Source organism: Oncorhynchus mykiss, chromosome 14 (assembly GCF_013265735.2).
Source record: "Oncorhynchus mykiss isolate Arlee chromosome 14, USDA_OmykA_1.1, whole genome shotgun sequence".
NCBI lineage: Eukaryota > Metazoa > Chordata > Actinopteri > Salmoniformes > Salmonidae > Oncorhynchus > Oncorhynchus mykiss.
Window position 1 is genome coordinate 26,997,995 of NC_048578.1, and position 60,948 is coordinate 27,058,942.

The 60,948-nt window shown below is 44.5% G+C and overlaps 4 protein-coding genes across 7 annotated transcripts in view; 1 reads left to right on the forward strand and 3 right to left on the reverse strand.

Moving 5' to 3' along the window:
• The window catches only part of si:dkeyp-115e12.6, a 5,527-nt gene extending 2,029 nt beyond the window's left edge, over positions 1 to 3,498 (reverse strand). Inside the window, exons 1-5 of one of the 2 annotated variants that reach the window (XM_036943209.1) lie at positions 3,179 to 3,498; positions 2,311 to 2,972; positions 1,280 to 2,142; positions 511 to 651; positions 1 to 153 (exon numbers count right to left, since the gene is read on the reverse strand). The exon at positions 1 to 153 is cut by the window's left edge and continues 2,029 nt beyond it. In XM_036943209.1, coding sequence (XP_036799104.1) covers positions 521 to 651; positions 1,280 to 2,142; positions 2,311 to 2,972; positions 3,179 to 3,469 — 1,947 coding nt within the window. In that variant the 5' untranslated portion in view covers positions 3,470 to 3,498 and the 3' untranslated portion in view covers positions 1 to 153; positions 511 to 520. Of the gene's footprint in view, positions 652 to 1,279; positions 2,143 to 2,310; positions 2,973 to 3,178 lie in introns of both variants that reach the window. The other variant, XM_036943208.1, reaches the window with a different exon arrangement.
• An 18,039-nt stretch (positions 3,499 to 21,537) lies between these two features.
• On the forward strand, positions 21,538 to 28,451 carry zgc:162144 (RD3 domain-containing protein). Of its 2 annotated transcripts, XM_036943211.1 has the most exons (5): positions 21,538 to 21,598; positions 26,771 to 26,888; positions 27,067 to 27,181; positions 27,557 to 27,861; positions 28,056 to 28,451. In XM_036943211.1, exons 4-5 carry the CDS (start codon positions 27,557 to 27,559, stop codon positions 28,423 to 28,425), a joined length of 675 nt encoding a protein of 224 aa, XP_036799106.1. In that variant the 5' UTR covers positions 21,538 to 21,598; positions 26,771 to 26,888; positions 27,067 to 27,181; the 3' UTR covers positions 28,426 to 28,451. The 2 variants fall into 2 exon arrangements, with proteins under 2 accessions (XP_036799106.1, XP_021417310.1); XM_021561635.2 differs by lacking the exons at positions 21,538 to 21,598; positions 26,771 to 26,888 and having other exon boundaries at positions 26,934 to 27,181.
• A 402-nt stretch (positions 28,452 to 28,853) lies between these two features.
• stx5a (syntaxin 5A) lies at positions 28,854 to 38,386 on the reverse strand. 2 transcript variants are annotated; one of them, XM_021561630.2, is made up of 11 exons: positions 38,273 to 38,386; positions 37,492 to 37,746; positions 32,353 to 32,423; positions 31,981 to 32,036; positions 31,802 to 31,872; positions 31,470 to 31,586; positions 31,298 to 31,354; positions 31,110 to 31,188; positions 30,860 to 30,966; positions 30,667 to 30,788; positions 28,854 to 30,486 (listed from the first exon to the last, which is right to left on the reverse strand). In XM_021561630.2, the coding sequence occupies exons 2-11, from the start codon at positions 37,552 to 37,554 to the stop codon at positions 30,327 to 30,329; spliced, it is 903 nt and encodes a 300-aa protein (XP_021417305.2). In that variant the 5' UTR covers positions 37,555 to 37,746; positions 38,273 to 38,386; the 3' UTR covers positions 28,854 to 30,326. The 2 variants fall into 2 exon arrangements, with proteins under 2 accessions (XP_021417305.2, XP_021417307.2); XM_021561632.2 differs by having other exon boundaries at positions 37,492 to 37,613; positions 38,273 to 38,353.
• An 8,514-nt stretch (positions 38,387 to 46,900) lies between these two features.
• Positions 46,901 to 59,304, reverse strand: vegfba (vascular endothelial growth factor Ba). Its single transcript, XM_021561633.2, has 8 exons — positions 58,270 to 59,304; positions 51,744 to 51,789; positions 51,339 to 51,535; positions 51,061 to 51,134; positions 50,916 to 50,948; positions 47,992 to 48,072; positions 47,398 to 47,583; positions 46,901 to 47,211 (listed from the first exon to the last, which is right to left on the reverse strand). Exons 1-8 carry the CDS (start codon positions 58,339 to 58,341, stop codon positions 47,190 to 47,192), a joined length of 711 nt encoding a protein of 236 aa, XP_021417308.1. The 5' UTR covers positions 58,342 to 59,304; the 3' UTR covers positions 46,901 to 47,189.
• Between the last annotated feature and the right edge of the window lie 1,644 nt (positions 59,305 to 60,948).

Consider the following 60,948-nt stretch of genomic DNA (forward strand, 5'->3'; position numbering starts at 1 on the left):
AGTTGTCCCTCTTCAGGTGTTTCAGTACACAAGAGATGAAACAGGTTTTATTCAGGTCAGTACATCAGGGCAGGAGGTGGGGGTCAGTACACAGCAGGTCCAGTGAAATTAACTCCTCCTCTGACGGTCTTCCAGTGGATCTGTACAAACACTCTGACAAGGCATCAACAAATACACTCAACCATATGTGGAACTTGTGAACCCACACAGGAGAGAGAGAGGTGGATTGCCACGGGGGACGCCCTACTCTCCCAAGGAGGACCAGACGATTAAGTCAGTCATATGTGGAACTAGTTAATGTCATCTCCACATGAAACGTCCTTTCTAAAGACAACATTATGCAACTACAGACTTTGTATAATCTATCAAGATCACATAGTGGTTTACATTACGACTACACAAACCTTGTGATAATTGTGAAATACGTGCTGAACGTAAACTGTGTGATGATGCAGCTGTTATTTGTGTGACCGGTGCAGATATTAGGTTCTAAGGGGCTAAACGCTTCACCTGTTGGGGGTTAATCAGGGTCCTCCTGCCCCCCCTCCCTCTGGCCGGGATCTCTCTGGGGGCGGGGCATAGCAGCAGTACCCAGGAGCCCCCTCCTCACAATGTACGGACAGCCTAGACCACTGGGAATGTCAGCAAAACCTGGAGAAGATGGGAGAAGGAGCAATGTGAACATTTAGTACTGTTTATATTATGCTAGTGGGAGGTGGTATGTTTACTAGGGGTGCTAGGAGGAAGACATACAGAACCAGTCAAAAGTTAACACCTACTCAATCAAAGGTTTTTCTTTATTTTTACTATTTTCTACATTGTAGAATAATAGTGAAGACATCTAAACAATTAAATAACACAAATGGAATCATGTAGTAACCAAAAATGGGAGATTTGAGATTCTTCAAACTAGCCATCCTTTGCCTTGATGACAGCTTTGCACACCCTTTGCATTCTCTCAACCAGCTTCATGAGGTAGTCACCTGGAATGCATTTCAATTAGACATAGTTTGATACCATCCCACAGGTTAAGCTCATATCTGTTGTCTGTTTCGGTGTCTCTAAGGTCTGATGGAGAGTTGGTTTGGTTAGAGTGGTTGATGATTTGACAGGCTGAAAATATAAACACAGATCTTTTGATAACCCACAGTGGTAAAGAATGGTGAGCTGATTTTAATAGTATATAGGCTTCCCCTCTGGCCAATAGTAACAACCCCCTTCGCTGTGATATTCAAATACACAGCATTAACAAAACAGCACCCGTGTCCCCTCTCCTCACCTTTCATGACCACCTCAGGCAGGCCGTAGGGTTCGTATTCCGTATCATCGTACGCTGCAGACATCTGAGTCCGGTTACGACGGATCCGCTCCGCAAGACGGGCTGGGTCGGCAGGGATCGGGAAGGACCCAGAAAACAACAGCCTGTCCCCCTCGGCCTCAGACATCTGGACTGGTGACACAGGGGGTGATTCTGTGGGTTCTTCATCATTCTCCTCCTCTTCCTCCTTCTCCGTCTGTGTGTATACGTGGTGTGTTTCTGGTAGGGCGCCTGTTTCTCTTCCCTCTGTCTGAGAGCTGGTACTACTCACCTCTACAGAGCTCAATCTCTCTTGACCTGTCCATCCTGCTGGTATGACCTTTGAACTCAGAACCTTGGTCTCCACCATCGTTCTCTCAGTTCGCCACTCTGATGTAGTGGTGACTTTTCTACGGACCGAGGAGTGACTTTTATTCTCAACACCAGTGGAGATTGGTACCTCTTGATGGTGACTGGAATGGTTGATTTCAGAGGACTGTGCTTCAGTGGATTGAGCCTCAGCGAGAGATAGAGTGGGGAACTCTTTGTTATCTAGTTCTATAACGTCTAGATTGTGCCTTGAGACTATTTCTTTGGCCTGGGTCTCATCTGTTGCTCTGGGAGTGTTAGGATTGGTCTTGTTTTCTGAATCATCTTGGTTAGTGTGCTCTGTTGCCTTGGTCTGGAGCTCTGAGATTTGGTAAACATCTTTGGTGATGTCTGCTTCTTCACCATCTTCCCCATGTTCATTGGTCTGTTTTTCCATCTCTTGGGGATGTGTAGATTTGTTCTTTCTGGATGGGTTTTGGAGACTCTTTGCTTCAGGAGAATTGCAGTGATGCAGTCTAGACCAATAAAAAAAGATCAATCAAATGTAAATTAAAACTTTGAAATCGCCATAGACAGAACATGAAAACTGCTCATCACAGAAACTGTTACAACCAATTCATAATAACAAAAACCGGTCACTGCAATTGTCAATCAAGAATTTGTGCGTAGCCCCTGTGTGTTACCTTGAGGCCAGGGTCCTCCCATACAGTCTACTGGAGGTACAGGAGAGAAGCAGCTCATCCTCTCTGATCACCATCACACTGCTGCGTTGGCCAGGGCTGAGGGTAGCAGTGTTGTGGCCAGGGCTGAGGGTAGCAGTGTTGTGGCCAGGGCTGAGGGTAGCAGTGTTGTGGCCAGGGCTGAGGGTAGCAGTGTTGTGGCCAGGGCTGAGGGTAGCAGTGTTGTGGCCAGGGCTGAGGGTAGCAGTGTTGTGACCAGGGCTGAGGGTAGCAGTGTTGTGGCCATGGCTGAGGGTAGCAGTGTTGTGGCCAGGGCTGAGGGTAGCAGTGTTGTGGCCAGGGCTGAGGGTAGCAGTGTTGTGGCCAGGGCTGAGGGTAGCAGTGTTGTGGCCAGGGCTGAGGGTAGCAGTGTTGTGGCCAGGGCTGAGGGTAGCAGTGTTGTGGCCAGGGCTGAGGGTAGCAGTGTTGTGGCCAGGGCTGAGGGTAGCAGTGTTGTGGCCAGGGCTGAGGGTAGCAGTGTTGTGGCCAGGGCTGAGGGTAGCAGAGGTGAGGTCCTCTGGGTCTAGACAGAGGGGCTGGGCCGTCAGCCTCCATACTGTCAGCTCCTCAGCCTGCCTCTGGTTCTCCTCAGAGAGAGACTGCAGTTCAGCCTGCAGCATCACCACCTGGACAGGAGGAGAGAGAGAATAACATTCAGGAGATGTTCAAAATAATAAAATACAGATTTATTTAAAATAGCTGGCTTGTATATAGCATTCTGTAGTAGTAGCATTCTGTTGTGCTTAAGCTATGGGGGGAAATTATTCAAGTATTTACGGTAACTTACATTGATAACTATGTTCACAGTAAGAGTTAGAGTACAGAAACCTACCTGCTTCTCTAGGCAGGTGATCTGGAGTGGAGCCAGTGGAGTAGTGTCTAGTAGAGTCTCATCCCCTGCCTCCATCTCCTTCACTCCTTCAGACTCTACTGCCCCTCTCCCCTCATCCCCTGCCTCCATCTCCTTCACTCCTTCAGACTCTACTGCCCCTCTCCCCTCATCCCCTGCCTCCATCTCATTCACTCCTTCAGACTCTACTGCCCCTCTCCCCTCATCTCCTGCCTCCATCTCCTTCACTCCTTCAGACTCTACTGCCCCTCTCCCCTCATCCCCTGCCTCCATCTCCTTCACTCCTTCAGACTCTACTGCCCCTCTCCCCTCATCTCCTGCCTCCATCTCCTTCACTCCTTCAGACTCTACTGCCCCTCTCCCCTCATCCCCTGCCTCCATCTCCTTCACTCCTTCAGACTCTACTGCCCCTCTCCCCTCATCTCCTGCCTCCATCTCCTTCACTCCTTCAGACTCTACTGCCCCTCTCCCCTCATCCCCTGCCTCCATCTTCCTCCCTCCGTCCAACTCTACTTCCCCTCTCCCCTCATCCCCAGCTTCCGTCTCCCTCCCTCCGTCCAACTCTACTCCCCCTCTCCCCATCTCCTTCACTCTTTCAGACTCTACTCCCCCTCTCTCCTCGTCTACAGGTTTCCCTCCATGCAGTGTGGCCTCACGTCCCGAGGTGATAATGTCACTGATTTGCTTTAGCTCTCCAGAGGTGGAATTAACTTCCTGTCCTCCTCTCTGCTTCTTTCTTTTCCTTCTCTTTGCTCTTCTTTCAGCCGGTTCTTCACAAGTCGCTGGTAGTGTTGTGTTACCGACAGAACTAGTTTCTTGGTCTGTGTTTGCCACATCTGGAAGTGTCAGTTTCAGCAGTTCGTTCTTCTGTTTTAGAGACTGCAGCTCTACAGCCAAACTCTCTCCTCCGCTATCTTGTCTCTCCTGTCCCCTGGTGTCTTCTGGTCTGTTGATAGGTCCAGAAGCTTTCTCCAGCTCTGCAGTAAGACATGTGTTCTCAGTCCTGGTTAGACTCGGGTCTCTCTGGGATAGCTGTAACTCCTTCGTTGAATGTTGTTCTTCACTACGGATGTGTTTCATCTCAGAACTCTCAGACGGTTCCATCTGCCCTTTGGAACATACTACAGTTAAACTGTCAGATTTGAATTTCTCTTTGTTTCTCGTCTCTTCACTCCTGCCTGGCTGGGCAGAAGTAGAATCCACCATCTTCTCTGTATTATGTTCAGCAGGATGGCCGCCCAGAGTGGTACTGCTATCTGTTACATCATGCCATTCAGTGACACAGTTTTTCTGTGGAGTGGTCAGCTGACCTCCCTCATCACAAAGTGTAGAGGAAGCCTGGGTAGTGTTCAGTGGGTTGATTGTTATGTCTGTAGTCTCTTCTATCCCGGAGGCAGACTCATTCTGAGTGCTATGTGTGATCTGATGTATATCTGTGTAATGGTCAGCCTGCTGACAGGTTATAGTTACCCTAGTGCTCTTTATCTCCTCCTCCTGTCTCTCTTCCTCTCGTCTCTCTCTATCTTTCTCCATCCCCTGTCTGAGCGTGGCCAGTTCATCTCTGCAGCGCTGCAGTTCCTTTCCCTGCCTGAGAAGGCCGCCCTCCTTCTCCTGCAGCTCTGCCAACAGGTCCTGGATGTGTCTGCTCTGGTGGTCGAAGGCCAGGGTCAGCTGCTGGGTCTGCCTGGTCACCTGGCTCTGTAAAGCCTCCAGCTTTGCCTGAGAGTGTATGGCTCGCCCAGCCTCCCTGGCACTCTCCCCCCGCAGACGCTCCACCTCTTGGGCTAGCTCTGAGGCAGAGAAGCCTGCACTCTGGAGTGCCAGTGGGGTTTTCTCCATGTCCGAGGGAGATACACCTCTCAGAGTGTCTTTATTGGTCTCTCCCTGGTCTGAGGAAGATATCCCTTTCTCAGCTTCCACAGTGGTTTCACCCAGCTCAGAGGCAGACATACCCCTCTGAGCCTCCACAATGGCCTCTCCCTCACCAATAGGTCTGGAGAGTTCTGGTGCTTTGTTCAGAGTTCCTTCTTCCCGGATCAGATCAGCTGTTGTTGCCTGCGGGACAACAGTGGTGGACTCACACAGGAGATGGTGCTGGTCTGGAGATGGTAGTAGCTTGTTGGAGTTAGAGGGGATGTCACGGTGCATGGTGAGATATGTCAGAGGGGTGTTTTTATCTACCATGTTCTTCCTTTCAAGACCTCCACGGTTCTTCAGCTCCTCCAACTCTGCCTGGAGCTCTTCCAGCTTCACAGTAAGTTCAATCGTTCCTTCAATCCCTTTGTTTTTCAATTTCTTCCTCTCCTCCTCCTTTTCCCTTTCTCTCTCCTCCTGTTCTATCAAGAGCTCAGTCTTCAACTCAGCCAGCTGCTTCTTTAGCTGGAGATTCAGCAGCATGCTTTCAGACTCCCGGTCGTCTCTCTCCCTCCCTTTCCTTTCCTCCACTCTCTCTCTGTCCTCTGCATCTGTCCTGACCTGTATCTCAAGTACAGCCAGTGCCTCCTTCAGCCTCCCCATCTCTGCCCTCTCCTCCTCCTCCTCTGTCTCTCTGGAGGTCTTGGTTTGGGAGGCGTGTTTGCGGCTGAGCTGCTTGAGCCTGGTCCTGGCCTCGGCCTCCGCTCTGCGCTGGGTCTCCAGATCCTCCAGTCTCCTTTGTAACTCATCCTTAACGTCCTGCAGCTCTGAACGCAGCTCTCTGTTCTCCCTCTGTAGGTCTCCCTCAGCCCTGGTGGTCTGGGCTCGGGCTTTGGAGTGGCTGGACAGGGTCTCGCTCTCGTAGTCTGTGTCGGAGCCAGCAGAGCTGGTGAGGTGGGGACTTTGGTCTGTTGGAGAAAGAGAGCTCGGTGTGTCGAGTGTGTTTTTGTCCTTGGTAGATGCTTCCTTTCCAGGGATGCAGCCATCTACTACGGACTCTGCCTCGTCTTTTCTCTCATTCTCACGTTTCCTCTCCTCCCCCCTCCCTCCTGCCCTCTGTCGTTTTTCAGAGTCTATGGATGCAAACGCAGTGATGTGTTCTGAGTCAATGCCCTCTCCAGGTTCTCTCTCTGTGGGGTACTTTGCTCTCCGTTCCTCATTCCCTCTCTCCTCTCCCTCCCTCGCTCGCTCCTCTTTGGCAGGTCTGTTGGTCTGAGCCGAGGGTGTGTGTGGGGCGTGGCGGCCATGTCGTGGTGGTGAGACTGGGGAAAAGCTCTGTCCAGCAGGGCTAAACGGAACTGGAGTCATTGGAGCAACAGAGGGCTGGACTGTCTTCTGGTCTGGAAAGGGGAATAGGGAAAGAAATAAGGGAGAAAAATATAAACTAAATGACTTATTATCATTCAAACTGGCATGTTAATTCAGCAAAATGTTACCAGAGAGACAAAAATTTGGATAATCAACCAAATATCATGAGTCAGGGTGTAATACCGCTGAAGGTCAGCAGGTGGCAGCAGTAACAAACGGCTAGCTTGTACAGCTCAAAGGAAGTTAGTGAGGGGAAAAAAGTATTTTGAAAGTCATGAACAGGGTGAACAGTCTGGAGTAGGATTTCACTCTTTTGTTAACTCAAACACGTCCAGTTCAAATTTCTTAACCTTAAGACAACAGCATTGTCTAGCGTCTCTTTTCATAAAGGGTAAACACCCCATTATCAACAACAGCCCTCTCTCCTCCTCCCACCCTCTTCACCTTCTAGTTCTTTGACACGTCGGAGGGCCTCAGCCAGATCCTCAGTCAGATTCTTCACCTCCTCCTCCAGTCCCCTCTCTCTCCTCCTGTTCTGCTCCAGAGTAACATTCAACCCCTCCCTCTCAAGCACCGTCTCCTATCGGAGAGCAACACATTCACATGCATACAGTCAATAACTATGTAATAACTATGCAATATCAACAAATAAACAACTTCTAATAACCAACATATTCTTTCTGTAACATAACCCAATTCTATAGCAATAACATATTGACTTAAACAGATAGTGCTAAATGATTCAGTTACTTCATAACGCGGCCACTGCTTAGTTCATGCATAATAGATTGACATGTCTAGACTAAGGACACAAGAGTCTGTTCATAATTTTGTGTGTGTATACCGTTAGTTTGGTTTGTGTTTGGGCCTCTTTCTTCTGGCTCTCCTTCAGTTCCGCCTCAGTCCATTTGACTTTCTCTTTCAGAATGTCTACATCCCTCTCCAACGCCTGCTTCTGAAGGGTCACCTGGGAGAGACATGAGGGACAGGAATATTACTCCATCATGGAGGAAGGAAGTACTTAGGAAAAGGTGGGGACTGGGGAGGGCTATGAGAAGGTCACATAAAAAGGTAGTAGAAATAGGAACTCTTGAGGAAAGGGCAGGAGGCCAGCTGAGAGGAAACAATGGAAGGACGGGTTGGAGAGGAGCTGGGAAAAGAGGGTCGCGTGGTGGTGTCCGCCTAAACGACGGGTCGCGTGGTGGTGTCCGCCTAAACGACGGGTCGCGTGGTGGTGTCCGCCTAAACGACGGGTCGCGTGGTGGTGTCCGCCTAAACGACGGGTCGCGTGGTGGTGTCCGCCTAAACGACGGGTCGCGTGGTGGTGTCCGCCTAAACGACGGGTCGCGTGGTGGTGTCCGCCTAAACGACGGGTCGCGTTGTATCGGTCTAAAGGACGGGTCGCGTTGTATCGGTCTAAAGGACGGGTCGCGTTGTATCGGTCTAAAGGACGGGTCGCGTTGTATCGGTCTAAAGGACGGGTCGCGTTGTATCGGTCTAAAGGACGGGTCGCGTTGTATCGGTCTAAAGGACGGGTCGCGTTGTATCGGTCTAAAGGACGGGTCGCGTTGTATCGGTCTAAAGGACGGGTCGCGTTGTATCGGTCTAAAGGACGGGTCGCGTTGTATCGGTCTAAAGGACGGGTCGCGTTGTATCGGTCTAAAGGACGGGTCGCGTTGTATCGGTCTAAAGGACGGGTCGCGTTGTATCGGTCTAAAGGACGGGTCGCGTTGTATCGGTCTAAAGGACGGGTCGCGTTGTATCGGTCTAAAGGACGGGTCGCGTTGTATCGGTCTAAAGGACGGGTCGCGTTGTATCGGTCTAAAGGACGGGTCGCGTTGTATCGGTCTAAAGGACGGGTCGCGTTGTATCGGTCTAAAGGACGGGTCGCGTTGTATCGGTCTAAAGGTCGGGTCGCGTTGTATCGGTCTAAAGGACGGGTCGCGTTGTATCGGTCTAAAGGACGGGTCGCGTTGTATCGGTCTAAAGGACGGGTCGCGTTGTATCGGTCTAAAGGACGGGTCGCGTTGTATCGGTCTAAAGGACGGGTCGCGTTGTATCGGTCTAGAGGACGGGTCGCGTTGTATCGGTCTAAAGGACGGGTCGCGTTGTATCGGTCTAAAGGACGGGTCGCGTTGTATCGGTCTAAAGGACGGGTCGCGTTGTATCGGTCTAAAGGACGGGTCGCGTTGTGTCGGTCTAAAGGACGGGTCGCGTTGTATCGGTCTAAAGGACGGGTCGCGTTGTGTCGGTCTAAAGGACGGGTCGCGTTGTGTCGGTCTAAAGGACGGGTCGCGTTGTGTCGGTCTAAAGGACGGGTCGCGTTGTATCGGTCTAAAGGACGGGTCGCGTTGTATCGGTCTAAAGGACGGGTCGCGTTGTATCGGTCTAAAGGACGGGTCGCGTTGTATCGGTCTAAAGGACGGGTCGCGTTGTATCGGTCTAAAGGACGGGTCGCGTTGTATCGGTCTAAAGGACGGGTCGCGTTGTATCGGTCTAAAGGACGGGTCGCGTTGTATCGGTCTAAAGGACGGGTCGCGTTGTATCGGTCTAAAGGACGGGTCGCGTTGTATCGGTCTAAAGGACGGGTCGCGTTGTATCGGTCTAAAGGACGGGTCGCGTTGTATCGGTCTAAAGGACGGGTCGCGTTGTATCGGTCTAAAGGACGGGTCGCGTTGTATCGGTCTAAAGGACGGGTCGCGTTGTATCGGTCTAAAGGACGGGTCGCGTTGTATCGGTCTAAAGGACGGGTCGCGTTGTATCGGTCTAAAGGACGGGTCGCGTTGTATCGGTCTAAAGGACGGGTCGCGTTGTACCGGTCTAAAGGACGGGTCGCGTTGTACCGGTCTAAAGGACGGGTCGCGTTGTATCGGTCTAAAGGACGGGTCGCGTTGTATCGGTCTAAAGGACGGGTCGCGTTGTATCGGTCTAAAGGACGGGTCGCGTTGTATCGGTCTAAAGGACGGGTCGCGCTGTATCGGTCTAAAGGACGGGTCGCGCTGTATCGGTCTAAAGGACGGGTCGCGCTGTATCGGTCTAAAGGACGGGTCGCGTTGTATCGGTCTAAAGGACGGGTCGCGTTGTATCGGTCTAAAGGACGGGTCGCGTTGTATCGGTCTAAAGGACGGGTCGCGTTGTATCGGTCTAAAGGACGGGTCGCGTTGTATCGGTCTAAAGGACGGGTCGCGTTGTATCGGTCTAAAGGACGGGTCGCGTTGTATCGGTCTAAAGGACGGGTCGCGTTGTATCGGTCTAAAGGACGGGTCGCGTTGTATCGGTCTAAAGGACGGGTCGCGTTGTATCGGTCTAAAGGACGGGTCGCGTTGTATCGGTCTAAAGGACGGGTCGCACAAAGTGCAGTAAGCTACACACCAGGCAGAGAGATGGGGAAACTATCAAATCCATCAGATACATAGCAAACTACATGTAAACATGATCACATGTTTCTTGCTTACATGATGTAACACTCAAAACATTGGATACACTTCCATGCCATGGATAAAAACAACTAATGAATACCCCTACAAATTGATCAACCAATTTGAGGTTCATCAATTTCTGCAATGTCTTTGTTGTTGTTGTGGAATTCACTGGTCTGGAATACACATGCTTATATTCCCCATGCTCAGACAAAGCCCTACAACCATTGGTCCGTTTAACTCGCATAATCACTTTAAAAGCAACACGTGAGCAGATTAAAAAGCTTATCACTAATTCAATATTATGTCAATCTGATTTGAGGCAGCTAGCTAAACCATATGAACTGTAGCTCTATTGTGTTCAGTGTGGATTGGAGAGTGAGGAAGAGAATGGTTGTGTCCCCAAATGGCAGCCTATTCCCCATCTATGTGCCCTGGTTAAAAGAAGTGCACTATTAAGAGGAATAGGGTGCCATTTGGGACGTAACCAATGAATGCCGTATCAGATTGAACTAGATTAGATATATTACTGCGGTCAGGCCTGCCTACTAGACTGTGGTGACCGACAGAAGGAACTGAAAGTGATTTATTATTCATCATTCATGAACTAGAGCTTGAAAAGCTAAACATGTGTAGAGGTGGGGATGGGAAATATTAAGTAGCACCTGTGAGCCTGAAATAACCAGCATCTCTTTTACTGTAAAGTGCCACCATTTTGAAATGCACACCAATAACATCACACCATTCATGCACCTCCACATGCTCTTCCAGCCTCTAGAGGAAGTATCCCTCATGCCTCCACCCACTCCCACCAACCCTCCTTGGATGAGAATGATGACTACGTCAAGGCGAGTTATGTTTCCCAGAAGACAACAGCACATCAAGTCAAAGGTTCTGAACAGTCAGTCAGTCACACCAGTATTACCTTCCCCGCTCAACACTCCACTGGGACAAACCAAGAGGGGAGGAAAATACAGAGAGAGAGAGAGACAGAGAGAGAAGAGAGACAGAGAGAGAGAGACAGAGAGAAGAGAGGAAGCAAAAAAGAAAACAAGCAAGGTCAAGAAAGAAAAGAGAAACATTAGTTCATTGACCTTGAGAGCAGCGCATAGCTGAACTCCATTGTGAGAGAGAGAAAGAGAGAGAGAGCGAGAACAAGAGGCAAGAAAGTAGACATTTTGAAACCCAGAGATATGGAAAAAAGTGAAGTAAAGAAAGTGTGTCTCTACCTTCTCAGACTGGGCCTGTAGTGTGTTGTGTAGTGTTCTGGCCTGCTGGACCTCCTGGTTCAGTTTGTTAACATCCAGCTGGTGCTGTTTCTCCACAGACTGACACTCTTTCTGCAGCTCCAACAAGTCCTGCAATACACCCAACATCATGGGCATCATCAGTAGAGTAGACAGGATACCGAACTCGGTCCCAAATGGCACACTATTCTCTACTATGTAGTGCACTACCCTATGGGCTCGGGTCAAAAGTAGTGCACTACATAGAGAATAGAGAGCCATTTGGGACACATACCTGGATACTACTTTAATAACCGGATGCTTTGACACTTTGAACTCACAATACACCACGAAATAGACACTAGACTTTTTTCCACATCACCTTCCACACCGTCACACCTGGGTGTGTAGCTGCAGGGGCGTATGAGACCCTCAGACGCACACACAGCCTCTCTCCCCTCTCCTCACCCTCTGGTGTTGCTTGTCCAGGTCTCTGGTGCGTTGCTGGTGCTGCAGGCGGCTGCTCTCAGTGTTCTGTCTCTGACACTTCAGTTCCTCCTGCAGCTGCTTTCCACGCTGCTCCAACGACTGGGCCTGGAGAGGAGACACAGTATAACAATGTGACAGGTATGACTGTGTCCCCACTCTTAAGTGCAGTCTGTGTTTGGCAGTCACTCACGTCTTTGTGTTTCATACAGTGTTAGTGTGTGTGCATCCGTACCCGATCGCTCTCCTGTGAGATGCGCGTGTGAGCGAGGCTCAGTTCATCCTTAGCCCTCTGTAGACTTTGTTCTCTGGTGGTCAGGTCTTTCCTGGCGTTGGCTAGAGCATCCTGGGTTTGTCTGAACCGCTCACACTCAGCCTTCAGCTCCCCTTGTAGGCCACGCATTCGCCCCTGCAGCTCTGCTACACACCCCGACACTGGGAGAGGTGGAGTGAGAGAGTGTTCCCCGTTTGCTTTGGCATTTAGGCAATGTGACTGTGCCTTTCTTACACATTTCATGTCAACAAAGGGTTGTGAATTAATATAAGTTGAGAGGGTGTTCGGGATTCAGTCAATACGTAGTGTTTTGCTGTAACATGTTTAGAATGTAAACAGGGAAGTGACTGATTTATCAGATAGCTGTCAGATTGATTGTCAGAACGATTAACACACGGATTAACACTGTAGCTGTGGCGACTATTGAATAGTGTGAAAGTAGGACAATCCATCCAGAATGACTCATGGGAGTCAGTCAACTGTCAAGGCACTATCAGCTGTTTCCCCAATGCCCTTTACTCTAGTTTTGAGTTCCACAATTTCAACAGATTCTAAGTCATGTGAAATCCATTTTGAGCTCATTTCAAAGTACATTTGAGCAGTCTTGTCTCCTCTGTTGAGGAACGCAGTGTCTGTACTGAAAGGCTAGTAATTCAATGTGTCTGGAGCCATACAGGATGACACAAAGCCCATTACTGCAGCCAGCGTCTACCGACCAGCAGGGAAGACAATGGGGAGGGGGGGGGGGGGATTCAGGCTGAACGCACTCCCTGATGTCTCTGATTACACACTGTCTGACTCACACCTAAAGTAAACATTGCCTCTCTCTCTGCCCCTCCTGCTGTCAAAGGAAGCTAGCAGTTTTTACTGATTTAATTTTAACTGCATCCTTCCTGCTCCAACCAGCACTCGAAAAAACAAATACACAATCCATATATTATTGGCCGACTAATGGAAAACAAAAACAGCCCATATATTATTGGCCGACTAATGGAAAACAAAAACAGCCCATATATTATTGGCCGACTAATGGAAAACAAAAACAGCCCATATATTACTGGCCGACTAATGGAAAACAAAAACAGCCCATATATTACTGGCCGACTAATGGAAAACAAAAACAGCCCATATATTACTGGCCGACTAATGGAAAACAAAAACAGCCCATATATTACTGGCCGACTAATGGAAAACAAAAACAGCCCATATATTATTGGCCGACTAATGGAAAACAAAAACAGCCCATATATTATTGGCCGACTAATGGAAAACAAAAACAGCCCATATATTATTGGCCGACTAATGGAAAACAAAAACAGCCCATATATTACTGGCCGACTAATGGAAAACAAAAACAGCCCATATATTATTGGCCGACTAATGGAAAACAAAAACAGCCCATATATTATTGCCCTACTAATGGAAACAAAAACAGCCCATATATTACTGGCCGACTAATGGAAAACAAAAACAGCCCATATATTATTGCCCTACTAATGGAAACAAATACAACCCATATATTATTGCCCTACTAATGGAAACAAATACAACCCATATATTATTGGCCGTCTAATGGAAAACAAATTCAACCCATGTACAGTTGAAGTCGGAAATTTACATACACATAGGTTGGAGTCATTAAAACTAGTTTTTCAACCACACCACAAATTTCTTCTTAACAAACTATAGTTTAGTTTTCTAACAATTGTTTACAGACAGATTTCACTTATAATTCAATGCATCACAATTCCAGTGGATCAGAAGTTTACATACACTAAGTTGACTGTGCCTTTAAACAGCTTGGAGAATTCCAGAAAATGATGTCATGGCTTTAGAAGCTTCTGATAGGCTAATTGACATAATTTGAGTCAATTGGAGGTGTATCTGTGGATGTATTTCAAGGCGTACCTTCAAACTCAGTGCCTCTTTGCTTGACATCTTGGGAAAATCAAAAGAAATCAGCCAAGACCTCAAAAAAATTGGAGACCTCCACAAGCCTGCAGATACTACGATCAACGGTACAAACAATAGAGCGCAAGTATAAACACCATGGGACCACGCAGACGTCATACCACTCAGGAAGGAGACACGTTCTGTCTCCTAGAGATTAACGTACTTTGGTGCGAAAAGTGCAACAGCAAAGGACCTTGTGAAGATGCTGGAGGAAACAGGTATCTATATCCACAGTAGAACAAGTCCTATATGGACATAACCTGAAAGGTCACTCAGCAAGGAAGAAGCCACTGCTCCAAAACCGCCATAAAAAAGCTAGACTACGGTTTGCAACTGCAAGATCGTACTTTTTGGAGAAATATCCTCTGGTCTGATGAAACAAAAATAGAACTGTATGGCCATAATGACCATTGTTATGTTTGGAGGAAAAAGGGGGACGCTTGCAAGCCGAAGAACACCATCCCAACCCGAGAAGCACAGGGGTGGCAGCATCATGTTGTGGGGGTGCTTTGCTGCAGGAGGGACTGGTGCACTTCACAAAATAGATGGCTCAATGAGGATGCAAAAGTATGTGGATTGATTGAAGCAACATCTCAAGAAATCAGTCAGGAAGTTAAAGCTTGGTCGCAAATGGGTCTTCCAAATGGACAATGACCCCAAGCATACTTCCAAAGTTGTGGCAAGATGGCTTAAGGACAACAAAGTCAAGGTATTGGAGTGGCCATCACAAAGCCCTGACCTCAATCCAATAGAAAATGTGTTAGCAGAACTGAAAAAGCGTGTGCGAGCAAGGAGGCCTACAAACCTGACTCAGTTACACCAGCTTTGTCAGGAGGAATGGGCCAAAATTCACCCAACTTATTGTGGGAAGCTTGTGGAAGGCTACCCGAAACGTTTGACCCAAGTTAAACAATTTAAAGGCAATGCTACCAAATACTAATTGAGTGTATGTAAACTTCTGACCTACTGGGAATGTGATTAAAGTAATAAAATCTGAAATAAATCATTCTCTCTACTATTATTCTGACATTTCACATTCTTAAAATCAAGTGGTGATCCTAACTGACCTAAGACAGGGAATTTTTACTAGGATTAAATGGCAGGAATTGTGAAAAACTGAGTTTAAATGTATTTGGCTAAGGTGTATGTAAACTTCTGACTTCAACTGTATTATTGGCCTACTACTGGAAAACAAATCCTCTGATTCTTGGAAATACTAGAGATGAGACCAGACACATCAGAATTGATCAAATATGGTCTCTAGTACTGAGCAATAAGTCCTTTTTGAATTCGGTACCGTTTCGGTTGAGTTTTGTATATATATACACACACTACCGTTCAAAAGTTTGGGGTCACTTAGAAATGCACTTGTTGTAAATTACTATTGTATCTGGAAACGTTAGATTTTTTTATGGAATGTCTACATAGGTGTACAGAGGCCCATTATCAGCAACCATCACTCCTGTGTTCCAATGGAACTAATCCAAGTTTATCATAGTTAAATAGTACCCGCAAAACACCAGTCTCAACGTACGCTGGCCTTCTAGGCAGAGTGCCTCTGTCCAGTGTCTGTTCTTTTGCCCATCTTAATCTTTTATTTGTATTGGCCAGTCTGAGATATGCCTAGAAGGCCAGTATCCCGGAGTCGCCTCTTCACTGTTGACGTTGAGATGTGTTTTGCGGGTACTATTTAATGAAGCTGCCAGTTGAGGACTTGTGAGGAGTCTGTCTAGTTTGAGAAACAATCTAATGTACTTGTCCTCTTGCTCAGTTGTGCACCGGGGCCTCCCTCTCCTCTTTCTATTCTGGTTAGAGACAGTCTGTGCTGTTCTGTGAAGGGAATAGTACACAGCGTTGTACGAGATCTTCAGTTTCTTGGCAATTTCTCACATGGAATTGTCTTCATTTGGTCAGAACAAGAATAGACTGACGAGTTTCAGAAGACAATTCTTGTTTCTGGCAATTTTGAGCCTGTAATCGAACCCACAAATGCTGATAATCAACGTGTCTAAAGACCAGTTTTATTGATTCTTTAATAAGAACAACAGTTTTCAGCTGTGCTAACATAATTGCAAAAGGGTTTTCGATGATCAATTAGCCTTTTAAAATGATAAACTTGGATTAGCTAGCACAACGTGCCATTGGAACACAGGACTGATGGTTGCTGATAATGGGCCTCTGTACGCCTATGTCGTTTCCAGCTACAATAGTCATTTACAACATTAACAATGTCAACACTGATGTTATTTTAAATGGACAATTTGTTTTCTTTTCTTTCAAAAACAAGGGCATTTCTAAGTGACCCCAAACTTTTGAACGGTTATGCATATATATATATTTTTTTATCACCATTTCAGAAGTTCTTCAAGGTAAATAAGGCATACTTTTATGACTGCTGAATAACAACTAGCAATCACTTAGATCATGTATTTTCAGCTAGATACCTCAAAGAAACTGCTATACCTGTCGATCACACATTTTTCCATCTCTTCTCGCAGCAGCTGTAAACGAAATACAGACCGGACAATTTGGCGCGACATGGATTAGGGTCATTGTAGTTAATTACCACGTTTCCTGCACTAAACTATGTAAAACAGTGGTATTTTAACTTTTTCAGCATGGACACCATTTTTTCCCAAGAATTTCTTCTGACCCCACCACACCCTAAATCTAACGGCAACATTAAAATCTGAATTTGGATTTTTACATCAACAAATAAACTTAAATCTATTTCATTTTTATCTCATCAAAATGAAGAGAAACCAATAAATATATTTACACAATAAAACTGCATCTTTAGCCTTCTCAAAAACATGTGCATATTGTCCCATACAATAATCTGTACTCTTACATTTTCTTCCCCCATTATTATTATTATTATTGTAGAGTTTGACGACTCCACGGATGTAGAATAATGGCCTCGCTACTACAGTGCACTCGGAAAGTACTCAGACCCCTTGACTTTTTCCACATTTTGTTACGTTACAGCCTTACTCTAAAATGGATTAAATAAAACATTTCCTCAATCGACACACAATACCCCATAATGACAAAGTACAAAGAGGTTTTTAGATTTTCTTTCAAATTAAAAAACAGAAATACCTTATTTACATAAGTACTCAAACCATTTGCTATAATACTAGAAATTGAGCTCTGGTGCATCCTGTTTCCATTGATCATCCTTGAGATGGTTCTACAACTTGATTGGAGTCCACCTGCGGTAAATTCAATTGATTGGACATGATTTGGAAAAGAACACACCTGTCTACATAAGGCCCCACAGAGCTGACTATAAGGCCCCTATATAAGGCCCCACTGACACACAGCCAGGGCAATGCAGGAAGGAGTGGCTTTGGGACAAGTCTCTGAATGTCCTTGAGTGGCCCAGCCAGAGCCCGGACTTGAACCAGATCAAACATCTCTGGAGAAACCTGAAAAAAGCTGTGCAGCGACACTCCCCATCCAACCTGAGAGCTTGAGAGGATCTGCAGAGAAGAATGTGAGTAATTCCCCAAACACCCAAGAAGTCTCAAGGCTTTAATTGCTACCAAAGTTGCTTCAACAAAGTACTGAGTAAAGGGTCTGAATACTTGCTTTGTCATTATGGGGTATTGTGTGTAGATTGATGAGGAAAAAATACAATTAAATACATTTTAGAATAAGGCTGTAATGTAACAGAACGTTGAAAAAGTCAAGTGATTTGAATACTTTCCGAATGCACTTTAAGTCGTACATTTTGGACTTGATCTTATTTATTTCTAGAGAAACTGCACATTGAGCTAACAGAAAAAAACTAATGAAATGGAATTCAAATAATTGAACCCACATCGGTCATTTAGTTACATAAAAAAAACTAAGTTATCAAAATGTTAGTGAATCGCTCAGCACTACTGGCCTATGATCAGCCTGTACTGTTGTGACACTATGATAAACCAAGGTGTTTGGAGTGGAGTTCGACATCAGAGCACATCAATTATCTGTCAACAAGTGATAACACAGAGTGGTGTGGTGACAAAGTGACACATACTGTCTGTCTCTCTCCTGAAGTCCTCCACCATCCCACAATCCCCAGCTTCCTGGCCTCGTCTGACATCGCTGGAGGAGGGGAGAGGAGGAGCGGGTCGTCCCCTGGTGGAAGGCTTTGGGTCTTCTCGTTCCCATGGAAACACAGCTGAGGGAGTGGAGGAGTCTGATTGGTGTGACAGGCGCCGGTGGGGCGTGCCCTTGGCTTGTTGTTGTGGGAACATGGGCGTGGGTGAGAATCCAGGTTCAGAGAATTTGAGCTGTTGCTGAAAGTGGAAGGGAAAAAAAATAGGGAGGGATGAAAACAAGTGCAGCTAGAGCACTGGGTTATAGCACATATGGCAGGATGACATAGAATACAGCATGTACATAAATGGCTGAGAAGGCCTCAGTTTTAGGTATTGAACTCACTCTGACGTGTGGTGCTTTATTGTCCCCCTCGCCTCTGTGTCCCTGCCTTTCCTCCTGTCTCCCACCTACAGGGATACAACACCCATAGTTCAGTTACTCAGCCACACTCAGACTCAGCTAAGAAAGAGCTCTCCTGTCTTCCATAGCCTGAGACCAGGACCAAAGGGAGAGAAGACTAGGAGTGCCATGGGAGAAAATAGAAGGAAGATACCAAAAGAGAGCGGGAGGACATCAAGGGAGTGAGTAGAGTGCTGTACCATTGTGGTCCCATGGTGATGTCATACTCCAGCATGGGGTGGAAAACAACATGGAATCTCCAGAGCTGTTAGTGTTCTGTAACTTCTCTAGCTCTGCCTCCAACCTGCGAGGGAGAGAGAACATGGGAAACAAAGGACAGAAATATGTTTTAAAGACAACCTTTGAACTGCACACACACCCTCCTTCTGTGCATAAAAATAATAAACATGTATGCCACTCAGCAGTTCTTAATCTCAAACATTCCAAGACATGTTCCACTTTCCTACACACATTAACTCAACACACACACACACACGTAGCTGCTGCTACTAACCTTTTGACCTCCTTTTCGAGGGTGTGTGTGAGGGTTCGTGCTGAGCCCAGCTGTCCCTCCAGTGAACACACCTGTGCCTGTTTCACTTGGAGATCCTGAGAGAGACGCTCCCGCGCACACGCACCTGCCTGCACCTCCTCACGAGCCCCCTGTAACTCCCTCTGTACACACTGCAGCTCCCCGCGCACCTCCTCATACTGGAGGAGAGAGAAGGGCAGACAGAGGATAGATAACTCAATAATACCAGGAAATAACCATTTAAAGAAAACCAGGAAAAACTCTATTTACTTCCTGACATACAAGTAGTACACAGACACTAGTCTGTGTGCCAGTCTGTTTCTACTTTCACCATCTTGGCATGACAACAACATAGCAATTGGATAAAAGCAACAACAGACTGGTGTTTAGGCTACTAACGACAAACATGACTAAAGCAAAAGGGTTTTCACAGCATAAGGAAAGAATGAGAGGAGAAGCATGTTAAATTAGTATTAAAGCAGCAGAGCAAAGTGCTGCATTGCTATAGTTCTTCTTACAGCTCAATTGCTTTATCTATCTCTACTGTAATCATAACCTAACTCAGGTGACAACTTTCTCTGCCTAACTTTGACATGTTCGTACAGTACCTTGACAGTCTGTTTGTTGAGGGAGGTCTGTGTGCTGTCCAGCTGCAGCTGTTTCTGCTGTCTCTCTCTGTTCAGCCTCTCTTGCTGGACCTGCAGCTCCTTGACCTTCTGCAGGGCCCGGCCAGACAGGCCCACCGTCCAGTCCTCCTCTGCCCAGCTCATCTCCTCCCGATCAGGGTAGATGTCTCAGACACCAGAGTTGGTACACTGGAGAACCAGTCTAGTAAGACCAATACGCCCCAGGAAGTTAAGGCTGGAATAGAAACACAGTGACTTCAATAAAGTAGAAGAACAATAAGAAGTAGATAGAGAAGAAAAAACAAATAAGAATAAAAAGAAAGTGTGTGTAGGTGTGTCTGTCTGAACAAGCTTCAATCTATCATGGAGCTTGCCTTAGTTTGAACCGTGTAACCAAGGCTAGATCTCCTTTTTACAGTAGCGCTGTGGGGACTGGGGAGTGTGACTCAGTGTTTTCCTAGGAGACAGAACTTGCCAGTTTCCACCAGTGCAGACCGCCTCCTTCAGGGATAGGCCACTTTTCAGGAAGGATGATTGAAATGCATCTTATTTGAATGTTTAGTCTTATATTTGTTTGTCTAAACAACACATTTCCTGTAACACTGTGCGCATGTTTTCACTTTTGCAATAGCCTACGGGTTTGCCAGCTCCTCTGGTTTATAGCCATGACAATAACACAAACACAGAGGCAATGAGATACACAGAGACGGTTTGAGCCGAGGAATGAAGAAAATCCTGATTGAAGATCATGATCTAACCAAACCCTTCATGGCTCAATCAGGTCCATCCCAATGCATCCTATTCCCCATGTAGTGCAATACTTCTGACCAGGGTGCCCAGAACTACTAGACTATATAGAGAATAGGATGCCATTTTGGACACAGAGAGCGAGAGGAGGCAGGTCCTTGAAGAGAATTTCCTGGTTGTCATTGCTCAATGTTATGTCATTGTTTACGTACCGTTTCTGTCTGTAAAGAACGAGTCAATGAAACGCCAAATAAATAAAAGGACGCTGGTTTGAACTGAACTGACAGCAGGTCAGACATTGTTTATTTAACTAGGCAAGTCAGTTAAGAACAAATTCGTATTTAAAATGACGGTAGAATCCTACACAATGACGACATGACAGTCACCTGCACTGACAGTGATAGCGCTGAGAATGGCAATGTATGGCTGGCACTGCAATACTATTGTTTCAGTCTCTCTATCTAGTGTGACAACAATCACATTGTGGTTAGAACGTAAAGTTGGCCTGGTCGCATGCTGCTTTTAAACCGTACCACATGCTAGGTAGAGGCCATAGTGCAATTCACAGCTCAACGTTCTGAAAATCTTAATAGTATTTAACTACAGCTAATCATAGCAGCAGAGTTGCTGAAACTAAAAGAACCATGATGTGGCCATTCATAGGAAGTACTGTTTAACAATAAATAATTATGTGCTTAGGAGACAGCTGTGGCAACGTTGTTCAAACCAGCAAGACCGACAAAATATTTAGAATCGGTCTCTTGCCAGGATTGTCACTCGTCTTCAACAACTTGGATGAAATCAGGAAAGTGGAGGAAGACAATATTGTTGTCTGTTTGATTCACTGAAAGAACACACCATGCAACACGCAATGGCATTGTTTTGAATATTCAAATAAGCTAGCTAGTTGTGAATCAACTTGTCTTTACTGTAGCTAGAAATGTAATCACAGCAGAGTGGAGTAAAGACTGCTGCTAGCCAGTATTGACAATTCTACACATGCATTATTATGCAAGCAATGTAACTAACTAGTTGAATTAGCCAAACCAGACTAGCCGTTAGCCAGCTAGCTCGCTATGATGACTTACCATTTATGTCGCAATCCTGTTTATATTGATGTGAAATCCAAATGCTCCAACGCGACAACTTCGATTTGTTCCTTCACATGTGGTGGAAGTTACAAGTTTAATGTAAATATTTCAGCAGCCGCGTGTCTAATGATGATTTCAAAATGTGTTAGCATTTCATTTCAACAACGGCATGCTAAAACCCGCGAGTCTCGTGCCGCCTGACGAACCAACAAAAAAACGATTTGTCGTGAGAGGGAGGGGTTCGGTGAGGTATGGCCAGAAGTGAGGGGTCGGTGAGGTATTGCCAGAAGAGAGGGGGTCGGTGGAGTATGGCCAGAGGAGAGGGGGTCGGTGAGGTAAGGTCAGAAGAGAAGGGGTCGGTGAGGTATGTCCAGAAGAGAGGGGTTCGGTGAGGTATGGCCAGAAGTGAGGGGTCGGTGAGGTATTGCCAGAAGAGAGGGGGTCGGTGGAGTATGGCCAGAAGAGAGGGGGTCGGTGAGGTATGGCCAGATGAGAGGGGTCGGTGAGGTATGGTCAGAAGAGAGGGGGTCGGTGAGGTATGGCCAGATGAGAGGGGTCGGTGAGGTATGGTCAGAAGAGAGGGGGTCGGTGAGGTATGGCCAGAAGAGAGGGGGTTGGTGAGGTATGGCCAGAAGAGAGGGGGTCGGTGAGGTATGGCCAGAAGAGAGGGGGTCGGTGAGGTATGGTCAGAAGAGAGGGGGTTGGTGAGGTATGGCCAGAAGAGAGGGGTCGGTGAGGTATGGCCAGAAGAGAGGGGGTTGGTGAGGTATGGCCAGAAGAGAGGGGGTTGGTGAGGTATGGCCAGAAGAGAGGGGTTGGTGAGGTATGGCCAGAAGAGAGGGGGGACATAGGAAGACCTCTGATGACACCTAGCGATGAAAGACGATTCTCTATGATTAAACTATTTTTTAAATGTATTTATTTAACCTTTACTTAACTAGGCTAGTCAGTTAAGAACAAATTATTATTTACAATGACGGGCTACCAAAAGGAAAAAGGCCTCCTGCTGGGACGGGGTTTAAAAATTAAAAATATAGGACAAAACATGCATCAGGACAAGAGAGACACCACAACACTACATAAAGTGAGACCTAAGACAACGTAGCATGGCAACAACACAGCATGGTATCAACCCAACATGGTAGCAGAACAAAACATGGTACAAACATTATTGGGCACAGACAACAGCACAAAGGCAAGGTAGAGACAACAATTCAATTCAAAGGGCTTTATTGGCATGGGAAACACATGTTTACATTGCCAAAGCAAGTGAAATAGATAATAAACAAAGGTGAAATAATCAGAAATGAACATTACTCTCACAAAACTTTCAAAGAAATAGGAACATTTCAAATGTCAAATTACGGCTATGTACAGTGTTGTAATGATATGCAAAGAGTTAAGTACAAAACTGAAAATAAATTAACATAAATATGGGTTGTATTTACAATGCTGTTTATTCTTCACTGGTTGCCCTTTGCAACAGGTCACAAATTGTGCTGCTGTGATGGCACACTGGTATTTCACCCAATAGAAATTTGATTTGTTTTCAAATTCTTTGTGGGTCTGTGTAATCTGAGGGAAATAAGTTTCTCTAATATGGTATTACATTTGTCTTCTTTTGAGAGCCAGTTCTGCCTACGGCAGCCTCTCTCAATAGCAAGGCTATGCTCACTGAGTCTGTACATTTTTATTTTTTTATTTTACCTTTATTTAGCTAGGCAAGTCAGTTAAGAACAAATTCTTATTTTCAATGACGGCCTAGGAACAGTTAGTCAGAGCTTTCCTTAATTTTGGGTCAGTCACAGTGGTCAGGTATTCTGCCACTGTGTACTCTTTGTTTTGGGCCAAATAGCATTCCAGTTTGCTCTGTTGGTTAATTTTTTCCAATGTGTCAAGTAATTATATTTTTGTTTTCTCATGATTTGGTTGGGTCTTTTTGTGTTGCTGTCCTGGAGCTCTCTGGGGCCTTGTGTTTGTGAACAGAGCCCCAGGACCAGCTGGCTTAGGGGACTCTTCTGTAGGTTAATCTCTCTGTAGGTGATGGCTTTGTTGTTGAAGGTTTGGGAATCGATTCCTTTTAGGTGGTTGTAGAATTAAAAAAAATCTGGAAGCTTCGCACAAAGTAGCCATAACTGTCAGTAAGAGTGTCCATGATTGAGTCTTTGAACGAAGAGATGGAGATAAAACTGTTCAGTTTGAGTTTTTTTTTGCAACTCGTTCCATTCGCTAGCTGCAGCGAACTGAAAAGAGGAGCGACCCAGGGATGTGTGTGCTTTGGGGACCTTTAACAGAATGTGACTGGCAGAACGGATGTTGCGTGTGAAGTATTAGGGCTGCAGTAGGTATCTAAGAGAGAAAGATTTTCAAAAGGGGGTCTTTAGCTTTTGTTTAGCCTGAGACAAGTTATTCCATTATCAATCATTGCAGAAATTACAATCATTTAAAAAAATAGGAATAATTTTTTTTCTCTGGATACAAACTTTGTCCATGTTATGTCCATATTATCACATTAGGCCAACTGACTAGTTTGTGAAACAGATACAAATTGATAAATTGCCGACATTGCCAACTTCAAGGACAACCCATTGTTTTTTACATTGTATATGAAAACACAAGCATCTGAAAGATGATTATAATGCCCCGGAGTATTATGTTATAACGCTTATGTTCAGATTACATAACATGTGTGTCATCCATTATAAGCCATCTGAGTGACTACCCCCATCCACCCATCCATCCAACTGTCTCTCTCATTAGTAGGCTACAGCAATCTCACCCACCAGCTGTCTCTTTCTCTCTCCCTCTTTTTCTCTCCTCTCTACAAATTTCTCTCGCTCTCTTTTTTACTCTTTTTTTTCTCTCTCTCTCTTGCTCTCTTTCTCTCTCTTTCTGTCTATATGGGGTAGCCTGAAGACGTGGTTACTCCTCTAACCCCGCTGGGTTTCCACTTCACTCAGCATTGAGGCGGCTTTACCTCATGTATAGACCTAATCTCAGATTACGCTCAAATCCAGACGACGATACCTGGAACAGCGTCGGCGTTATTAGTATGAGTTATTAGGACGATGATTATGATCTAAATATAGTTGTTGATGTTACTATTTATGTCACTAATGAGACAGTTGTCTTATACAGTGCATTCTGGAAGTGTTCAGATCCCTTCCCTTTTTCAACATTTTGTTAAGATACAGCTTTATTCTAAATGTTTACATTTTTTTCTCCCTCAACAATCTACACACAAATACTCCATAATGTCTGTAGAGCTCCAAGACCAGGATGGTGTCGAGGCACAGATCTAAACATTTCTGTAGCAGTGAAGGTCCCCAGGAACACAGTGGCCTCCCATCATTGATAAATGGAAGAAGTTTGGAACCACCAAGACTCTTCCTAGAGCTAGCCACCCTGCCAAACTGAGCAGTCTGGGGAGAAGGACCTTGGTCAGGGAGGTGACCAAGAACCCGATAGTCACTCTGACAGAGTTCTAGAGTTCCTCTGTGGAGATGGGAGTAACTTCAAGAAGGACAATCATCTCTGTAGCACTCTACCAATCAGGCCTTTATGGTAGAGTGGCCAGACGGAAGCCACTCCTCAGTAAAAGGCCCATGACAGTTCTCTTAGAGTTTGCCAAAAGGCCCCTACAGGACTCTCAGACCATGAGGAACAAGATAATCTGGTCTGATGAAAACAAGATTGAACTCTTTGGTCTGAATGCCAAGCATCACGTCTGGAGGAAACCTTGCACCATCCCTACTGTGAAACATGGTGGTGGCAGCATCATGCTGTAGGATGTTTTTCAGCAGCAGGGACTGGGAGACTAGTCAGGATCGAGGGAAAGATGAACGGAGCAAAGTACAGAGAGATCCCTGATGAAAACCTGCTCCAGAGTGCTCAGGACCTCAGACTGGGGCAAAGGGTCACCTTCCAAAAGGACAATGACCATAAGCACACAGCCAAGACAATGCAGGAGTGGCTTCGGGACAAGTCTCTGAATGTCCTTGAGTGGCCCAGCCAGAGGCCAGACTTGAACCTGATAGAAGATCTCTGGAGAGACCTGAAAATAGCTGTGCAGCAATGCTCCCCATCCAACCTGACAGAGCTTAAGAGGATCTGCAGAGAAGAATGGGAGAATCTCCTCAAATACAGGTGCCAAGCTTGTAGCGTCATACCCAAGAAGACTTGAGGCTGTAATCGCCAAAGGTACTTCAAAAAAGCATTGAGTAAAGGGTCTGAATACCGTTTCATCACATTGGCAGAGGGTGCACCCCCCCTATCTACATCGACGGGACCGCAGTGAAGAAAGTGGAAAGCTTCAAGTTCCATGACGTACACATCACTGACAAACTGAATTGGACCACCCACACAGACAGTGTGGTGAAAAGGTGCAACAGAACCTCAGGAGGCTAAAGAAATTTGGCCTGTCACCTAAAACCCTCACAAGTGTTTACAGAAGCACAATTGAAGCATTCTGTCGGGCTGTATCACTGCCTGGTATGGCAACTGCACCGCCCACAACCGCAAGATTCTCCAGAGGATGGTGCGGTCTGCTCAACGCATTACCTGGGGCAAACTACCCGTCCTCCAGGACACCTACAGCACCCGATGTCACAGGGAGGCCAAAAAGATAATCAAGGACATCAACCACCCGAGCCACTGTCTGTTCACCCCGCTATCATTCAGAAGGTGAGGTCAGTACAGGTGCATCAAAGCTGAGAACAAGAGACTGAAAAACAGCTTCTATCTCAAGGCCATCAGACTGCTACACAGCCATCACTAGCACATTAGAGGCTGTATATGTATATACTGTTTTCTATACTATTCTACGGTATTTCACTCACTTAATGTTTACATATCTTGCATTACTCATCTCATATGTATATACTGTATTCTATACTATTCTACTGTATCTTAGTCCGTTCCACTCTGACCTCGCTCGTCCATATGTATATAGTCTTAATTCATTCCAACCTAGATTTATGTGTATTGGGTATATGTTGTGTAATTTGTTAGATATAAATTGTAAGATATTACTGCACTGTCGGAGCTATAAGCACAAGCATTTCGCTACACCCGCAATAACATCTGCTAAGCATGTGTATGTGACCAATAAAAATGTATTTGGATTTGTCTGAATACTGTCCGAATGCACTGTATGTGCCTTGGTCTTCCAGGAAGAGCAGAAATGCCTTGCCAATGTCACACTCAGCCTAATATAAGTCTAGAGGTTCTATACAAATCTATCTGAAGTTTACAATTTCAACTTCATCAAATGCAAGTATCATTGACAAAACCAACACCATTCCTTTACCAACCAGCATCCAAGCAGAGCCATTATTCTAGCCCATTATCTGAGCAAAAACATTCTGGAGTGCTGTCTAAATGCCACAGATCAGTGATGAAACGGTAGGCCTATGTCCTCCTTCCATGAAAATGCTCATTGTCATCACTGAGGATATTGTTCATATTTTACTGTATATTTTAGGTCCAGCGTCTGTTTTGATTCACAGATGACAGATGCTTACTGAACAAAACTGCTGGTACCCCCTGCTGCTACGCTGCTCTAGTTGGCTGACTGGATATGTACAGGCTGACACATCTAGCAACACCTCCAGGTGTGCTTATGAGGTTAGTCCGGTAAAAGACCTGTCAATCACTCTGTATATTAATACAGGATTACATTCATTGTCAATCACGAAGGAACACATACCTATCTGCCACGGACCTTCGAGGTAGCAAGGTGGTCAGTTAGTGGTGTGTAGGAGTGAAAGTCAACATTTTCTTTTTAACCGTTTATATTTTGCAGCTGCACACCAAAGACAACAGAAAGAAAAAAAAAGGAACTGTGAAATGAAGGCATTGTCTGCATCTTGATAAGATAACCAACAAGGAGACTACTCAATAATTGACTTTTGTAAAAGGTAAGCTATCAAGCTTTTGTTTGACTACAGGTAAATTAACTTTTACATTGTCGTGAAAAAGGCAGGTCGCCTAAAGCAGAAAGCGATTCAGTGAATCTAATTACCTGTATTTACAGTTCTATCAATCAAGTAACATCCCCAGGCGTGTTTATCTACCTAATGAAGCAATTATTTGATTAAGATTTTAAAACAAAGTTGAACAATTAAGATACATTACACAACATTTACTTTAAGTGTGTTTAAATTAATAGCATGAGTTTGCAGCATGAAAACAGTTTCAATAACTTGTATTGGTCCCATCCCCATGGCTGATTCCTCTCTCAATAATTGCCCATCTGGAATAAATCAAGTTGATTCAATTCTGTCCCTCCCTAGATGTTCCCCTGGTCAGCAGTGTTTTCTCTGGAGCCGAAAGTGCCTGGACAGCGTACGGCAGAAGAACTAGTCACCAACACTCTGATGCTGGAGCTGGGTGCCATGGTGAAGCGCACCGAACGTATCCGCCTGGAAAGGGTGACAAAAGAGGGCCGGCGCCGGCGCAGTTCTTCCTCCGCTGACTACAGCTGGCTGGCCACTGCCCCCACCCACCAACCCTATGAGCTGACCCCCCGAGACCTGATAGAGCTGCAGGACCTGTGTGCCAGGGTGCCACCGTCTCAGTGTGGCCCTGTCATTGTTAGGTGGGATTTTGTACCTTATCCGTGTCAGAGGTGTATGTACACAACACATATCCTGAATGTCTCAGGTAGATCATGGAAATGGATTCATGATCATTCTCAACAGGTTCTGATGTCTCCAAAGTGAACTTGGTGCCACCTTTTATCCCTTTGTCAGTATCACACAAACTCATTTTGACCTTTGCCCTCTACCCCAGGTTCAGGAATCTGGTGACGGAGATTGAGCCGGAGGTTCACGAGGTGGCTCGTCTGTTCCGCACGGTTCTACGTGACTGTGTGGAGGGAGAAGAGGAGAACGAGGAGATGAGGATGAGGTCAGCCGGCTGGGACAAACAACGCAGCAAGAGCCTCTCCTTTGTAACCTTCCGCTCCAAGTTCCGCCCCGCTCCCTTCAGGGGTGGGGGCCTGGGCGGGTCACGTGGCAACCTGCAGGAGGAGTCGAGCTGGTACGAGGAAGACGAGGTGGAGCAGCAGGAGGGAGCAGCAAACGTGGCGAGAGCGGCCAGGAAGGGGAGGAGCATGAGCATGCCTGATATCACCCCCATCGAACAGAGTGCACATGGCTGAGGGAGGGATGGAGAAAGAGAATAGGAGATGAGAGATTGATAGGGGAGAAGGTCAAGATGAGATGCAACATGAGGACAGCTCACACCTCAGCAGATTTCCACTGACTGTTTAGACATAATGCAGTTACATATGCGTAGAATTGCAAGCTTAGCCAGCAGATATACAATACTATTTCGTTTTTTTATTGTGAATTACATTTTCCCAATGCGTTAACACTTGAAATGCATGTAAAATGAACTAGAAAATACAGGTCTTATTTTCCAACAGATCCTTGATAATAAATTTGTTTGTGTGGATTATTGTGGGGCCATTACTACTGCATAGCTTAGTTCCAGTCCTTTGGTTGGCATGGTTACTCTATAACAATTCATTAAATCAATATTCTATAATCCTCTTACTCAGTAAAGAATTACAGTCCTTTGCACAACTTCCCCATTGTTCTTTTTTAATATGCACTTCTATCCAATACATTAGCACTATTTTCACTTTACACACTGTAGAAGTCAAGGCATTTGGCAAAAAAAAGAGGGAAGAAATAGGAGTGTTTTCTTATTAAAAAAGTTCTGGTCGGTCATTAAATAATAGCCTGTACATAAACATCTGTCCTCAGTGAGAGGAGATGAAGAGGACAGTCCCCAATAAAGCAGTGAGGTCCAAACGGACAAGTTGCAGGGAAGTTTGGTTGAGAAAGACTTCACTAGGGTACTTTCAGCTCTACATAACCCTGTCATAACCAATGACATACAACCTGTTAATTAGGGTCCCAAATAGCAACCCATTTTTAGCAACCCATGTACTACTTTTGTCCAGGGCCCTTGGGCTCTGTTTAAAGTAGTGCACTATATAGGAAATAGAGTGCCATTTGGGATGCAAACCATTGGCAACAGTATTCAGACTGACCCCAGCTGACTTGCTGGCAGGTAAACCAGGCAATCTAAACTGTTAGATCTGCAATAACAGTATTAAGTAACCTGTTACAAACTGTTCGGGTCTGACTCGTCACATTGTGTTTATGACTGGGGCTATGAAGGGAATGTCCTCTTCAGTTTAAACCACCTTTAATCCTGTACTGTCATAAAACAGTTTAGACCACAGGTGTCTTGTCACATTTCTTTGAAACTGAAAGTACCCTTTTGGCAAATAAGAAACAAAAGAAAAAGAAAGTAAAACAACAATAGTTTCCAATCATGTGTGGCGTGAAGGATACTGAGGGAGAATTGTTCAAGTCTCTCTTTAATAAAACTAGAATAATGAGGAACAAAAATCAAAAGAAATGATTACAATTCAAGAAAACTCCAGTCTGTTGTGTTGGCCCTCATGTCAGAGAGAAAGTTGATGACACCCCGTCTTACAACCAATCAACAATAAGCTACATGAGGGGTAAAAGAAAATCTACCAAGAAACAAAAGTAGGTTTGCAGAATCAAACCATTAAATAAGTCATTTTTGATTAAATGTTTAAGATGAATTATTCTCTAAAGTAACAAAGAACAGAATGACAAGTATTCTGTTTATACTATACAAAGCGTGTTCCGATAGCATATCCTTTTCATTAGGGGTATTTCATCAATGTCTGTAGGAACAGAATAGATCTGCTAGGGTGACTCCAGAAACGCTCTCCAAGGCTTTAGGCAGCAGAATACTATCATTTCTTGGGCTGCTGGACCTCAAGTCCCAGACCGTTCAATAACACTCCACCTGTCCCATTGTCCTGTTGCTGTGGCAACCCCTCGTCTCAGCCCAACATTTCCCATTGTCTTATGTCAGATAGCATGACTCAGTCTGAACTATTGGTCAAGCGACTTGCGTTTCATAGGAGTGACGCAACCTGTCAAAAGACAATGAACTTTTCCATCTCCCTCTTCTTCAACCTCCACTTCTTTATCTATCATTTCTCCCTGCTCAGGCGAGGAAGACCACAAAGACGATGAAGAACACGATGAGGACGAGGAAGATCTTGACCATGAGCCAGCGGTTGGAGGACACAGACTGGAAGTACTTGAGGATCTCCGTGTGAGCCATGTCCACGTTGAGCTGAGTGTCCTCCACGTTAGCATCAATCCTACATGGGAGAGGAAACACACATAGGGCTTGTGACACACACCGGGCGGTGCTCGAGCATCTCAATTTCTCCCCTCCTCCTCCCCTCTACACCGCATCTCTTTCTCCCTCAACTCCTCTTTCCCTCACCCACCTTGTTTCCCTGCTTCCCCATCATACTGCTCTCCTCCCCCTCCCTCACCTCTGTACTGTCTCCTCCTGCTCCTTCACCATGTGAGCCAGCTGCTGAAAGATAGAGCCCAGCTCTACGATGGTGCTCTCAATGTTCTGCATGGTGTCTGCACGGCTCTGGATGTATGAGTCCTGCACCACAGAGAAACAGCATTATAGTAACACTGACAGACACAATACAGGTGATAATAAAGTGTTTGTACCTGCTCATCAATGAGCTGGAGCTGTAGAGGGTTAGACTGGTTGTCCATGTTGATGGCGACCTCAGCCCCCATACTCCTTGACTCATCCTGCATCAACACTGAACTCTCTGGCAGAGGAGAGAGAAACGATAGTCAGTTAGAAGGAAGAGAAAATAAAGTTCTGTGATTGGAATTCACAGAGACATTTGTAAAGTGATCTGGTGTCGGAATTAGAGGCTGAAGGTGAAGTAAACGTGGTGTGTTTTCTTACTGAAGTTGTTGGCGTGGAGAGGAGAAGAGACGTGGCGCTGAGAGAACTGTTCTCTCCTGTTCTTCTGCTGCTTCAGGTTCTAGAGAAAGAGAAAATGAGAACGATATAGGCAACCTACAATTATGAGGATTTTATGAGGTTTAATGACAGAAAGTTCCAGAGTGACAGAACATTCCAGTGAATCTTACCTCCGTTCTTACTTCTAGAACCGACTTGAAGTCATTGGACATAGACGCCAGTTTGGACTGCAACAAAACAAGGAGTTGTTGATTTTATAAAGCCTCAGGTTTCATATGGCTACATCCTTTTACTCATCCACATCAGTTACATCATGCAGTAGAGAGGCACTGGCAGTCAGACCTGCAGGGAGATGACGATGGTGTTGGAATGGGTCTGGATGTGTCTGCCGCTGGGTGCTCCACGTGAACCAATCAGATCCTGCAGCTGGGCTATCTGCTTGTTCAGGCTGTTAATGTCCTGCGAGGGGAATAGTGGGAGACAGGCGGAGGGAGTCAAACAGGGCACAGCAGTGTAACACAGACTTCGTCCACTAAAACAGCTAGGTCTGTCACTTGCATAGAGATTCCACCTGACTGACTGGTCATCGTGTTTGCGATTTATAGTTCATAACGAGAAAAAGCCGACTGCTTTTCCTGTATCGGTGTCAATTAAAAAAATTATAATAATCTCACCTGCTTGATGATGTAGGTTAACTCTTCAATCTCCACTGCCTTGTCATCAAATAGAGATCTTCTTTTAGCCACTGAAAAGGTCAAAACAGACATATCCAGAACTATAGAAAAACGCAGAGTTTTTCCAAATAGCGATTTGACTCATAAATATTGAAACATAAATATTGACATATACTTACATATAGTGAGTTTCTCTAGTTTAGCAAATGTATTACTCAAGTCCTTCCCTATTCTCCTGAAGAGATTCAAAACAACACAAGATTGGTATCACAGTGATAGGCCTAAACATGAACACGGTGAAAAGAAACTGCTAGTGCATGTACATACGTGGAATGTAAAGTATGTCCTTCAGTAAAATGATAAGACAACAGAAAAGAACAGCCTACATTCCAAAGAGATCATGCAGAGCTACAATGTGATTAAAACACCATAGAGAAACTAACGGCAACAACTGGCTATTTACTAAACTTCAAATCAGACACAGGTGCCAACTACACCCCTGAGTGGATTAACTGTGTAATGTGAGCAAGTTGGCTGGCAGTGGGACTCACTTGGCCATGAGGGTGAAGTCACTGCGTTGCTTGAGAGCACTGAGGGCTGGCTTGGTGTGCTGAACACCATTCTGTAGACAGAGAGAATGAGAAAGAGGGATTAAAAGAGACATCATCTGTGGCAGATTACAAGAGGGGGAATGAATAGGTTCCTCTATCTCCCATAGGTTATGTTTAGTATCCCCCAGCTTTGATCAGATGGCTATTTCAACATCACTGCCCTTGCCTCTCCCCAGTGGCGACCCATCATTTAGTGCAGAGCCCCACCTGTTTTCAGCCCTGCATTTTTAGGTTAAAAAAAAGTGTGTCACTCATGGAACAGTACGTCATCGCCAATTCTAAGATTAGAGTTATATTAGAAGTGCCCATCCGGCCTCCCCAGTGGCGCAGTGGTCTAAGGCTGTGCCACTAGAAATCCTGGTTCGAGTCCAGTCTCTGTCTCAGCCAGCCATGACCGGGAGACCCATGGGGGGCGCACAATTGTCCCAGCATCGTCCGGGTTATGGGGAGTGTTTGGCCGGCAGGGATGTTCTTGTCCCATCACGCTCTAGCAACTCGTGGAGGGCCGGGCGCAATGCATGCTCACATGGTCGCCAGGAATACTGTGTTTCCTCCGACACATTGGTGTGGCTGGCTTCCGGGCTAAGCAGGCATTGTGTCAAGAAGCAGTGCGGCTTGACTGGGTTTATGATGTATGGCTCTCGACCTTCGCCTGTCTCAAGTCCGTACGGGAGATGCAGCGATGAGACCAGACTAACTACCAATTGGATACCATGAAATTGGTGAGAAAAAGGGGTAAAAGTAACAAATAGAAAAAAGAAGTGCCCATCCATGAAGGCTCAAGGTCATTTGCCACAGATAGAATGACATCGTTAAATCTACAGTAGCTTTGCTTGGACTGTCAACATCATACTTTCAAAATCTTAGCTAGCAGTCATCACCATCAATCAAGCCGACAATCAAATCCTTTTCCATCCTTGTCATATGAAAAGAAATGACAGATAAAACGGTCTCGGTGCTCATCGGCCATTGAACATAAACATTACACAAACAGACAACAAGTTGGAAGTCGCTAATTCAACAATGAGTGGTTTGGGAAGGAATCAGTGGCTAACTGAGTTCAAGACAACTGGGAACTCAGGGAAAAACACGTTTTGAACGGTAATTCAACTTGGAAGTGTAAATAGAGATGGGCTATGAACAGGTGCAGTGATCTGTGAGCTGCTTTGACAGCTGGTTCTTAAAGCTAGTGAGGGAGATGGGAATCTCCAGCTTCAGTGATTTTTGCAGTTCGTTCCAGTCAGTGGCAGCAGAGAACTGGAAGGAAAGGCGACCAAAGGAGGAATTGGCTTTGGGGGTGACCAGTGAGATATACCTGCTGGAGCGTGTGCTGCTATGGTGACCAGCGAGCTGAGATAAGGCAGGGCTTTACCCAGGGCGGGGCTTTACCTAGCAGAGACTTGTAGATAACCTGTAGCCAGTGGGTTTGGCGACGAGTATGAAGCGAGGGCCAGCCAACGAGAGCAGTGGTGGTAGACTACATCCAGTTTGCTGAGTAGAGTGTTGGAGGCTATTTTATAGATGACATCGCCGAAGTCAAGGATCGGTAGGATAGTCTGTTTTACAAGGGTATGTTTGGCAGCATGAGTGAAGGAAGCTTTGTTGCGAAATAGGAAGCCGATTCTAGATTTAATTTTTGATTGGAGATGCTTAATGTGAGTCTGGAAGGAGAGTTCACAGTCTAGCCAGACACCTAGGTATTTGTAGTTATCCACGTATTCTAAGTCTGAGCCGTCCAGAGTAGTGATGCTGGATGGGCGGGCAGGTGCGGGCAATGATCGGTTGAATAGCATGCATTTAGTTTTATTTGCGTTTAAGAGCAGTTGGAGGCCACAGAAGGAGAGTTGTATGGTATGTTGTGTAGTAAGCTGTTATTACCCCATGTGCCTCACCCTAATAATTTGGTCTATTTTCACCAACGCGGTATTGTAAACACATCGTTCGCAGCAGGTGTGTGCCTGTTTGCTAAAAACCTATTTAAGAGAAATGTAATCATTGAATATTGTAAGAACTTTCATTGTCTGTTTATATTCCACGTTCTGAATTCTGTCACTGTACATTTCAAAAGTGCTGAACAAAGAGTTATATTGACTACGTCTGTCGTCTCTCGCTCATTAATGTCTTAATCGAAATGATGGATAGCCTCTTATCCTCTTGTCGTCCCCTATTGCCATAGTTTGCACATCTCAATTGTCATTAGAAACCGCATTTGTTTAAGCAAGTCAGAAATATCAGCTATGTTTTTTTTAAAGGCAGTAAATGAGGCTGAATGAACTGTAGCAGTGGTAAGGTGTTGGGACTGCTGTTGGGGCAGCTTTATGTCCCAATATTAGAACAAGGAACAGATATAGCCCTTGGCTCTCTTCAGACCTGACTGGCCTTGACCAGCACAAAAACATATTGTGGCGTACTGCTTTAGCATCGAATATCTCCCGCAATATGCAACTTTTCAGGGAAGTTAGGAACCAACATACACAGGCAGTTAGGAAAGCAAAGGCTAGCTTTTTAAAACAGAAATGTGCATCCTGTAGCACAAACTCCCAAAAGTTCTGGGACACTAAAGTCCATGGAGAATAAGAGCACCTCCTCCCAGCTGCTCACTGCACTGAGGCTAGGAAACACTGTCACTACCGATAAATCCACAATAATTGAGAATTTCAATAAGCATTTTTCTACGGCTGGCAATGCTTTCCACCTGGGTATCCCTACCCCAGTCAACAGCCCTGCACCCCCCACAGCAACTTGCCCAAGCCTCCCCATTTCTCCTTCACCCAAATCCAGATAGCTGATGTTCTGAAAGAGCTGCAAAATCTGGACCAGTACAATCATCTGGGGAAGACAATCTGGACCAGTACAATCATCTGGGGAAGACAATCTGGACCAGTACAATCATCTGGGGAAGACAATCTGGACCAGTACAATCATCTGGGGAAGACAATCTGGACCAGTACAATCATCTGGGGAAGACAATCTGGACCAGTACAATCATCTGGGGAAGACAATCTGGACCAGTACAATCATCTGGGGAAGACAATCCGGACCCTCTCGCTCTAAAATGATCCGCTGCAATTGTTGCAACCCCTATTACTAGTCTGTTCAACCTCTCTTTCGTATCATCTGATATCCCCAAAGATTGGAAAGCTGCTGCGGTCATCCCCCACTTCAAAGGGGGAGACACTCTAGACCCAAAATGTTACAGACCTATATCTATCCTACCCTGCCCTTCTAAGGTCTTCGAAAGCCAAGTTAACAAACAGATCACCGACCATTTCGAATCCCACGATACCTTCTCCGCTATGCAATCTGGTTTCCGAGCTGGTCATGGGTGCACCTCAGCCACGCTCAAGGTCCTAAATGATATCATAACCGCAATCGATAAAAGACAATACTGTGCAGCCATATTCATTGACCTGGCCAAGGTTCTCGACTCTGTCCATCACCGCATTCTTATCGGCAGACTCAACAGCCTTGGTTTCTCAAATGACTGCCTCACCTGGTTCACCAACTACTTCTCAGACAGAGTTCAATGTGTCAAATCAGAGGGCCTGTTGTCTGGACCTCTGGTAGTCTATGAGGGTGCCACAGGGTGCAATTCTCGGGCCAACTCTTTTCTCTGAATACATCAATGATGTCGCTCTTGCTGCTGGTGATTCTCTGATCCACTTCTACGCAGACGACACCATTCTGTATACTTCTGGCCCTTCTTTGGACACCATGTTAACTAATCTCCAGACAAGCTTCAATGCCATACAACACTCCTTCCGTGGCCTCCAACTGCTCTTAAATGCAAGTAAAACTAAATGCATGCTCTTCAAACGATCACTGCCCGCACCTGCCCGCCCGTCCAGCATCACTACTCTGGACGGTTCTGACTACTAGAATATGTAGACAACTACAAATACCTAGGTGTCTGGTTACACTAAACTTTCCTTCCAGACTCACTTTAAGCATCTCCAATCCAAAATTAAATCTAGAATCGGCTTCCTATTTCGCAATAAAGCCTCCTTCCCTCATGCTGCCTAACATACCCTTGTAAAACTACCCTTGTATTCTATCGATTCTATCGATCCTTGACTTCAGCGATGTCATTTACAAAATAGCCTCCAACACTCCACTCAGAAAATTGGATGCAGTCTATCACAGTGCCATCTGTTTTGTCACCAAAGCCCCATATACTACCCACCACTGTGACCTGTATTCTCTCGTTTCCTGGCCCTCACTACATATTCGTTGCCAAACCCACTGGCTCCGGGTTATCTATAAGTCTTTGCTAGGTAAAGCCCTGCCTTAGCTCACTGGTCACCATAGCAGCACCCACCTGGAGCACGCGCTCCAGCAGGTATATTTCACTGGTCACCCCCAAAGCCAATTCCTCATTTGGCCGCCTTTCCTTCCAGTTCTCTGCTGCCAATGACTGGAACGAATTGCAACAACAACAAAAAATCACTTAAGCTGGAGACTCATATCTCCCTCACTAACTTTAAGCATCAGCTGTTAGAGCAGCTTACAGATCATTGCACCTGTACATAGCCCATCTGTAAATAGCCCATCCAACTACCTCATTGTTTTTGGTTTTTTTCTTTGCACCCCAGTATCTCTACTTGCACATTCATCTTCTGCACATCTATCACTCCAGTATTGAATTGATATATTGTAATTATTTCGCCACTATGGCCTATTTATTGCCTTACCTCCCTAATCGTACCTCATTTGCGCACACTGTATATAGACTTTTCTATTGTGTTATTGACTGTACGTTTGTTTATTCCATGTGTAACTCTGTTGTTATTTGTGTCACACTGCTTTGCTTTTTCTTGGCCAGGTCGCAGTTGTAAATGAGAACTTGTTCTCAACTGGTCTACCTGGGTAAATAAAGGTGAAGAAAAAAACAATAATAATAATAATGATGATGTAGGCCCTAACAGTTTGTGGGCACCGTTTGTCACCGTTATAGTGCAGTTAATGTATTGTTTAGTGTTGTGGCTTTGCTGGCATGCACCCCCCCCCCCAAAAAAAAAATTCTTGCCCCACCAAGATTTACATGCTAAAATCGCCACTGCCTCTCCCATACCTACATACCTGTCTGCTCTGTAGGGATTTGCAGGCCGACTGGAACTCGTTGGTTCGATCCCTGCACGTCATCCTGCTGCCTGTATATCACCAGCCTGCACTGGGCACGCCAAGGAGGAAGGGTCTGACGTCTGAAAGATATCGGTAGTGTACTATAGACCGGTCCGTGCTCCTTGGAAACAGTCACTACACCTCCTGATGTCAACTCCTAACTGCGAGGCGTCAATCCGTGTCCAATGATGCACACGGGCATTCTCAATGTATCTGTAATATGATAGGAGTAACATAACCAAAAAATTTCAAGTGACAGTTTGCTAGGTTGTCGGGCCCCGGGCTACCCATCTAGCTACCAATACGTTGTCTCAGTTTCCCCCAACAAATCGGAGCTTGGCCAATTTCTTTAGCAATCAAGTCTCCCCACCGCCATTTATGTGCCTAGCTAGTAATAAGTAAGCTAATGTTAGCAAATCCATCATTACCACGGCAACACAAACGAAATGCTAACATACAGCTTATCTGACAGTGATGAAATATAAAATTATAGCTAGCTAGATATCTGTTGTCATTTAAATGTTCTTAGGTACTGAGCTATTTAGTTATGCCAAGCTACCGTTGACTAACTAACGTTAGCTAGTTTTAAAGAGCCGACTCCATCACAGCTGATTTTTAGTTTACCCTAGAGATGTGGCTTGAATGTTTTGTTTGAATAAAGAAAACTCTCTCATCACAACATCAATCAAATGTGTATATATATAGGTTCCCTCGATAAACGTGATCAGTTTCAACTTACTATTAGCAAAAATCCACAAGAATTCACAGATCGTTCTATGTTTTTACCAAGCCGGGAATGAAAGTTTGAATCCGGGTCATTTCCGGATACTGACGTCATCGCCACGTCCACCACTGCTTAAATTAGATATATTCGGAAAAGGAGTCACCACATACCACCAGATGTCGCCATATCTTATGTTTTTTTTTTAACATATATGTCAACTTGTGCAGCATTCAAATCAACTGGACTCTATTCAATTATGCGTGGATAGTGAAGCGCATACAGAGTAGAAGGTTGATGTTTATTGTCACGAGTCGTGTCCTGGAGGCAGAAAGAAGCGATTTCCCATTACATAGGTCAGCTGCAAAGTCAAAATTGGTTATATTGTAAAAATTCCTGAAAACAAAAATGTTGTTTAGGCATTAGGATTAGCAGCGTGGTTAGATTTTGTGGCTGTGCCAGCAACTGACAACTCTGCAGAGCTGCCTCCAGAACAAGATTCATAACCAAAAACGCTAACCTGCTTTAGAGTATAGTGGAGATAACTGTGATTACCAAACTCTAGACTGTGAGAGGGAAAGGGAGGTAGAGAGACAGAGCGAAGGTAAGCTACACAAATGAATACAGGTAGAGAGATAACATCCAGGACTTGCTCAGATCTCATTCTATACCTACTGGCTCCCACATCCTTACCCCAACAAGAGCTGGCATGTTCAGACCACAACTATGCCCTCACCTATCTTCAATTCTCACCTTTCTATTTCCACCTGAATACCACTTCTGTGAAAAAACAACATATGTTCTCTGATAATGCATAAATTAACAATATCTGCGCATTTGAGGGCATTCGCATTTTACAATTTGTCTCAAATTGATGCCATTGCCATAAATCTTTCAATGGCTTCTATGTTGTCTGAAATGATAGAGAATTATCAAAGCACCACAGAGATGCATGTTTCCGTAACAGATAACAGCTTGTTTTTTCATGCGTCACAGGGGACTTTAAACAACATTAATTTTCCTGTCAGAGAGAGACATGGCTGGCCATAGTCAACACACGCACATTTCTCTCTCTCTCTCTCTCTCGCTCTCAATTCAATTGTTCAATTCAAGGGCTTTATTGGCATGGGAAACATATGTTAACATTGCCAAAGCAAGTCAAGTAGGTAATAAACAAAAGTGAAGAACAAAAAAAAATGAGCAGTAAACATTCCACCCACAGAAGTTCCAAAAGAATAAAGACATTTCAAATGTCATATTATGTATATATACAGTGTAGAAACAATGTGCAAATAGTTCAAGTACAAAAGGGAAAATAAATAAACATAAATATGGGTTGTATTTACAATGGTGTTTGTTATTCACTCGTTGCCCTTTTCTTGTGTCAACAGGTCACACATCTTGCTGCTGTGATGGCACACTGTGGTATTTCACCCAGTAGATATGGGAGTTCATCAAAAATGTGGGGGGTTTTTCAAATTTTTTGTGGATCTGTGTAATCTGAGGGAAATGTGTGTCTTTAATATGGTCATACATTTGGCAGGAGGTTTGGGAGTGCAGCTTAAGTCAAACCTTTCCTTAAGTTTGGGTCAGTCACAGTGGTCAGGTATTCTGCCACTGTGTATTCTCTGTTTAGGGCCAAAAAGCATTCTAGTTTGCTCTATTTTTTGTTAATTATTTCCGATGTGTCAAGTAAATATCTTTTTGTTTTCTCATGATTTGGTTGGGTCTAATTGTGTTGCTGTCCTGGGGCTCTGTGGGGTCTGTTTGTGTTTGTGAACAGAGCCCCAGGACCAGGTTGCTTAGGGGACTCTTCTCCAGGTTCATCTCTCTGTAGGTGATGGCTTTGTTATGGAAGGGTTGGGAATCGCTTCCTTTTAGGTTGTTGTAGAATTTAACAGCTCTTTTCTGGATTTTGATAATTAGCGGGTATCGGCCTAATTCTGCTCTGCGTGCATGATTTGGTGTTTTACGTTGTACACAGAGGATATTTTTGCAGAATTCTGTATGCAGTCTCAATTTGGTGTTTGTCCCATTTTGTGAATTCTTGGTTGGTGAGTGGACCCCGACCTCACAACCATAAAGGACAATGGGTTCAATAACTGATTCAAGTATTTTTTCCAGATCCTAATTGGTATGTTGAATTTTATGTTCCTTTTAATGGCATAGAAGGCCCTTCTTGCCTAGTCTCTCAGCTCGTTCACAGCTTTGTTGAAGTTACCTGTGGCGCTGATGTTTAGCCTGAAGTATGTCTAGTTTTTTGTGTGCTCTAGGGCAACGGTTTCTAGATGGAATTTGAATTTGTGGTCCTGGCGACTGGACCTTTTTTGGAACACCATTATGTTTGTCTTATTGAGATTTACTGTCAGGACCCAGGTCTGGCTGAATCTGTGCAGAATATCTAGATGCTACTGTAGGCCCTCCTTGGTTGGTGACAGACGCACCAGATCATCAGCAAACAGTAGACATTTGACTTCAGAATCTAGTCGGGTGCTGCGGACAGTTCTAGTGCCCTCATCAATTTGTTTATACAGTATATGTATATATATATTGAAGAGGTTGGGGCTTAAGCTGCATCCCTGTCTCACCCCACGGCCCTGTGGAAAGAAATGTGTGTTTTTGGCAATTTTAACCATACACTTGTTTTTGTACATGGATTTTATAATGTTGTATGTTTTTCCCCCAACCTCACTTTCCATCAATTTGTACAGCAGACCCTCATGCCAAATTGAGTCAAAGGATTGTTTTTAAATCAACAAAGCATGAGAAGACTTTGCCTTTGTTTTGGTTTATTTGTCAATTAGGGTGTGCAGGGTGAATACGTGGTCTGTGGTATGGTAATTTGGTAAAAAGCCAATTTTACGTTTGCTCAGAACATTGTTTTCACTGAGGAAATGTACGAGTCTGCAGTTTCTCTCTCTCTCTCTCTCTCTCTCACAAACAGCTGCTGCTACAAAAGCAGAGGAAAACATGTCTCTAGGGTTATAGCACTAATACATACAGAGAACGGTGGAAAAATACAGGAAATCACTTCCACAGATAGGGAGTGAAGGATAAAGAGAGAGGGTGAGAGATGAGGAGTTTCAGGGACACACAACGAGTCACTGGTTCTCAGGGGCACCACCATCGAATCAGAGACAGTTAGACAGTTCCAATATTATTCTGCACTAACATGACAAGGTTCTGGGACTTTTTCAGAGAGTAGAAAACCTTTTTACAAAAAGGGGAATAGGATTAAAGGTTGAAAATACATCCATGTCTTCTGATGGATGAGTCACTGTCTCTCCCTCCCTCCCTCTGTCTCCCTAATCTTGTGCAGGCTTCTATATTTAGTCACTGGCAGGATGCCCTCCATGACAGGTAGGCCAGGCAGCATCAGCCTTGAGCTCACTCTCACTGGAGCTGACTGGCTCTCTCTCAGGGTGGGGAGGAAGACAAACTGCATCACTGAAAGAGCTAGAAGGGGAGGAAGAGAGAGAGAGAGAGAGAGAGAGAGAGAGAGGGAGAGAGATGTCTATCTCAGGGTGGGGAGGGCCCCAAAAGATGAACTGCATCACTGAGAGAGATATAGAGACTGGATGAGAAAGAATTACTCCTCTCAGAAGCCAGTTTCAAGATATAATCTGCTATCGGAAATTGCACTGTCACTGCCTCTCACAGCCTCTGACATGTGAAGTCAATATGAGGACGATTGAGTGTATTCCCATAAAATCATACTATCATCACTTGTTTGAAGATTAAAATAATTGCCACTCAGCAACACACACACACACACACACACACACACACACACACACACACACACACACACACACGGCTGACTCAGCACAGTTCAGGAGGAGAGTCAATATTATTTCTCATATCATCACGTCACTCACACGCTCTCTATCCCTCCATCCCTCACTCCCAGGGTGTCACTATCCCTCCATCCCTCACTCCCAGGTTGTCACTTCAATCATCAGCCTGTTTATCTTTCATTACTGCTGAGAGGGATGAAAAAGAAGAGAGGGAGGAGGGATGGTGGTAAAAGAGGGATGACATCAAAGAGATTACAGGAAGGGCAGTGGAAGCATTGGAGAGACTACCAATAACAAAACATTTTACGAAAAATAAGACATTTCCTTTAATAATATCTGGAACATTGTATCGTGGTTGTTTTGTTTTGAACATTTCCTAGTAGTATTAACATCCTCAGCAGTACAGTATGCTTCTTTGTTTACATAGACATTGAACTGATTAATCGTCATAATATACTGTGACACAAAACGGCATGGTACAGCGGCACACACACATCAAATAGGGCATAAATGGTGTAGCAGCAATATCAGTGTTATACACATTACAACGCATTTGTAATTGTAGATTCTGTAACATGGGAGTATAGCTGGAATGAATTACAAGACATTCTAAAGTATGCTCTAGGTCATACGCATGATGGTGGTTGGATATAAGACATTATATAGTGTTATTATTATGATCTACATTTAGTCAGGGTCTGCCTGCTATAGCGGAGTATAAGACAGTTAGGCCTTGATTAGGTCTACCTAGACAGTAGATAGGGTATGTTCTAGACTCGCTTTGCCAAACTCATGGGTCTACAACACAGTGGCTGAGGGAAGACTAGGTGCGTGCAGAACAGAGGAGCAACCAGCACATTCATGTCGGATATGTAATGGACATTTGTAGTATATTACTGTACGAATGGAGAATATAGTCCCTTCTCCAAGTCTTTCTGTAACTGGCAAGTTTCCTAATGATAATGTGGGGGGGTTATATCTGTCCTGTTTCACACATACACAAGCGTGTATTATATGCATGTGTAAATTGTAAATGTGTCTTTTGCATATCCCAACTCTCACTGAGACACCCTCAGAGAGTGGGCTCACGGACAGTTTCCTGTGGACCCTCACAAAGTTTGACAATGACGCTTTGCAAACTGCACAGCAGGGGGGTTGTTTTGGCATTCACAGGCCACCATTAAGAGGAGAGGAGCTCACAGATGCTTCAATGTATAGAGAGGGGAGGGGAGACATACTCAGTAGAGCTGCATAGTGTCTGGTCTGACTGCCATCACAGGACCAATCTCAGAGCCTGAATTCAAACACACTTTTCACATACAGCTCACAAATCCCTCAGCTATATCTGTTAACAGGCAGACTTCAGGAGAATCATTGATATGTTGTCAGAGTTTTATCTCATTATTTTTGGAGAGGAATCTGCTACTTCAGCTAAAATACTTGTATGCTCATCCCAGTCTCTGAATCAGAGGCCATACTTATTGCTTAGTGAAAATAAACATTTCAGACCGAGTTCAAAATAAAAGGAATGTCAGTGGAATAACACTTGGAATGTGACACTCAGGTTCTGGAATTGCAATATGTTTTACATTAGGAGGGTTCTAGAACTGCTAACAGGTATGGAAACTTGATGAGAAAGAAGAGAGATCATTTGTTTGTTTGTTGAAGGAGATTCTTTCTAACCAATATTATATTGAAGCTGTATCCTTACCCACACAGCTCTAAGCATCCCTCACAGACAGAAAGCCTGCCCCCCTGATTCAGATTGATGGCTACCCAAAGTAAATAGACTGCATCTGTAGCTTGCTTACCATGCTAATGGCCAAGTTGTTCAAACACTGATCAATTCTGACACGGCCATGGACCCTAGTTATGGACCAAATCCTGTTTCACCAGTGACATGCTATATGGGGGTAGGAGAGACTCTATCAGTAAATAAATCTGTTATGTTCCAGACACCCATCCCATCTCAGTTCCACAAAACAATACAAACACCAGATAATACATGTTTTCTTTTTACGAGACAACATATTTTTGTTGCACATTATAATGTATATTGTGTCTGATTTTTTGACCATTGAGAATTATCTCCCTGTTTAAATGCTACACAGTTGTCCATATGTTTAGACGCCTCATGTCTACATAGTGGTATTAGTCGGCCAGCCAGAGGAACTCTTTATGTACACGGATTAAGAACAAACAAAAACAAATAAACATTTCACAATATAGATCATCTTTTAAGTCAACAGGACAAAATTATGCCAAAATATAACAACTTATACAAATACAATAAAATGAAGTATAAAAAACATTTAGATTTAAAAATGTTATACTTATTTCCACTCTTTATATTGCATGTAAAATAAAAGCTTATAAGATACCTGCATTCATTTCTATTTAGAAGTGTGTGTGTGTGTGTGTGTGTGTGTGTGTGTGTGTGTGTGTGTGAACCCCTGGACCATAGCCAGGCTTCATCATTGTCATTCCCCTCACTGCCCTGTCAGCGTGAACAGCCCTTTCACTCTGGAGCAGAAAGATGGAGACAAAAACCAAATCAAACAAATGACAGAAAACCCTTCAGTGATTCAGCCTGTGACCATACACTGTGAATGAGAGACAGCAGGGTAACCCATCTGTGCCAATCAGTGTGTAGACCACACAAATACAGTCTATGCAGCTATTCAACTCACTTAGCTATAGGTCTATGGGGGTGCAGCCTGACGGCTTTATACACATAGCTGGTGTGTGTGTGTGCATGTGTTTGTCCATGTGTGTGTGTGTCCATTCACTATTCTATATCTTTACTGCACTTTAATGACTTGACCCTGGAATCATTCTCCTATCGGAGTCTCCCTGTAGAAAATATAACACGTGTTTCAAGACCAGGATCATCATCACTGTTGCCATTGTCTTTCTGCAAAAAAAGTCCAACTGCAGTTCATGGGCAACACTGACCCACCGTGTCTATGAAGACAACAACAAAACTCAACATGAACATGTGTGTTATATCTAATCTGTGATCAGTCTCTAAATCCTCTTCATGTCCCAATGTCTCATACAGAAGCGAAGGTGTGAGTTGAATTGTGTCCAGTCCACAACTGACGTCCTGGCCACCCACTGCCTCACATTGTCATCATGATACCGGACATCACCCACTGCCTCACATTGCCATCATGATACCGGACATCACCCACTGCCTCACATTGCCATCATGATACCGGACATCACCCACTGCCTCACATTGCCATCATGATACCGGACATCACCCACTGCCTCACATTGCCATCATGATACCGGACATCAATACTGTGCTTTACATTTGGTCCCATCATTGTCCCTTGTGCAGGAGACGGCGTTTCTAAACATGCTGACTAAGTGCCTGAAGAAGCTGTGTGATGATGAGACTGACTGACTGCACATATACAGATCTAGACACAGTTGGTGCACATGTGTATATACAGTGGTTTCAGAAAGTATTCAGACCCTTTGACTTTTCCCACATTTTGTTAAGTTACAGCCTTATTCTAGAATTGATTAAAAAAAAATAATCCTCAGCAATGTACACACAATACCCCATGACAAAGCAAGAACAGGTTTTTAGAATGTATTAAAAATAAAAAAAAATAGAAATACCTTGTTTACATAAGAATTCAGACCCTTTGCTATGGGACTCAAAATTCAGCTCAAGTGTATCTTGTTTCCATTGATCATCCTTGAGATGTTTCTACAACTTGATTGAGTCCACCTGTGCTAAATTAAATTGATTGGACAGCTGTCTGTATAAGGTCCCACAGTTGACAATGCATGTCAGAGCAAAAACAAAGCTATGAGGTCAAAGGAATTGTCAGTAGAGCTACAAGACAGGATTGTGTCGAGGCACAGATCTGGGGAAGGGTACAAAAAACATTTCTGAAGCATTAAAGGTCTCCAAGAACACAGTGGCCTGCATCATTCTTACATGGAAGAAGTTTGGAACCACCAAGACTCTTCCTAGAGCTGGCCTCCCAGCCAAACTGAGCAGTCGGGGGAGAAGGGGCTTGGTCAGGGAGGTGACCAAGAACCCGATGGTCACTCTGACAGAGCTCCAGAGTTCCTCTGTGGAGATGGGAGAACCTTCCAGAAGGACAACTATCTCTGCAGCACCACCAATCAGGCCTTTATGGTAGAGTGGCCAGACGGAAGCCACTCCTCAGTAAAAGGCACATGACATTCCCCTTGGAGTTTGCCAAAAGGCACCTAAAGACTCTCAGACCATGAGAAACAAGATTCTCTGGTCTGATGAAACCGAGATTGAACTCTTTGGCATGAATGCCAAGCGTCACGTCTGGAGGAAACCTTGCACCATCCCTACAGTGAAGCATGGTGGTGGCAGCATCATGCTTTGGGGATGTTTTTCAGCAGCAGGGACTGGGAGACGAGTCAGGATCGAGGCAAAGATGAACGGAGCAAAGTACAGAACGATCCGCGATGAAAACCTGCTCCAGAGTGCTCAGGACCTCAGACTGGGGCAAAAGTGTACCTTCCAACAGGACAACAACCCTAAGCACACAGCCAAGACAACATAGGAATAGCTTGAACCCGATCGAACATCTCTGAAGATAACTTAAAACAGCTGTGCAGCAATGCTCCTCATCCAACCTGACAGAGCTTGAGAGAATCTGCAGAGAAGAATGGGAGAAATTCCCCAAATACAGGTGTGCCTAGCTTGTAGCGTCATACCCAAGAAGACTCGAGGCTGTTATCGCTGCCAAAGGTGCTTCAACAAAATACTGAGTAAAAGGTCTGAATACTTATGTAAATGTGATATTTCAGTTTTACATTTGTAATAAATTAGCAAAATATTCTACAAACCTGTTTTTGCTTTGGGGTATTGTGCATAGATTGATGATGAAGAATTTTTTTTTTTTTAATCAATTTGAGAGTAAGGCAAAATGTGGAAAAAGTCAAGGGGTCTGAAAACGTCCTGAAGGTGTTTCTGGAGGACAAGGATGGACACAGAAGGGAGTACTTAGGAATATGCTTTCCCACCCCACCCCTGACAGAGGGGTACCCAGGATGCATGGCTGAGAGTGACATTGGACCCAGTGGAGAGACAGAGAGGGGGGAGAGAGAGAGAGAGAGAGGGGGGAGAGAGATCATCACCGCCTCATGGCCTCACATCTAAAACAAAAAGAAATAAGAGAGAGTTCAGATCAGATTGATCAAATGCCTAATGTTTGGTTGTGGTTCAGCCATGTTGAATGTGGTTGTGATGCATGGTCACGGTTGGTACTGTGTATGTGGTAGTGGTCAGACCTCTCCTATGGCTCTGGTTCTGACGGCGGTTTGCTGTCACTGGACACTGACCTGCAGAGGTGCTGGTTGAGTCTCCTCCCTTTCTGACTGCAGCTCTCTGTGGTCACGTTGCAGCGACACAGACAAGACTGTAAATCCAGCGTCCACTTCCTCCCAGGACAGGGGGTACATCGAGAGCCTGGCAAGGAAGACAGGGTGGTAGGGAGAGGAAATGGGGTAGTGGGGGGATTGGGGGGTCTGGGGTGGTAAAGAGAATAGTCTATTTATGAATAGAATAAATACAGAACCTTTAAACAGACACCGTTGGCTTTCTGATCTGAGTGATGGATGAGCCTGAGAGAGAGACACTGAGTGAACTGACCCCTATAACAGCAAATAACTGACAACAGCATGATGAGTGGAGAATTGATGAAAAGGGATGAAAAAGGAGAAGGACTGAATTCTCTCTTTCTGCTCTCTGGGTAGAGTGATTTTCTAGGAATTATGTTTGTGGGCAGAAACACACATACCCGCAGAGAAACAGACACTTGCTTAGACTTGTGATAAAGCTTTTAAATGATAGTGTTATAAATGGAGAAAGAAGCTACAACTTAGTGGTTATTATTTTGAGGCACCTGTATGTGTTGCATGTTTAGTTGAACTTACGTGGTTTTGATAGTTCCAATTTTCTTTCTTTTGGATTTTCCTCTGTCCCTTTCCCTGCCTTTCCTCAGAGGCTTTGCAGGTCTGTTACTCAAAGACATAAATCAGTGTCAAACAACAATTTATCACCATAGCAGATCAAAATCTAAATAGATATGGTATAGATTGTTTGAGTTATTGCCTCAAATTACATTTTTGGGGGATTCCCTTAGAGTCCAACAGCCTTATTAGAAAAGAAAATGTCTGCCTCCGTCTCTGTTTCTAGCTTTCACTCTTTCCCTCTGTCCCTCTGTCCCCACCATTTCCCTAACTTCCCTCTCTGTGGGCGTTGACCTCTGTCCCTCTGTCCCCACCATTTCCCTAACTTCCCTCTCTGTGGGCGTTGACCTCTGTCCCCCTGTTCCCACCCCATCCCTAACTTTCCTCTCTGTGAGCGTTGACCTCTGTCCCCCTGTTCCCACCATTTCCCTAACTTTTCTCTCTGTGGGCGTTGACCTCTGTCCCTCTGTTCTCACCCCATCCCTAACTTTCCTCTCTGTGAGCGTTGACCTCTGTCCCCCTGTTCCCACCATTTCCCTAACTTTCCTCTCTGTGAGCGTTGACCTCTGTCCCCCTGTTCTCACCCTTTCCCTAACTTTCCTCTCTGTGAGCGTTGACCTCTATCCCCCTGTTCCCACCATTTCCCTAACTTTCCTCTCTGTGAGCGTTGACCTCTATCCCCCTGTTCTCACCCTTTCCCTAACTTTCCTCTCTGTGGGTGTTGACCTCTGTCCCCCTGTTCTCACCCTTTCCCTAACTTTCCTCTCTGTGGGCGTTGACCTCTGTCCAGCTCTGTTGGTCTAAGGCCAGCTAGTCAGTCTGCCACTGGGTCAGGGGTGGGCTGTGACAGAGCAAAAGTAGCTCTCCCTCTGTATGGTCAAAAGCCTTGCCTTAGACTCACTTTAGTTTTGCACAAATCATAACTTTCTACAGCTCAGCACCCTTCAAAAACGGTATTTTGTATTTTTTACTTTAGTTAATTTAGTAAATATTTTCTTCACTCTATTTTCTTAAAACTGCCTTGTTGGTTAAGAACTTTTAAGTAAGCATTTCACGGTAAGGTGAAAAACCTGTTGTATTCGGCGCATACAATTTGATGTGATAAACAATTTAGGACACATAAAATTAACATTTACACGAGTATCTATAAATGTACACTGCCGTTCAAAAGTTTGGGGTCACTTAGAAATATCCTTGTTTTTGAAAGAAAAGCACATTTTTTGTCCATTAAAATAACATCAAATTGATCAGAAATACAGTGTAGACATTGTTAATGTTGTAAATGAATACTGTAGATGGAAACGGCAGATTTTTTATGGGAACATCTATATAGGCGTACAGAGAACCAATATCAGCAACCATCACTCCTGTGTTCCAACGGCACGTTGTGTTAGTTAATCCAAGTTTATAATTTTAAAAGGCTAATTGATCATTAGAAAACCGTTTTCAATTATGTTAGCGCAGCTGAAAACTGTTGTTCTGATTAAAGAAGCAATAAAACTCTCTGTCGCAGCTGGCCGCGACCGGGGGGTCCATGGGGCGACGCACAATTGGCCTAGCGTCGTCCGGGTTAGGTAGGGTTTGGCCGGTAGGGATATCCTTGTCTCATCGCGCACTAGCGACTCCTGTGGCGGGACATGCGCAGTGCACGCTAACCAGGTCGCTGGGTGCACGGTGTTTCTTCCAACACATTAATGTGGCTGGCTTCCAGGTTGGATGCACGCTGTGTTAAGAAGCAGTGCGACTTGGTTGGGTTGTGTTTCGGAGGACGCATGTCTTTCGACCTTCGTCTCTCCCGAGCCCATACGGGAGATGTAGCGATGAGACAAGATAGTAACTACTAACAATTGGATCCCACGAAATTGGGGAGAAAAAGGGGGTAAAATAAAATCAAATAAAAAAGAAGCAATAAAACTGGCAGCTTCATTAAATAGTACCAGCAAAACACCAGTCCCAATGTCAACAGTGAAGAGGCGACTCTGGGATGCTGGCCTTCTAGGCAGAGTTGCAAAGATAAAGCCATATCTCAGACTGGCCAATAAAAATAAAAGATTTAGATGGGCAAAAGAACACAAACACTGGACAGAGGAACTCTGCCTAGAAGGCCACCATCCCGGAGTCGCCTCTTCACTGTTGACGTTGGGACTGGTGTTTTGCTGGTACTATTTAATGAAGCTGCCAGTTGAGGACTTGTGAGACGTCTGTTTCTCAAACTAGACACTCTAATGTATTTGTCCTCTTGCTCAGTTGTGCACCGGGGCCTCTCACTCCTCTTTCTATTCTGGTTAGAGCCAGTTTTAGCTGTTCTGTGAAGGGAATAGTACACAGCGTTGCACGAGATCTTCAGTTTATTGGCAATTTCTCACAATGAATAGCCTTCATTTCTCAGAACAAGAATAGACTGACGAGTTTCAGAAGAAGGTTCTTTATTTCTGGCCATTTTGAGCCTCTAATCGAACCCACAAATGCTGATGCTCCAGATACTCAACTAGCCTAAAGAAGGCCAGTTGTATTGCTTCTTTAAAATCAGCACAACAGTTTTCAGCTGTGCTAACATAATTGCAAAAGGGTTTTCTAATGATCAATTAGCCTTTTAAAATGATAAACTTGGATTAGCTAACACAACGTGCCATTGGAACACAGGAGTGATGGTTACTGATAATGGGCCTCTGTACGCCTATGTAGATATTCCATAAAACAATCTGCCGTTTCCAGTTACAATAGTCATTTACAACATTAACAATGTCTACACTGTATTTCTCATCAATGTGATGTTCTTTTAATGGACAAAAAATGTGCTTTTATTTAAAAAACAAGGACATTTCTAGGTTATCCCAAAATTTTGAATGGTAGTGTATACAGATAGCCACATATATACAGTACTGTACCTGGTTGGGGCTGACTGAAGATCCTGTTTTAGTCTAAAGGGAGAGAGGTTATGTGAGGACACACTGAGAATACATTTATGCATATACCGTGTGTGTGGTTTGTGTGTGTGTGTGGTGTGTGTGTGGTGTGTGTGTGTGTGCTCACCTGCACTCACACTGGCTGTGCTCAACAAAGTCCAGCTCAATGAGCTCATGCTTCATAAAGGAGGTCTTCATTAGCTGCAGAGTACAAAGACACAAACTATAGCTACAAATAATTATGTGTGTGTGTGTGTGTGTGTGTGTGTGTGTGTATGTGTGTGTGTGTGTGTGTGTGTGTGTGTGTGTGTGTGTGTGTGTGTGTGTGTGTGTGTGTGTGTATGTGTGTGTGTGTGTGTGTGTGTGTGTGTGTGTGTGTGTGTGTGTGTGTGTGTGTGTGTGTACCTCCATGGTGATAGTTTGTGTGAGTGAGGGCACACACTCCAGTGCCTCGTCAGAGCAGCACCCGCCACAGCGGCGGACAGACACACAGGAGGGCACGAAGAGGTGATGCGTCTCCCCTGGCAACTCCTGCCACACCTCCACCAGTGTATCCCTGGGCTCACAAACACTACGAGAGTACACCTCCAACCACCGACGCACTGGATGGATGGATGGATGGAGAGAGAGAGAGAGAGAGAGAGAGAGAGAGAGAGATTTACATTTCAGATGCATAAGTTTTACAAGGTCACTCACTACACATCACAAATATAGTATTAATTCTCACATCTGTTATTTATACACACATAGTTACTCATCATCAGCCTGTTCACATATGCTGGTATTATCACATTGGGGAAGAGGAAGTACCTTCTCTGGATTTGGGGGTGGTGTCTGCAGGTCTCCAGTGGGCTAGCTGGAAGAGGAGAGTGGCAGAAGAAGAGGCGTGTCAGGCAGTGGTGTTGTGCAACTTTTTTAGGTGAGGGAGCGCACATCTTTTTTTAAATGATGTTATAATTTCCCAATCAAAGTTTGCACCGTTGGAGGCAGCCTATTGAATATCATTATATAATTATATACATAAAATGCATCCTCCAATTGCTACGTCTGCCTAGGCCCACACATATTGTCTCAGTAAACTTCCGATTTTGAATACCCTCAAACACCAAGTTAGGCATACTTAGTTTCAAAATAGGCCATCATCACTGTTAATAGTAAATGATAATTCTTCACGTTTTACCGGTGAAATGTCCAAACTGCATCTCCATGCCAATCATTTGATCTCAATCAGTTTCATGGGAATATGCATTTAGATCTTCTTTAATTCCTGTCTCGTGACAGAACTTGAGCAGATGGTGTGAACAAACAATTTGCTGTTCTTGTATTTTGTTTCAATCAAAGCAAACAGTTGAAGTCGGAAGTTTACATACAATTAATTAGGTTGGAGTCATTAAAACTCGTTTTTCAACCACTCAAAAATTTCTTGTTAACTAACTATAGTTTTGGCAAGTCGGTTAGGACATCTACTTCGTGCATGACACAAGTCATTTTTCCAACAATTGTTTACAGACAGATTATTTCACTTATAATTCACTGTATCACAATTCCAGTGGGTCAGAAGTTTACACTAAGTTGACAGCTTGATAAAATCCAGAAAATTATGTCATGGCTTTAGAAGCTTCTGATAGGCTAATTTACATCTTTTGAGTCAATTGGAGGTGTATCTGTGGATGTATTTGAAGGCCTACCTTCAAACTCAGTGCCTCTTTGCTTGACATCATGGGAGAATCAAAAGAAATCAGCCAAGACCTCAGAAAAAAAATGTAGACCTCCACAAGTCTGGTTCATCCTTGGGAGCAATTTACAAATGCCTGAATGTACCATGTTCATCTGTACAAACAATAGTACGCAAGTATAAACACCATGGGACCATGTAGCTGTCATACCGCTCAGGAAGGAGACTCGTTCTGTCTCCTAGAAATTAACGTACCTTGATAGGAAAAGTGCAAATCAATCCCAGAACAACAGCAAAGGACCTTGTGAAGATGCTGGAGGAAACAGGTACAAAAGTATTTATATCCACAGTAAAACAAGTCACATACCAACATAACCTGAAAGGTCACTCAGCAAGGAAGAAGCCACTGCTCCAAAACCGCCATAAAAAAGGCAGACTACGGTTTGCAACTGCACATGGGGACAAAGATCGTACTTTTTGGAGAAATGTCCTCTGGTCTGATGAAACAAATATAGAACTGTTTGGCCATAGTGACCATTGTTATGTTTGGAGGAAAAAGGGGGACGCTTGCAAGCCGAAGAACACCATCCCAACCGTGAAGCACGGGGGTGGCAGCATCATGTTGTGGGGGTGCTTTGCTGCAGAAGGGACTGGTGCACTTCACAAAATAGATGGCATCATGAGGATGGAAATTACGTGGATATATTGAAGCAACATCTCAAGACATCAGTCAGGAAGTTAAAACTTGGTCGCAAATAGGTCTTCCAAATGGACAATGACCCCAAGCATACTTCCAAAGTTGTGGCAAAATGGCTTAAGGACAACAAAGTCAAGGTATTGGAGTGGCCATCACAAAGCCCTGACCTCAATCCTATATAACATTTGGGGGCAGAACTGAAAAAGTGTGTGTGAGCAGGGTGGCCTACAAACCTGACTCAGTTACACCAGCTCTGTCAGGAGGAATGGGACAAAATTCACCCAACTTACTGTGGGAAGCTTGTGGAAGGCTACCCGAAATGTTTGACCCAAGTTAAACAATTTAAAGGCAATGCTACCAAATACTAATTGAGTGTATGTAAACTTCTGACCCACTGGGAATGTGATGAAAGAAATAAAAGCTGAAATAAATAATTCTCTCAACTATTATTCTGACATTTCACATTCTTAAAATTAAAGTGGTGATCCTAACTGACCTAAAAGAGGCCATTTTAACTAGGATTAAATGTCAGGAATTGAATTTAAATGTATTTGGCTAAGGTGTATGTAAACTTCCGACTTCACCTGTATATCCTGCTTAATGGTGCTCTGTTGAGTTTTGAACGCCTTCGGATAAGAAATGACTGAAGAGGTGTTTTTGGTGTAACTGTGATACAGTATATGCGATGATATTTGGTTCTGTTACGTAAAATACTAATGAATCATTGTGATCTTGCGAGACATTGATTCAGCTTTGATCTAGCTTTACTAAACAAGCACCATTGTGAGAAGTGATCCTCTAATAGTAAGTGATGAGTTGGACTATTAGGTGTCGGCAACAGCTCTTGGTTATGAGGGTTATTTTAAGTGGTTTGAGCACCCTTCGAATAGTAGTGCTGAAAGGACAGCATCCTAAACAAGTGGTCACATGTCGTTCTGGGTTCCACTGCACAAGATGGGCTCTGTGGAGTTTTATGAACATCAAGGCAGACACACAGTGAATTTGGATCCTAGATCTCATTGGTGTGATGAGAAGGTTCACGTGGGGATTCAGTTTGTCTGCATACGCAATAGAGGTGGTACGTTTCTGTAAGCTAGGCATCTGGACAGTAAGGCATAACAAACTGTTTTGACGACAGTCGTTTTAGCAATCCCTGAAGTTTTCTGTCTGTGGCAGTTCTTGTTACATCGGATTTGGCTTTATTCCACTCAAAGTGGTCCAGCTTCCAACCAAAGGCCCGCCACCCTCTGCACATGCTACAGTTATTCATCATTTGCACCACAGCTAAGACTGGAAAGAACATTTTCCTACCTATAGGCTGCTATAGCCTATATACAGTATTTATATAGTTTGTCTTTCTATTGTTTTCATGGAACTTCAGTGGTAATTTAATATAATTTATCCAAATTAATTTTCCAGAAATATTTCTACCAGCTCTGTGTATTTTCAAATTGAAAAACATGAGGGAACACCACTGAACCGCGCTACGACAGCACTACATCCCTGGTGTCAATGTGTTTATAACCCTATATACAGTGAGGACCCCTAGTACCTCACAGCCCCTACTACACTGTCACGCTCTACACTGACATCAAATACCTTAGCCAGGTGAATAACACACAAAAAAACATACTATGTAGTTTACACACACACTCTCACAAGCATGGAAGAACGCACACACACAATGTCGTTATTAGGTCTGAGTAGACCAAGGCCACTGCTGAGGGAATGTAGACTTTGCCCAATTGCCCCCATTTCAATCGCCACACCCCCATACCCCACCACCCACGTGCTTTCTCCACAGTTTCTGGTTTGGCACAGTTTGATTCTGAGTTTACCGATGTGTGTGGCCATTTTACTGTCGTAAGTGTCTGAGCAACAAGAAACATGTCAGATCACACTGGTGTTTCATTCATATCACAAATCAATCAGTACACAACATCTCCAGGAGTAGGGCAGGCTATAGCTCCACAGACTGGCCCCTAGAATGAGTAGGGTGGTCTATAGCTCCATAGACTGGCCCCTAGAATGAGTAGGGTGGGTTATAGCTCCACAGACTGGCCCCTAGAAGGAGTAGAATGGGCTAAAACTTCACAGACTGACCCCTAGAATGAGTAGGGTGGGCTATAGCTCCACAGACTAGCCCCTGGAAGGAGTAGGGTGGGCTATAGCTCCACAGACTGGCCCCTAGAAGGAGTAGTGTGGGTTATAGCTCCACAGACTGGCCCCTAGAATGAGTAGGGTTGGCTATAGCTCCACAGACTAGCCCCTAGAAGGGGTAGGGTGGGCTATAGCTCCACAGACTGGCCCCTAGAAGGAGTAGGGTGGGCTATAGCTCCACAGACTGGCCCCTAGAATGAGTAGGGTGGGCTATAGCTTCACAGACTGGCCCCTAGAAGGAGTAGGGTGGGCTATAACTCCACAGACTGGCCCCTAGAAGGAGTAGGGTGGGTTATAGCTCCACAGACTGGCCCCTAGAAGGAGTAGAATGGGCTAAAACTTCACAGACTGACCCCTAGAATGAGTAGGGTGGGCTATAGCTCCACAGACTAGCCCCTAGAAGGAGTAGAATGGGCTATAGCTCCACAGACTGGCCCCTAGAAGGAGTAGGGTGGGTTATAGCTCCACAGACTGGCCCCTAGAATGAGTAGGGTTGGCTATAGCTCCACAGACTAGCCCATAGAAGGGGTAGGGTGGGCTATAGCTCCACAGACTGGCCCCTAGAAGGAGTAGGGTGGGCTATAGCTCCACAGACTGGCCCCTAGAATGAGTAGGGTGGGCTATAGCTTCACAGACTGGCCCCTAGAAGGAGTAGGGTAGGCTATAACTCCACAGACTGGCCCCTAGAAGGAGTAGGGTGGGCTATAACTCCACAGACTGGCCCCTAGAAGGAGTAGGGTGGGCTATAGCTCCACAGACTGGCCCCTAGAAGGAGTAGAACGGGCTTTAACTCCACGGACTAGCCCCTAGAAGGAGTAGAACGGGCTATAACTCCACAGACTAGCCCCTAGAAGGAGTAGAATGGGCTATAACTCCACATACTGGCCCCTAGAAGGAGTAGAACGGGCTATAACTCCACAGACTGGCTCCTAGAAGGAGTAGAACGGGCTACAACTCCACATACTGGCCCCTAGAAGGAGTAGAATGGGCTATAACTGCACAGACTGGCCCCTAGAAGAAATTGATACTGTCACCCTAAGTGTGTGTTCCTTGTAATTGTTCCTTGTAATTCCCCTCCCAGTCTGGTTATATCTGATCCTGTCCGACACAGGCATTGGCACACTCTCACTCTGTCTCCCTCTCTGACACACACACTTGCGCTTTCTCAAAACACACACAAGTAATCTAAACAGTGCCAGCCAAGCTCTTGCAAAAGACCACACAATGCTAGCTGCAGCATCAGAGGCTTCTACCCTCTAACTGCCACCATTAACCCAGCCTTTCCCAGGGGGACGAGTAGAAAAAGCCATTGTGACCACTAACACTGTGTGTGTGTGTGTGTGTGTGTGTGTGTGTGTGTGTGTGTGTGTGTGTGTGTGTGTGTGTGTGTGTGTGTGTGTGTGTGTGAGTGATATGGGGGCCCCAGTGCAACATGGTTTCCAGGATGATTCCCAGGACCTCCAACCTGATATATCCCACGTCCACACAGCTCAATCAGTGCGGGCAGCTTTAGGGCACTACATGTTCTTGATATGAAGACTCCAGACATAAATAAAACCAATCTGCCATGTGAAGAATTGTGTGTCTGAAAGTTTATGGAGACTACTGTGTTGGCAAATTATTATCTGTCCCCATATGTAACTCATGTACAGTAGCCTACATCTGCCTTGTGTTACAAAGTACAGCCCGTCAGTATGGTAGAGTTGAGCGAGTGGTGCTACACACAATTCTATCAACCTTTGTAAACTCACACAGTCAATGACCATGGGGGTAATCTCCATACAAGACCATCAATGACCATGGGGGTAATCTCCATACAAGACCATCAATGACCATGGGGGTAATCTCCATACAAGACCATCAATGACCATGGGGGTAATCTCCATACAAGACCATCAATGACCATGGGGGTAATCTCCATACAAGACCATCAATGACCATGGGGGTAATCTCCATACAAGACCATCAATGACCATGGGGGTAATCTCCATACAAGACCATCAATGACCATGGGGGTAATCTCCATACAAGACCATCAATGACCATGGGGGTAATCTCCATACAAGACCATCAATGACCATGGGGGTAATCTCCATACAAGACCATCAATGACCATGGGGGTAATCTCCATACAAGACCATCAATGACCATGGGGGTAATCTCCATACAAGACCATCAATGACCATGGGGGTAATCGCCATACAAGACCATCAATGACCATGGGGGTAATCTCCATACAAGACCATCAATGACCATGGGGGTAATCTCCATACAAGACCATCAATGACCATGGGGGTAATCTCCATACAAGACCATCAATGACCATGGGGGTAATCTCCATACAAGACCATCAATGACCATGGGGGTAATCTCCATACAAGACCATCAATGACCATGGGGGTAATCTCCATACAAGACCATCAATGACCATGGGGGTAATCTCCATACAAGACCATCAATGACCATGGGGGTAATCTCCATACAAGACCATCAATGACCATGGGGGTAATCTCCATACAAGACCATCAATGACCATGGGGGTAATCTCCATACAAGACCATCAATGACCATGGGGGTAATCTCCAAAAGTGGGAAATGTATACACAAGAATCAGTTCAAAATAGACTTTTATTAGATTTTTTTTTTGCTGCTACTAAATTCATTGTATTCCCATCTCTACTTTCCCTTCAACTAAACCAAATGCTTTGTAGCATAACACAGTGCAGAGGAATACAACAATCTAAATTCTGTAGATTCCCATGCAGACAATAGTCTACCAGCGTGTAGTTAGTTATTTGACATACCTTGGCATGGGACGTGCGTATTCTTGAGAGCAAGAGGAACATTCCTAGAATAACTTGAAGCAAAACCCCCATTGTGCAGTACACCAAAAGTCACGCCAAATGTTGGTCAATTAATTGGTGTTTTGCTTTTCTCTCCACTCAATCAATATTCCATCTGTTGTCCTTAGGTTCCATCCTATAAAATGACAGCGCTGGTGGCATTCCCATACCGTTACGCATGAACGTGAAAAATCATGAGCAAATGAGTAGGCAAACACTCCAATGATTGACTTGAAACTGCAACTTGATTAATTAATGAACAATTACACAATGTAATTAGCTACAATGTAACAACGTATAATCTATTGCCATCGATAATCATTCTTGGCAATCAAGCGCACAGATAAAATGCCTCTTACAAATAGCCTAATTTGATAAATCTCAGTCGATCACTTTCAATGCAATACAATTTGGTTGCCTCTATTTTACTAAGAGTTGTGTGAACTTTGAATGATGTCCCCCAATATTCTAAAGCCGGAGGTCTGGGCATGTAAGCCGGTTAGGTTCGCCCATTGTTGGTCGGGAACCCATGAAACGGTCTGTGGGTGAGCGTCAGGGGTGGCGTGACTGCAGGTCCATTTATAGTCTTGAGTAGAAAATGTTCAATATTGTATCCTTGTCTTAAGGAACGTTAAAATAGGACAAATATCCCTTATTTAAGTTCCAACACGACTGTCTTGAATCACATAAGGTACGGTGCCACAAGCACATTTCATGACACTGCGTAGCCTATACAGAGCGGTGTCTCTGAGAAAGAGCCTATAGATGACGTTTCGCTTAAGCAATATGTCCTCTTTTGAGAATAAGATATTGAAGTTCGTCGTGCCAAAGCAGTCCATAAAGAGAAAATGTCCTTGACAGCGTTTCTTGGTTTGTCATGATCGGCTCCTCATATCCTTTGCCCTTCAGATCACAATTAGAAGGCGCACTCCACTCGACGCACTCCGAATTCCGCGTAACCGTTGCACTGCCAACTTTTTCAAAATGACACTGACGCACCCGCGCAATGGATACAGATGAACGTCGCCCTTCAATTAATCATTCAGCCGGTCAATCATTTACCACTTCACTTTCTCAGCCACACGATACATTTTTTTCTAAGAACACAATTAAAGGGGTATTGTATTGCATTAAAATCCCTTTATCATTCATTCAAATCCTCCTCCAAGATCTCTCTGACTGACAGGACACACAAAACACCCCAAGCATTAACTGATCACCCCCAGTGAATTTATTTGAAAAGAATAACACATTTGCCCCAACTACTTTAAGTCCCAGTTACAAAACCTCTGTCAGCAGCACAGACTACAGTGAACCCTGTCTTCCATCAGTTTGTCTTTACATTGAAAGAAGAGTCTGTCAGTGTGGTGTGTTTGGGTTATGAGGGGGCACTCATACACCAGATGGGGGATGTGGGTATGCCAGGACCTGTTATCTCCTCTGTGGTTTCAGCTAAGGGCTTGCGAAACAACATGAGGCCAGAGAGTCATTAACACACTCTGCACCCCATGTTTTTCAGCACCCCTCACTCACTCTCAAACTTGACAAGACACGCAATAGTGGAATCAGTGAAAAACAAACTCAAAAATAAACATTGGATGATTTGGGTTGAGACCAGAGGAACAGTGTTTATTTATCATTGAATGAATCTATAATGACACTGGGAAGAGTTAAATGCGGTCATAAAAAAAATCACCCTGAAACACAATCTGTGACTAATAAGACACTGAAACAAGGCATTATGGTAAGTGTCAGTTGGCAGTCAACATAACAATAAATTAAATACAATATCCTCATCTCAGAGATTGAGGTTGCCCACACGGCAATAAATCAAATATTTCCCTTTTATAATTAACATTCCTAAAATTAATTTGTCAACATCAGACAAGGGTACAATTAAATACATTTTTAGAAAGTCATAATATGACTTCATTTTCAAGTTTTTCTTGATTCCATGTCCTTTCAATAAAAAAAAATACACATTATTCAGTGCATTCAGAAAGTATTCAGACCCCTTCCCTTTTCAACATTTTGTTGCGTTACAGCCTTAATCTAAAATGTATTAAATAAATAAAAAATTCAATCTACAAATAACATGCCATAATGACAAAGTGAAAACAGGTGTTTTGAAATGTTTGCAAATGTATACATTTAAAAAAGAAAGACCTTATTTACACAAGTATTCAGACCCTTTGCTATGAGACTCGAAATTGAACTCAGATGCATCCTGTTTCCATTGATCATCCTTGAGATGTTTTGACATGGATTCCACCTGTGGTAAATTCAATTGATTATATATGATTTGGAAAGGCACACACACCTGCCTAAATAAGGTCCCACAGTTGACAGTGCATGTCAGACAAAAACAAAGCCATGAGGTCGAAAGAATTGTCCATAGAGCTCAGAGACAGAATTATGTCGAGGCACAGATCATGTTGAAGGGTACCAAAACATTTCTGCAGCATTGAAGGTCCCAGAGAAGACTGCATCATTCTAAATTGGAAGAAGTTTGGGACCACCAGGACGGTTCCTAGACCTGGCCACCCGGCCAAACCGAGCAATCGGTGGAGAAGAGACTTGGTCAGGGAGGTGACCAACAACACGATGGTCAATCTGACAGAGCTCCAGAGTTCCTCTGTA

Bases quoted from the DNA above. Each gene is read 5' to 3' on its own strand.
- zgc:162144 (XM_036943211.1), top strand. From the start codon at position 27,557: ATGTTCCCCTGGTCAGCAGTGTTTTCTCTGGAGCCGAAAGTGCCTGGA. The intron at 27,862-28,055 runs GTGGGATTTTGT...CCTCTACCCCAG, and splicing joins TGTGGCCCTGTCATTGTTAG to GTTCAGGAATCTGGTGACGG.
- vegfba (XM_021561633.2), bottom strand. From the start codon at position 58,341: ATGGGGGTTTTGCTTCAAGTTATTCTAGGAATGTTCCTCTTGCTCTCA. The intron at 51,790-58,269 runs GTATGTCAAATA...CTCCTCTTCCAG, and splicing joins TACGCACGTCCCATGCCAAG to CTAGCCCACTGGAGACCTGC. The intron at 51,536-51,743 runs GTACTTCCTCTT...CCATCCATCCAG, and splicing joins CACCCCCAAATCCAGAGAAG to TGCGTCGGTGGTTGGAGGTG.
- stx5a (XM_021561630.2), bottom strand. From the start codon at position 37,554: ATGACGTGCAGGGATCGAACCAACGAGTTCCAGTCGGCCTGCAAATCC. The intron at 32,037-32,352 runs GTGAGTCCCACT...GAATCTCTTCAG, and splicing joins GACTTCACCCTCATGGCCAA to GAGAATAGGGAAGGACTTGA. The intron at 31,873-31,980 runs GTAAGTATATGT...TGACCTTTTCAG, and splicing joins ACTAGAGAAACTCACTATAT to TGGCTAAAAGAAGATCTCTA.